Consider the following 72,089-nt stretch of genomic DNA (forward strand, 5'->3'; position numbering starts at 1 on the left):
AATGGAAGAAAAGTAAGCCAAAAATAAAGATAAGAAAACAAATAAAGTATGGGTGGATTAATGCCAAATAATGAGGGTCTCAATTACATGGTAGCTACAACATGCAAGTGAGAAAATAGTAGAAGCAAATGGCACATCAAAAGTGCAAAAGTTGCAACAAAGGGGAAGAGATAGTAGGTAATGAAAGACAATATAAATTCATGTCAATGCAAAAGGAATACATGTATCATAAAAGATTGGCATTGACAGATAAATAATATCATCCAATAATATAAAACAAGTCACAAAGTACCAAAATAATGCAAGAAAAGATGCAACAGTTGAATAAGAGCAATTAACACCAATGGTAAAATAATAAACTTAGAAAAGAAAATAAAACATGCACAAGATTAAAATGCAACGAATGAAAGTATGAAAATGCAATAAGGAAAATAGAATGAAAGAGAATAAGGATGAGAAGTTAAAAAAATGAAGAAGAAGAAAGTAAGAAAGGAGGAAGAAAGAAGGAGAAAAGATAGAAGAAAGAAGTAAGAATTAAAAAACAGGACGCGACGCGTGCGCGCGCATCACGCGTACGCGTGCAAACTAAAGTGGCCATTCGACGCGTAAGCGTCGCCCACGCGTACGCGTGGGTGCTTGAAGAAGAAAAGTGACGCGCGAGCGTCGGTCACGTGTACGCGTGACAACTCGCGCGATTTCAGCATAGTGGCAGCCCAACTTTCTGTTCAAGTCGCTCTTCTTCCTCTTGTAACTCTTCTTCCTCCATTGGTTCTTCTCTTTGCCTTCTTCCGTGTGGTCTTCGGCCTTGATGTGCTTCAGGAACCATCATCATTCTTTCAATGGTTATAGGCATGCCCTGGCTCAACCACGTTGGGTTTTCCTCCTCCATTGGTACTTTAGCTTTTGCACACAACCTCCAAATGGTACTTGGGTAGTATAACCAAGACCCGGCCGAGTTCTTCTCTGCAAGTTTTTTAATGTCTTTTGCAAGGATTTCATGAACCTTTACCTCTCCTCCCACAATGATGCAATGCAACATAACAGCTCTCTTCCTGTTGACTTCTGAGGTGTTTACTGTGCCCAGGATTGATCTTTTCAATAGCTCATACCATCCCTTTGCTTTCGGGGTAAGGTTACCTCTCTTAAGATACTTGTATTTGTTCTTGGCATCTCCTTCCCATTCTGAGTTCTCCATACAAATATCTCTAGAAATTCTATCATAATCCGGATCTCCATTTACCCTTTGGTGGTATCCCGGTTCGCTAAAGCGGACTGATTTTATTCCCAAGACCTTCTTGATGGAATCTGAGCTAAAGTCTACTTCCACTCCCCGCACATAGCTCTTGTACATTAGGGCCTCACTCATGTCAAGCCTTGAGACATTGGCATAGAACTCTATTATTATGTTAGCATTGATCCGGGTGATTGGTGATATGAGTTCTTCCCACTTCCTTTTTCTAATCTTGTCCTTCATTTCTTGGCATCCATCATCCGGTAGCAAGAGTGGAACTTCTGGATATATCTTCTTCTCATTCATCCATTCAATTTGTAATTGATGGTACCAAGATTTGAATCTCCATTGGTCATATTCAGGGGTGCTCTCCTCCACCACGGGGTCTTTTCCTTTTCTTCGTTTGGTTCTTGAAGAAGAGGCCATGATCACTTGATTGGTTGAGATTCTTGAGGTTAAAGGGAGTGTGAAGAATGTTGGAGATTTTGATGTGTATTTGGAGCAAGAAAAAATTTGAGGCTGAGCTTATTATGATGAGAAATGATGAAGGGAATGGAGTTTAAATGGTTGTAGTGCAAGGATTCGGTCATATGCATGGCTTGAAGGTGGTGTGTTATTTAAATGAACAATGAAGGGCTAGGATGCAATTAGATACTATGTGAATCAAAGGTGTGCATGTAAGGATGAGTGAAGACAAAACTTGCTTCTTCAATTGTCTTTGCCGTGATCATCCCAAGGAGTGGCAGATTCTCCCTTTGAGGCATGTGATGAGATTTTGTCCTTATGCTATACTTTCCTTTGTCTTGTCTCTTTCATTGAGTGTTCTTTGACCACCTAGTCATCACAACAAGACAACACATATTAGCATTATCAAACCGTGGCAAGAATGCTTCCTTCTTTAACACTATATGAATCATTACTCCTTATATCCATTTAAACCGTGACTTTTCTTGGAGGACACCAAACTTAATGTTTGGTCATATAGTAAAAAAATTGTGTTTCTTCCTCCAACTAGTGAAATCCCAATGTCACTCTTAGTTCAATGTTTATAAGAATTGCTTTCATCATAATCTTCTTTTTCTCTTTTTTTTTTCATGAAGGATCAATTGTGTCCCTAAATCAGTGCATCAAGGTTTGATGAACACCAAACTTGTCTCTTGCTTAAGGGGTAAATGTGAGATGCTAGTAGTTAATCACAATTGATGCCTTCATCACAGAATATGATTTCTTTTTAATTGAAAAGTCTCAGTAAGAGATAATGTATGATCATTGATGCATGATTTTTAATTTTCATGAGAAGAGAAACACCAAACTTAGTGTTTGGTCATATGCTAGGCATATAGTATGAAAATGTTTGTAACACTGGTTTGGTGTGCTTGAAGGCACACCAAACTTTAGAAGTCTTAGCATATGTAAAAAAAAATTGCATGCATTCATTAAGTACGTCCATGAAAAGAAAAATTCATGCTCAGGTGATCATAGCTTATTGAATTTAAAATGACATAAATCTTAAATCATGGGTTGCCTCCCATGGAGCGCTCTTTTATTGTCACTAGCTTGACATTGGAGCTTTATTTTATGGTGGTTGAGGATTGTAGTGCCTCAACTTGTCTCCCCTGACTGTGATCCTCCTCTTTGTTCTCTGGTGTTCAATTTCAGCATGTTCCAACGAGAGTATGTTGCTGACAGTGTAATAGTCATCAGTCTGTTGGCTTGCTCCCAGTTGTTGATATATCAATTGCACTTTGTCACCTTTGGAAAGCCCCTCTGTTGGAATCTTCCTGTTCTTCCAACCCCTTTTTGTTTTGTTTCTGCGTTTCATCCCCTTTTTTGTTGATCTTTCTTTTATGGCTGTAGGCTTACCTTGGGGATCTCTCTCTTCAGTGGCTAATACTCCAATATCCTCTTGGACTTTTTCATCCTTCTGCACAATCTTCTGCCTTGGGATGTTGTTGTGAATCACCTTGTCAATTTCCATATAGTCCCTCCTCTCATTACTAAACTGGACTTCTGGTAATACCTTCAGAGTGACACTCTTATCATGCATCCTGAGAGTTAGTTCTCCTTGCTCTATGTCTATGATAGCTCTAGCAATGGCCAAGAATGGCCTTCCCAGTATAATAGAGTCACCATCATCCCCATCTGAATCTAGAACCACAAAATCTGCAGGGTATATGAAATTGTCCACCTTGACCAGAAGGTTTTCAATCATACCCCTGGGGTATACCGTTGACTTATCTACTAGCTCTAGAGATATCTGTACCGGTTTAACTTCCTCTATACGCAGCTTTTTCACCAAGGAGGATGGTATTAAGTTAATACTTGCTCCTAGATCGCACATTGCTTTAGTGATGGTTAATTCCCCAATGGTGCAAGGCAGCAAGAAGCTCCCTGGGTCCTCAAGCTTCGGAGGAAGCCCTTTTTGAATCAAGGCCCTGCATTCCTCAGTAAGCAGTATGGTTTCTTTCTCATCCCAACTTCTTTTCTTATTGATAAGCTCCTTCAAAAACTTGGCATACAGAGGCATTTGCTCAAGTGCTTCAGCTAAGGGAATATTGATCTCCAGCTTCTTGAAAGTCTCAAGGAACTTATGAAAATGTTGGTCCTTAGCCTCTTTGTTGAACTTCTGGGGATATGGCAGTGGAGGTGTGATGCTCTTTCCTACTTGCTGCTGTCCCTGAATCACTTCTTTTGAACTGTGTGACTGGTTATCCTTCTCTTTGAGTTTCTCAGTGCTCTTGTTTAGCATCACAACTTGATCCTTAGCTTCATCTTCCTTTGTTTGCTCCTCATCTTCTATTGGCCTTTTGCTGCTCTCTGCTTGCTTCTTTGTAGTGTCATTGTTGCTCATCAATGTTCTCCCACTCCTTAATTGTATTGCCTTGCATTCTTCCTTAGGATTTGGGATTATGTCACTCGGCAGTGAGCTTGAAGGTCTCTCAACAGAAATCTGTTTGGAGATCTGCCCAATCTGCCTCTCTAGGCTCTTCATGGAGGCTTCATGGTTCTTGGTTGTCATTTCCTGGTGTTTCAACATTTTGTCTATCAAGGTCTCCAAGTTAGTGAGTCTTTGAGATTCAGGTGATGCTTGTGGTGGGTTGTGAGATGTGGGTGGTGGATGGTAGGCATTTTGGTTGGTGGATTGGTTATTAGATTGGTACTGGATGGGGTTGGGGTAGTTGTTTTGAGGTTTTCTATAGGGGTTCTGGTTAGTTTGCTGCTGGTTGTGGTTTTGGTTATTTCTTGAAGTGTTTTGGTTTGGGTTCCTCTGCCATGGTTGTTGGTTTTGGGTGTGATTATCTCCCCATCTGAGGTTTGGGTGGTTCTTCCAGGATGGATTGTATGTATCACCATACACTTCATTTGGTCCTTGGTTGTGCATATACTGTACTTGCTCTTGTTGTTGTTCTTCTTGAGTTTCTTCATTTTGCCCCCATGTGGATGATGGTTGGCTTGTGTTAACTGCTGCAACTTGGAGGCTATCAATCTTCTTGGTCATTTGCTCAAATTGTTGTTGAATTTGCTGCTGCATCATCTTGTTTTGAGCCAAGATTGAGTCCACCCCTTCTAGCTCTATTACTCCTCTCCTTTCTGATGGTTGGCGATTTCTTTGATGAGCAAAGAAATATTGATTGTTGGCCACCATGTCAATAAGATTTTGAGCTTCTTCTGCTGTTTTCATCAGTTGCAATGATCCTCCAGCTGAGTGGTCAAGTGATTCTTGAGCCTTTAGAGTGAGTCCTTCATAGAAGTTCTGTAACTTGTCCCACTCAGTGAACATTTCTGGTGGACATTTCCTCAGTAGAGCCTTGTATCTCTCCCATGCTTCATACAGATTTTCAGCATCCAATTGCGTGAATATTTGCACCTCAGTCTTCAGCCTGATGACTCTTTGAGGTGGATAGAATTTGGCTAGAAATTTAGTCACCAAATCATCCCAGATAGTGATGCTTCCTTGAGGAAAAGTTTCAAGCCATTGTGCGGCCTTGTCCCTTAATGAGAACGGGAACAGCAGAAGTTTGTAAGTTTTAGGATTCACGCCATTAGACTTGACAGTGTCACAAATCCTTAAGAAGTTAGACAGATGTTGATTTGGATCCTCCAATGGTCCTCCCCCAAACGAGTAATTGTTTTGGACCAATGTAATGAGTTGTGGCTTCAATTCAAAGTTATTTGCATTGACATTAGGGGTGAGAATGCTGCTCCCACAATGTCTAGCATTTGCAAAGGTATAGGAGGCCAATACTCTCCTCTGCTGTTGGTTATTGTTAACCCCTCCTCCTGGATTAGATGGATCTCCTTCCATCTTGTGATATTCTTCCTCAGATTCTTCCTCTCCAACAATATTTTTCCCTCTTTCAGCTCTTCTCAACCTTCTAAGAGTTCTCTGGTCAGTTTCAGATAAAACAGGAATGGATCTCCATGTACCTGACATACAAACAAAACACAAGAAACACCACCAGTAACTCTTCAGTCTATTGCTAGAACGAAGTTTAGTTTAAGCAAAATTTCAAACAGTTAGCGTGTTAGTCAAAAATTAGAGAAACAGAAAATAAAAATGCTAGATCTAGATCACCACTTCACTTAATCATTGTCAATCTAGTCAATCCCCGGCAACGGCGCCAAAAACTTGATGTGCAGAAAACGATCTGACACAAAACTCACCGGCAAGTGCACCGGGTCGCATCAAGTAATAATAACTCACGGGAGTGAGGTCGATCCCATAGGGATTGAAGGATTGAGTAATTTTAGTTTAGTGGTTGATTTAGTCAAGCGAATCAAGATTTGGTTGAGAGATTTGTGATTTGCAGAATTTAAATTACATGGAAAGTAAAGGGAATGGGTAATTCGCATGAAATTAAAGAGCAAAGAAAGTAAATAAGCTGAATCTTAAAGTGCAAGTAATATAAATTGCAGAAACTTAGATCGCAAGAAATGTAAATTACAGAATCTTAAAGTGCAAGAAATGTAAATGGATTGAATTGTAAAGGGAATTGGGAATTGGATTTGCAGAAATTAAACAGAAAAAAGTAAATCTCAACAAACAGAAGAGTAGAAGATGCCTTGGATTGAATCGGATCTAAAACAGAAATATAAAAGAGCTTGAAAAGCAGTAAACAGAGAATTCGAAAATGGGAATCCAGATCTCAGGACTCAAGAGACTAGATAACCAAGTCTAGATCTCAATGCCTTCCTAGATCCAACAAGAGCAATTGCAAAGGAAATGTAAATTGTAGAGAAAGTAGAAGAAGAAGCAATTAACAGAAACTGAAATTCAATGATGCGGAAAATTTAAACAAGATCCCAAGGTGAGATTGAAACAGAATTTCTTCAATTCTCCACCCAAGATCCGAAGCAAGAAAAGTAAAGAGTATTCAAGCAAGAACAAGGAAGAAGAGAGATCAATTCTCCTCCCCAAATTCTCTTGAATTAAAACAACAATGCCAAAATGTAAAAGTGAGCTCTCTACAAACTACCAAATCAAAATCGAAAAAGAAAGCTCTGCAGAAACTTAAATCCTAATCTATTTATACACTTTCTTCAAATGGTCTTCAAGCCTTGAATTGGGCCTTTGCTCTTGATGGAATTGGGTTGATAGAGGCCTTGGTTGATTGCTCTTGGAGTTGGAAAGAGAACCGAAGTGAACCGGGTTGGGAATTATAAAAGCTTGAGTAAAAGTTTGAGTAAAAGTTTGAGGCAAACTTTTACTCAAACTTTTTACATCAGCAACCCCATTCTTGCTGCTACCAACGTTTGAGCTCCTAAAGTTTGGGGTCAAAATTTTGCTCAAACGTTGGCCCCCTTATGCACACTCATGGTGCCAACGTTTGCCAAAAAGTTTGAGACAAACGTTGGCGCAAACTTTTTGTCTCCAGGGTGTGTTGCTGATGGCGCCAACGTTTGCCAAAAAGTTTGAGGCAAACGTTGGCGCAAACTTTTTCTCTCCAGGGTGTTGATTTGTGATGCCAACGTTTGCCAAAAAGTTTGAGGCAAACGTTGGCTCAAGCTTTTCTCCCAAAAGTTTGAGCTAAAGTTTGAGGCAAACTTTTGCTCAAGCTTTTTGTTCCCTGGTGTGTTTTCACTTATCCGAAAGTTTGAGCTAAAGTTTGAGGCAAACTTTTGCTCAAACTTTTTGTTCTCTCTTGCTCCTAGCCATTCCTTCTTGCTTCAACCTTTCTCCAAGCTTTCTTCACCTATCATCAATCAACCAAACACATCAAAGCTATGCTTAAAATCATGAGTTTGTCATTCTTTCATAATATGTGGCAATTATAGCATAAATCCTCATGAAATTGCATTAATTCATCTATGGTTGATTAAATCAAAGGAAATATAGAAATCTACCCAATTGGCTTGCTTATGGATCAAGAAAGTGCATAAATCAATTGAAAACAAAAGAAAAAGGCTAGTGAAACTAGGCTAAGATGACTTGTCATCAGTTATGTTGATTCTTGATTGGATGATTATTCCTTTTAATTCGGTTTACTCATGCATAGTTAACAATGGCTGGATGTTCAATTCACTAGGTGCGCGGATGGTTATCCTAATGTCAGGGTTTAAGGGGTAATTTGGGGATGGAGTGTTTTTTTATTGGGTCAATTCTAGAGTCTATTGTTCATAAAAATTATTGTCTACCTAGAAAAATCATTTATTTATTTACTTGTTTGCTAGGTTACATGCAGAATGTGCAATTGATCGAGGATTTGAGGTTTACAACTGCAACTACCAAGATTAAGGCAACTCTTGATGGCGAGTATATCATAGCTTCATGTACGTCAAATCCATGCTTATGTGTGTGAGCATTAATAATTATTAATGATGATTAAGTAACAAGGAGAAAAATTTTTTGAAGTGTGATAAGAAAAAATTAGTCATTGATTATTTATGGATAATTGCACTAAGTACTGCAAATAGCAGTTTAAGCAAGTAAAATATGTCTAAAAACCATGGTTAGTTTTTTTTAGAAAGGATGTTACGAAGGAGCACTTACAAATTCAAAACTAGCAATTTGGGCCTTGAAAAAAATTAGGCAGCAGTTGCAACTTGTAGTTGTTATCAATCATGTGGGGGAAAGATCATAAAATATTAGCATTTTGGTGAGATCTTTTAGAGATTTCATAAATGACATGATGGTGTAGAAAAAGTGGCATGAAAAGATAGGTAATTAGGTATTAATTTCAAAGTTTGGCACTCATGGTGATTCAATATTAAAGGTATATATCCATCACGAGTAAAAGTATACGAGATACGGGAGCTAGAATTGAAGTTTGAAAGGCATTTGGATTCAGAGATTGTTAATTTTTAGGTACTGAAACTATCTTTAGTTTAAAGAAGAAAGTGGTTAGCAACCCGATTGTTTTTGTCTTAGTTTTTTGTTATGTGTTTTAAATTGTCCTCTTTTGCATATTTGTTTATTGCTTGAGTTTACCTACATATTTCTCAATTCGTTATTTTAGTAATTGAATAATTTTGCTTATGTAGGTTCTAACAAATGTCTATTCGAAACTAGCATTTTTATGTGTTGACCGCTCTATTTGTCTACATGCAAAATATGAAAAATATTATAGTTTGTGAATACCAAAATTTTATTTCCCTTTGTACTAAAATATAATGATGAATTCTTTAGGTGCCTAGCATTTTGGATTATAGAAATGTATACTTTTGGTGATTGAATGGTAATTTATCCTTCAATAAAGAAATATGTATTGATAATTAAACTTGAATGTTAGTATTAGTTGATCAAAATTCATGCATTTGATTACATGCTTTGATATTCTTGTTTGACAGAATGGGAAGGGATATTACATATAATAGTTGGTCTTATAATTTGCTTTATATCGCCTCTTTCCCAGAATTGTATAGAATTAACTTAGAATAGGTATTCAAACTTTAATTTTTTGTTTCAAAGGCATCACTAGTGTCATAAATATTGATTTTTTCATATTGGTTGAACTTTGTAAATGAAATTTAAAGGTACAGACTTTAAATTATATTCTCATTGTACTCTTTGGAATTTGGAGTGGAATTCTTATATTTGGTATAAATATAATGTTTTGTTCTATATTTTGTTTGGTGTATTTCTTGCAAAAAAAGGGGGTAACACTTGTTTTTACTTGTCTTACTTATAGATCTACCTTACTTTACATGTTAGGGGCAATTTCTTTCCACCCTTAATACACAATCCCCTGAATTGAATGTGGTTTCAAAAAGGTATTTATTGGAACTTAAATATTGAGTGACTTTATTTTCTTTCATTTATAAGAGTACTGTATCACACGCTTTGTATAAATAAGTGTAACCACAATTGTATCTGAAATTTTGAATTTACAAATTTAGCAAGCTTCATGGACTAGTTGCCCGTGATCGTAAAGATGGTGCCATCGAATGCTTTGACATGCGTGTGAGATCGTTAGTTGACAGAATTGATGCATGTGAACCTAGTAACGATGTTGATCAGGTAGTAGAACATGTGGAGGCATTCAAAATTTCTATGTATTTGAGAAGATGATATTTATTATTTACTATTTTGGATGCGCCAAAGCCTTTGGTGCAAGGCAAATGTCATTGACCAATTTTCTAAGTTTATTATTGTCAATTTTTAAATTTATTATTATTTGAGTTAATTAGTTGATTGTTATTAATTGTCTGAGTTAATCTAAACTTGTTTATTTTATGAGTTAATTATTGACTTATTGTTTATTGTTGTTAATTTTCTAAGTTTATTTTTACCTGAGTTAATTATATTTGAATTAATTAGTATTGTATTTTCTGATTTATTAGTTTATAAATTATTGAATTTAAATATTTAAAATTATATATTAAATTTTAAACAAAATTTTAAAAAAATAAAATTTAAGTTTACCATCAAATTTACTGATGGTTAAATCCACCGGTAGTTATTAATTTAATTATTAATTAATAATATATTACCGTCAGATTTACCAAAAAAAATCTGACGGTAAAAATTATCAGCGGAAATTTTCTGACGGTAATTAGCGGCAGACCTAAAAGTCCTATGGCATATAGTTACCAGTGAGATTTATTGTGCATTTATTAAGAAAAAAATTTTAAAATTTCTATTAGTAGTAACTTTTGTAAGATTTCGGATTTTTGAAAATTAAATAATAATTTATTTATGAACTATAATACTTATTGAAGATTATATTTTCATAGATTTTTATTATTAATTGGATAATTTTTGTATTCAAATTTTAAGTTTTAGTAATTCAAAAATAATGTGAATTGTATATGCTTAAATTTGAATATTTAGATTTTTGAACCTTATTTTATGAATAAAAGGAAATTAATTTCTGTTGAGTTTAGAAAATAAATAACACGTTAATGATGACAAACATGTTAATTTGGGTTAATAACGCAAGTGAGTTTGATGAAGTGTTTAAGTGTGCAGGCCCAAGTTTGAACAAGAACCCCATTAAGCTTACAACTTGGATAGCAAAACAAAGCCAATCTCATAATGAAGCCCATGGCCCTAGTTGAAGAAAGAGAAGCTTGCTGCTGGTGGAGTGTTGCTCATTCGGCATAATTCAGAAAGAAAAATAGGGTTCACTTTATTTGCTATCACCAAAGTAGAAGAAAGAAAAAAATAATCAAGGAAGCTAATGTCAAATCAAGTTAATTAAAAACATGCTAAGCAAGTTCAGAGGTTAAAGATAATTTGTTTCCTTTAATATGCAAGTTAATTGCTTTACAATTTTTCCTTTCTCCCACTCTATGCACCACCAATTTGGGCAAGATGAAGAAAATGGTGGCTGAATCTTCTCTGCTCTAATTTTGTTTTTCATGATTGATGAGACAAAATAAAATTGTCTCCTGCATAATCTGCTACGCAGATCAAACGGAAGCTAAATTATAAGTTCTGGTTTTTTGGTTTTATTAATCAAGTTTAACGAAGGCCATAGATTTAACCCTCCATCTCTAGGCCATCAAGAACCTTCAATTAGTATCAGGAGTCCGGTCTCAAGAATCAAGCTTCACATCTTGGAGGATAGGTCCAATGACGAACAACATGGGTACAACCACAATGGCCTACACTTTAATAGAGGGCCAGTCAAACAACAAGCCTCCTTTTTTCAATGGGAAGAACTATGCTTACTAGAAAGAAAGGATGCGGATCTTCATTCAATCAATTGATTACAACATATGGAAGATAGTTGTGAATGATCCTAAAATTCTTACAAAAATAAGTGCTGATGGATTGGTGACTCCAGGAAGAAGTTGAATGGAATGATGATGACAAAAAGAAGGTGGAGCTGAATGCTAAAGTTATAAACTTGTTGCACTGTGCTATCAGTTTCGAGGAGTACTAAAACATGTCTAGATGCAAAACGGCAAAAGAAATCTAGGAGAAACTCCAAGTCACACACGAAGGCACCAAACAAGTCAAAGAAATAAGGATTGATATGCTGTAAAAATAGTATGAAATGTTCATTATGAAGGATGAAGAAAGCATTGATGAGATATTTGAGAGATTCTCAATCATTATAAATAGCCTAGATGCTATGGACATGACCCACACTGAACAAACTCTAGTGAGAAAGTTCCTTAGAAGCCTTACAAAAAAGTGGGAAACAAAAGCTACTGTCCTAGCTGAGAGTAACAACCTGAGTCCATTAACCTATGATGAGTTGAGAGGGAAAATTCTAGCGTATGAAACCACACACACCAGCCAAGACACAAAGAAAAAAGGAGTAGCCTTAAAATCAAAAGTTAAATATGTGGAGAGTGATTCAATTGATAGTTTTTCAAATGACGAACTTGTATTTTTTGCTAGGAGACTAAGGAGTCTGATAAAGAACAAAGGCAGGAACAAGGGCTCGAGCTCAAAAGAGTACAAAAAGGATTTCGAGCAAAGTAATCTGTCACAATTGCAAGGAGGCAGGACTCTTCAAGATCAACTGCCCAAAGCTCAAGAAAGAGGACAAGGCAAAGAAAGAAAAGAAGAAAGTGCTCATGGCTTCTTAGGAAGATCTAGAAAATGATTCAGATGAGGAAGAAGACTTTGAAGACGAAGCACGAGTCTATTTCATGGCTAGTAAAGAACAACAAGAGGTAAATTACTATGACTTATCTCTTGCAGTCTTACATGTTATTGTTGATGATCTCAATCACCATTCTGAAAAATTGTTGAATAAATATAACAAATGCGAATCTGAAAATGAAGTTTTGAAAGATGAAAATGAGTTTTTGAAAGAAAAAGTGAAGGAGACCGAATGTGCTATTGATCTAGTTGAAGAAAATTTATTTGTAAAATCTAAAATTGAAAAAATTCAAAAGAAAGCACATTGTTGATCATTCTCAAAAATTTGTTGCTGAAAATGAAAGATTAAATGAAATGATTAAAAGGTTGAATAATGATTTAGCAAAATTTGCACATAGTTCAAGCAACTTGGACAAATTTCTTGCTAATCAAAGACCACTGTTTGAAAAATCTGGTTTGGGTTATGTAACTAAAAATGATGAAGTTTTTGAAAAGCCATTTCAACATCATGGCATCATCTTCAAAATCAAAACCCACATTTGATAAATCTAGTCTTGGGTATTTCTCTAACAATGATGCTGCCTTTGAAAAGTCAAATTTTGATAAAAATGCATCTTCATCAAGATCCAAACCTGCTTCAAATAACTCTGGTATGGGTTACATCTCTAACAATGAGGCTATCTTTAAAAAACTACACTTTCACAAAAGAGCCTCACATTCTAGAAACCCATTTGTGTCCAGAAATTTTGGTTTAAGTTATTTTGTAAGAGGAAGTGCTAATGCTAGAAATGGATTTGTCAAAAGAAGTGCACCATTTTCAAAAACTAGAAAATTTCAATCTTTTAATCACCATCCACATCATATTTTCAATCGTTTTCAGCAACATGTACATAGAAATCACTGCTTTAACTGTAATATACCTAGTTACTCTTCTTCCTAATGCTTTATTGATAAAAGAAGAGTAGAAAAAAAAATATACAAAGTTGTTTCTGATTTTAATGCACTTGAGCAACTAAGATAGATCAACTTCAAAGGATCCAAATTAATTTAGATACCTAAGGTTACTTAAGAGTATGTGCAGATTTGCTTAGCATCGAAGAAGAAGAAAGACATGTGGAACTTGGATAGAGGATTTTCTAGGCACATGACGGGAAAGTCAACATTCTTCTCAAACTCAAAAAGTATGATGGAGGATTTGTGACCTTTGGAGATGACGGTAAAAGTAAAATTATTGCAATTGAAAAAGTAAGCAAAGATCTCTCTACCTTTATTGATGATGTTTTCTTGGTTGATGGTTTGAAGCACAATCTTTTGAGTATTAGCTAATTGTGTGATTTGGATTACTTGGTAATTTTTAAAAGATTAGAATGCCTTTGTTGTGAGTGAAAAGACTAATGAAGTATTGTTTGTTGCAAACCATTGTGATAATATGTATGACCTCACTCTTGATGAACTAAAGAATTAAAATGTAGCTTGCTTTCATTCAAAAGAATCTGAAAAATGGCTATGGCACAAAAGATTCGGCCATACTAGTATGTTTCAAATAAACAAGCTTGTTAAAAAGGAATTACTGAAAGGTCTTTCTAAGATCAAGTGTGACAAAGACATCACATGTGATGCTTGTCAGATGGAAAAACAAATAAAGAGTTCTTTTAAACAAAAGGAAGACATTTCTACTAAAAGTCCACTTGAATTGCTACATAATAATCTCTTTGGTCCAACAAGAACTCAAAGTTTGGGTGGTAAACATTATGATTTAGTAGTTCTGGACGATTATACAAGATTTGATTGGGTTTTATTTATTGCACACAAAAATGATGCATTTTCGGCCTTTGAGGCTTTTAGCAAACGAATTCAAAATGAAAAGGATTTGAAGATTGCTTCTATTAGAAGTGATCATGGTAAAGAGTTTGAAAATTAATTTTTTGAATCATTTTGTGATGAATTTGGTATTTTACATAACTTTTCTTGTCCGAGAACACTGGTGCGGAATTTATAACCCACAAACTAACTGGCAGGTGCACCGAGTCGTACCAAGTAGTACCTCAAGTGAATGAGGGTAGATCCCACGAGGATTGATGGATTAAGTAACAATGGTTAAGTGATTTACTTAGTTAGACAAACAGAAGAGAGTGTTGAGAGTTAAAATGCATCAAACAAAAATTCAGAGAATCAGAAAACAAGTAGTAAATTGGTTGTGGAATATATGGAGAAAACAGTTAAGGTTTCAGAGATATCTATCTTCCAGATTGACTTTTATTACTAACTATTTTAATCATGCAAGATTCAATTCATGGAAAACTATATGTGACTAAACCCTAATTCCTTAGACCTCTTTAGTCTCCTCTAACCTTCATCAACCGCCAATTCCTTGGTCACTTAATTCCAATTAGAGAGTGAAGTTCAATTCTAGTTTATATGCCACAGAAACCCTAATTACCCAAATATAAGAGGATTATATGTCACGTATTCTGTTAAGTCCAAATAATTAGAAATTTAGGAGAAATTATTTTCAAGCTGTTGTTCAAGTAAAGAGCTTTTCCAAGTTATACAAGAACAAAATTAGAACAAGGGTCATACTTCTGTTCCACCCAAATTCATAAGATAAAGAGCGAAATCAATTCTTGAAATTGAAATCAATACATGAATTAAAATAGAAAAGTAATAGTATCAATCCATACAATAGACAGAGCTCCTAACCTTAAAAGTGGAGGTTTAGTTGCTCATGGTTCAGGGAGAAAACAAGGATTCTGTAAAACTGTAAAGTGCAGAATGAGGTAGAAGAGAAGAGATTAGCTCGAAGGGCTGATTCTTTTTCCTTTTATATCAAATCCTAATTAATGTAAATTATATTTTTTAAAACTAAATAATATCTTTTCCTAATTTTAAATAGAATAAATTTTAATAAAAAAAATTAACAAAGCCTTCGCGTGTTGCTCCCTCGGACGAATGGGGACCACCTTAGGATTAGTTGTGGCGCCAAACTTGGAGAATCCCAAGTTTGGCGCCACATAGCCTGTATGAAATCTTGGATTATGGTGATCATGGAGCCAAACTTGGAAAACTCCAAGTTTGACTTCACTTCAACGCCTTGCAATTCCTGGGGTTGTTCAACATTGGCGCCAAACTTGAAACCTCTCAAGTTTGGCTTCAAGTTAACGCCCTACACTTCCTGGAGGTGGGTGAGTGTGGCACCAAACTTGAAAATTCCCAAGTTTGGCTTCAGTAAGGCCGATTGCTTTGGAAGATTATATGATCATGGCACCAAACTTGGAAAATCCCAAGTTTGGTACCACCAAGGCAGTGATTCCAGAAAAGAAGTATAAACTATTATATATCGTTAGAAAGCTCTGAAAGTTAGCTTTTCAGTGCCGCTAGAATCATGTCAATTGGACTTCTGTAGCTGAAGTTAGTTTTGTTTGAGTGCAAGGAGGTCAGGGTTGACAGCATCATCCACTTTCTTCCTTTTCTTCTACACAAATCCTATCAAATCCATTTGAATGCTACCTGAAATAAACCAAATTGCACACGACTCAAAGTAGCATTCATTGTGGCTCAAAAATACTTAAATCTTGATTAAACTTAACAACTTCAAATGCAAATTCACTAGGAAAAGATAGAAAAGATGCTCACGCATCAAACACCCCAACAAAATGGTGTTGTGAAAAGAAAAAATAGAAGTATTCAAGAAATGGCTAGGGCCTGTTATGTGAAAGTGAAGTTCCTAAGTTCTTATGGGCTGAATCCATGAACACGACTTGCTACATTTTAAATAGAAAAATCATAAGAAAATTTTTGAAGAAAACTCCTTATGAACTTTGGAAAGGAAAACCACCAAATTTGAATTACTTTCATATGGATGCAAATGCTTTGTTTTAAACATAAAAGAAAATTTAGAAAAGTTTGATCCAAAAGCATATGAACGTATATTTGTAGGTTACTCCACAACTAGCAAAGCATATAGCGTTTACCATCAAGATGCTAGAATCGTTGAGGAGTCCACACTTACATATTGTAATTCTAACCTAGTTCAAAGTATTTTGGAAGATTGTGATACAGGAAATCAAGTGGAGAGCAACAAAAATGAAGTCCAAAATTAGGAGATAATTCTATTTTATCTCATGAAACTGGTGAAAACCCTGGGAATACCAATTCCATTGATCCTAACTTAATCGAATCTGTTCCTAAATTCTCGAAACCCCGTGAATGGAGATTTTTTAAGAACTATCTACTAGAATTTGTCTTTCGGGATGTTTCTCAAGGTGTCACAACTCGTTCCTCCTCTAGAAAGGCTACAGAAAAACAAATTTGGCTTTTCTATCACAAATTGAGCCTCAAAACATTAAAGAACTTGAAGACCCTTCTTGGGTAAGGCTATGAAGGAAGAACTTCAACAATTTGAAAAGAATCGAATTTGGGCACTTGTTCCTAATCCCATTGGAAAGAAAGTGACTGACACTAAATGGATTTTTAGGTACAAATTAGGTAGAAATGGAGGCGTTGCTAGAAACAAAACAAGATTAGTGGCGCAAGGATTTGATCAAGAAGAAGGGATGAATTTTGATTAATCCTTTGCTCCTGTGGCACGAATGGAAGCTATAAGGCTTCTTCTAGAATATGTTGCCCATTGTGGCTTTAAATAATTTCAAATGAATGTGAAATATGCATTCTTAAATGGTGTAATTGATAGAGAAGTGTATGTGGCACAGCCCCCTGGTTTTGAAAATAAAGAGTCTTCTAATCATGTTTTCAAACTTTTAAAAGCTCTTTATGGGTTAAGACAAGCTCCAAGAGCTTGGTATGAAAGACTTAGTTCTTTTCTTTTGAAAAATGGTTTTCAAAGAGGCACCACAGACATTACTCTATTCATTAAGAATTTCAATGATTCTTTCATCTTAGTTCAAATTTATGTTGACGATATAATTTTTGGATATGCTAATGAATCCCTTTGTTCTGAATTTGGAAAACTCATGACAAGTGAATTCGACATGAGTATGATGGGTGAACTTAATTTCTTCCTTGGAGTTTAAATTAAACAAACTAAAAATGGAACTTTCATTCACCAAGATAAGTATGCCAAGGAATTAGTTAAGAAGTTTGGTATAGAGAATGCCAAACCCATGGGCACTCCCATGCACCCTAACTCAAAGTTAGAAAAGAGTGAAACTGAGAAAGATGTTGATGAGACTAGGTATAGAGGCATGATAAGGTTACTTATGTACGTAACATTTTCTAGACATGATATTGTGCAAAGTGTTGGAATATGTTCAAGGTTCCAATCACAACCAAAAGAATCACATCTTTCTGCAGTAAAAGAGAATTGTAGAACCTATGCACAATTACTCAAGAGGGGGGTGAATTGAGTATTGCAACAACAATGAATCTTTTTGCGAAAGTTAAAGACAATATACAAAAGTGTTATTGTACTAGTATTTTTCCAAGAGCTTAACTCAATTGCTAAGCATTTATAAGGAGCTTTTACTTTCCAATAGACACCAACTCAAATAAATTGATCAAGCTTTTCACCAATCGGACTTAAGCTATTCCTTAAGTACTTACGAAGCTACTTTTCGATCACAATTTATTTGCTCAAAGGTAAAAGACAATAATATTGAAGAGATGAGTTTGGAGAGATGCAAACGCTATTTAGAGTGGTTCGGCACAATCCTTGTCCTACGTCCACTTTCTTTCTCAATCGCTATTGAGAAGTTCCACTATTGCCAAGCTTCAAGGTGCTCGCGCAAAACCTTTTACAATCCGAGTCCTTAGTTTCTAACACCTCACGGTATATGATCACCACTCGTATACTAACCCACTCCACTTAGAGATACCTTCTCTAAGATTTGCCTTGAGTACTTAGTATACTTCTTTGGTATCCTCACCGACTATAGTGTTTATAACTCTTAACTCAACCTTGGAGATTACACTCCAATTTACAAAGTGTTACAAGAAAACAATTCTCAAAGAATTGTTGAGATGAAATGAGTACTCTCTAGAAGAGTGTATGATTACAAGTTTAGCACTATTGAACCAATTGATATTACTCTCTCAAATTGTGTATTATAACACCTTAAAAATGTGTAGAATGAAAGAATATGAACAAGATAGTTTGCAAATACTCACGTATATGAAATAAGGCTTCAATCCATCTATTTATAGACTCCCCAAACCTTAGAAACGTTGGGGAGTTAATGGGATGGAGCCTTTTTGTCAAAACTAGCCGTTTTTTATGTTTTTGAATCATTTGCATCGATGCATAACACTTTGCATCGATGCAAATGTGTCTTTGAAGCTGAAATTTGAATTTTCAGCTAGGTTGCATCGATGCAAACATCTTTGCATCGATGCAACAAGTCGTCGCATGCTTTGCATCGATGCAAGATGAGTGTGCATCGATGCAAACCTTAAAGAATGGCTTAAAATCACTTCAAAATACTTAGGATTGATCTCAAACTTGTTGGAGTCAATTCCTATGCTTTTGTACCTTTAAAAACAAGTTTTTAAACCATTTGGCTAGCATCGAATTGCAAGATGTGCATCAAAACATTTTGTGAGTGTGTGTTGAGAGATTTAGCAATTGGTTCTTAACAAGAAGTTACCTAAGTCCTAAGACACTATACTTGTCTTCAAATGTTGTGGACTTGAGTTTCTTGTTGTTGTTGTGTTGCTTTCAACTCTTCATTCCTCAACGTTGAATGTTGGTTGATCTTTCAACATGCTTGTTCATTCAAGTTGTTTGTTGGTTTGTCTTTCATGTCGTTTGTTGGTTTGTCATTCATCAAAACCTACGAATACAAACTTCGCATACAAGCAACATGATTTACAATTTCCCCCTTTTTGATAATGACAAACCAATTTTGAGGATATGCATTTATAAATGATTTTGAAAGCAACAATAATGCACTATGTTTTATAGAAAGCTTTGGAGAAGACTTCACAAAAAAAATTTGCAGGAGTTCCCCCTAAATATGTGCATTTGTTCCCTTAAGGGGCTTTTATCAAAGAAAACGATTTAGATATCAAAAGTTTTTGCTTAGCGGAAGTCTTTTTGAAATCATTGTTTTGCAAACTTATTTCTTCTTTTCAAATCCTCAAACTTCTTCTTTTTCAAAAGTTCAAAACTTCAAATATCCTCAAACTTTTCTTCCCCCTTTTGACATTATCAAAAAGAAAGGAGTTTGAAATGTGTCATAGAAGCATGCATAAAACAATGAATTTTTTTAAGTTCAATATCTCTATTAATCTCAAGGATGAGATATTCCCCCTTTCAAAAAGAATTTGATTTCCTCTTTTTATATATAACAAGCATGCATAATTCCCCCTAAAGAAGTGAAATATATCAAGGCATGCACATTAACTTAAAATAGGGGTACCAAGCCTATTTTGAGTTATTCATCAAATAAGCATACAAGCATTAATCATTAAACAAAATTATGAAGGAAATATCAAAGTATTTAAACCATAATATAAATCCTTAGCTTACTAGGAGTTAGTTTAACAATTCATATAATCAAGTAAACATAAAGCAATAAAAAGTGACTTGATGAAGAGGAGACAATCAATCTTGGTCTTCATCATCATCATTATCCTCTTCATACGGTAGGTGGATGCCGAAATGCTCATATAAGTCATCAATACGACGATCCAAGCGACCCGTGCGATGATCTACACGAGACACACGACGATTAAGTGCTTCAAGTTGCCTACCATGCTCTACTTCAATCCTTTGAGTTCCATCATGTATATACTCACTTAAACCATTATAAACTTCAATTTGTTGATCCTCCATTGTTTATAATCTTCAAATTCTTCAATCTACCTCAAGATTAATCACTCATTCATCAACTCATAAACCTACAAAACAATGGCTAATTGGATATCTCCAATGCTTAAGTTAGTAAGAGATACAAAAATAGCAATATAAATACAATGAATTCAAACAAATCATATTAGATTAGAATCCAAGATACCAAGTTCATTTCGGATGTTAAAAAAACTTTCTTTACATAAAGGTTTAGTGAAGATGTCCGCTAGTTGTTTACTAGTTTCGACAAATTCAATAACCACATCACCCTTTTCAACATGGTCTCTTATGAAGTGATGTCTAATCTCAATATGCTTGGTTCTTGAATGTTGAACTGGATTCTTGGTTAAATTTATTGCACTAGTATTATCACATTTGATAGGAATGTGATCAAGCATGAGTCCATAATCCACAAGTTGTTGTTTCATCCATAAAATTTGGGCGCAACAACTACCGGCGGCTACATACTCGGCTTCGGCGGTAGACAAGGCTACACTTACTTGTTTCTTACTATGCCATGAAACAAGAGAGTTTCCTAGCAAGTGACAAGTGCCGCTAGTGATTTTCCTATCCAATTTGCAACCGGCAAAATCGGAATCGGAATAACCAATCAAATCACAAGTGGATCCTTTCGGATACCACAATCCAACATTTAATGTTCCTATGAGATACTTCATAATCCTTTTCACCGCACTTAAGTGAGATTCCTTAGGATTAGCTTGGTATCTCGCACACATGCATACACTAAACATGATATCTGGCCTACTTGCCGTTAGATAAAGTAATGATCCTATCATGCCTCTATACTTCTTTACATCTATGTTTTTACCTTGTTCATTTTTGTCAAGGTAGCAAGTAGTGCTCATTGGTGTGTCCATTGCCTTAGCATTGTCCATTCCAAATCTTTTGAGCAATTCCTTGCAATATTTGGTTTGGCTAACGAAAGTTCCTTCTTTTCCTTGTTTGATTTGAAGACTAAGGAAGAATTTGAGTTCGCCCATCATGGACATTTCAAATTCACTTTGCATGAGGTTTGAGAAAAACTTGCAAAGTGATTCGTTAGTTGAACCAAATATTATGTCATCGACGTAAACTTGTACCAAAAGGATATTTTTGTTTTCAATCATGATAAATAAAGTTGTATCAACCTTCCCTCTTCTAAAACCCTTTTCTATTAAAAACTTGCTCAAGCGTTCATACCAAGCTCTTGGAGCTTGTTTAAGACCATAAAGAGCTTTCTTGAGTTTAAAAACATGATTAGGATTTTCATAATCCTCAAAACCGGGAGGTTGTTCAACATATACTTCTTCTTGAATGAAACCATTAAGAAAGGCACTCTTAACATCCATTTGATAAAGTTTGAAGTTATAAGAGGATGCAAAAGCAAGTAACATCCTAATAGCTTCTAATCTAGCTACGGGAGCATAAGTTTCGCCATAATCAATGCCTTCCTCTTGATTATAACCTTTAGCTACCAATCTAGCTTTGTTTCTAACAATTGTACCATTTTCATCGAGTTTATTTCTAAAAACCCATTTTGTTCCTACAATTGTTTGATTACTTGGTTTAGGCACCAATTCCCAAACGTCATTTCGTTTGAATTGGTTAAGCTCCTCTTGCATTGCCATAGCCCAATGTTCATCATCAATTGTGGACTCAATGGTAGATGGTTCAATTTGAGAAACAAAAGCACTATATGCAAATAAATTTCTAAAAGTGGATCGAGTTGTTACCCCTTTCGAAACATCACCAATGACGTTGTCTAGAGGATGATCCTTTGAAGTACGCCAGTCCTTTGGAAGTGCATTTATTTGTGCTTGTGATGGTTCAATTTCTTCAACTTGAACACTATCCTTTGTTGAGCTTGTAGAGGCTTCATTTAAATCTTTTTCTTTGTCTTCACCATTCAAATTTAGTGGATCAAAGTTTTCTACATTTTCATCAAAATCTTTTCTAGCACAACAACGGTTAGTTTCATCAAAAGCGACATGAATACTTTCTTCCATAGTCATGATGCGTTTATTATATACTCTAAAAGCTTTGCTAGTTAAAGAGTAGCCTAAGAAGATTCCTTCATCAGCCTTAGCATCAAATTTTCCTAAGTTATCTTTTCCATTATTTAGAATAAAGCATTTACAACCAAAGACGTGAAGGTGGGAAATATTTGGCTTTCTTCCTTTGTACAATTCGTATGGTGTTTTCTTAAGAATAGGTCGAATGATAATCCTATTCATAACATAACACGCGGTACTAACCGCATCCGCCCAAAAGTACTTAGGAATATTAGCCTCATTGAGCATAGTTCTCGCCATTTCTTCTAAATGACGATTTTTCCTTTCAACCACACCATTTTGTTGTGGTGTTCTAGGAGAGGAAAAATTATGCTCAATGCCATTTTCTTCACAAAAAGTTTCAAAAAGATTGTTTTCAAATTCTCCACCATGATCACTTCTAATAGATGATATATGCAAATTCTTTTCATTTTAAATAACTTTGGCTAATCTTTTGAATGCTCGAAATGCATCACTCTTGTTTGCTAGGAACAAGGTCCATGTAAATCGAGAGTAATCATCAACAATAACTAAAGCATAGTAATTGCCACCAAAGCTCATAGTCCTAGAAGGACCAAATAAATCCATGTGCAAAAGTTGTAATGGCCTTGTTGTTGAAACAATGTTTTTGGATTTAAAAGAGGCCTTTACTTGTTTTCCCTTTTGACATGCGTCGCAAAGGACGTCTTTTTCAAAACGTAGCTTTGGTAAGCCAATTACTAACTCTTTAGAGACCAACTTGCTAAGATGGTCCATGTTAGCATGAGCTACTCTACGATGCCATAACCATGTTTCATCATTTTTACTAACAAGGCATTTCACATCATTTGAGGAAACTTCATTTAGATTAATCATGTATACATTGTCAACACGGTGCCCAATTAGCACAATTTCATTAGTGTCTTGCCTTTTTATCAAACAACATTTTGAATCAAAGGTGACTAAGTTTCCTTTGTCACAAAGTTGGCTAACACTAATGAGATTATGTTTGAGACCTTTGACAAGTATAACATTATCTATGGAGGTAGAAGAATTTTTACCAACTTTTCCAACGCCGATTACTTTGCCGGTGTTGTTGTCTCCATAGATCACGTTTCCTCCGTTTGTAGGCTCTATTGCGGTGAACTTTGATTCATCGCCGGTCATGTGTTTGGAGCATCCACTGTCAACATACCAATTTGTATCCTTAGCTCCAACACGTACCTACAAAACAATTAAAATTGGGATTTAGGTACCCAAGTGAATTTGGGTCCTTGATGGTTAGTATGAGCATAATGCCCATAAGGTGCCCATCTCGTATCTTGACAACGAAAGTTTATATGTTTAATTCTAGTAAAGCATACGGGTGCTATATGACCTACTTTATTACAATAATGACATATGACATTTGGATTATGCATCCTATGCATGTTTCTAAATGGTTGCCTAGGTTGTTTCCTAAATGCAACATCTTTTGATCTATATGCATTGTGATTATAATTTCTAAATGAAGCATGTTGAGGAGGATGTTTAAAGGCTTCATTCCTTTTAGGCATGCTTGCCTTTTGGGCTTGTGGTTGCCTAATAGGAGTTTTAGCATTTTTAAATTTTCCTTTTTCAAAACCTAAACCTTCCTTATTATGAACATGCTTTTGGTTTTTCAACATTTTATCTAAGTTCTTTGAAGATTCATTGAACTTGGCTAAAGTGTTCTTAAGATTTGTAATTTCATTTTCATGCATTTTACAAGATTTGTATGGATCACTACTTGTGCTACACTTATCTTTTCCAAGATTGATATTCTCGTTTTTCAACATCTCATTTTGTTTTAAAAGATCCATATTCTTTTTCTTTAGGAGAGAATAATCTTGGGTAAGTTTTGTGTACACCTCAAGTAAGGCATCATATTCATCTTGTAAATTAAAAGAAGTGGAGTTGTCATCACTAACCTTTTCTTCGCTTGCCATTAAGCAAAGATTTGCAACCTCATCGTCATCGGAGTCAGATTCATCCTCATTCTCCCATGATATGTATGCTTTCTCCTTCTTCTTAAATTTCTTGTTTTTGTCCTCCTTTTGAAGTTTTGGACAATTGGGTTTGATGTGTCCAACTTCTCCACACTCATAGCATTTTGGTACCTTTGTTTTGCTCTTGAAGTTTTTCTTCATTGCAAACTTATTGAATCTTTTCAATAAGAGTGCAAATTCTTCATCTCCTTCTTCTTCATTATCATCACTCTCTTCTTGTAGTGATGTTGTTTTAAGGGCGAGACTTTTCTTCTTGCTTTCTTCACCTTTTTGTCTATTTAGCATAGTCATTTCATAGGTGAGAAGATTACCTCGTAGTTGATCGAATGTAAGTTGATCATAGAGCCTTCCTTCCACAATGGCGTTCACTTTGGAGTTCCATTTTGGTGTAAGGCTTGTAAGCACCTTGGTCACAATTTGTTTATAATTGTATTTTGTGCCAAGCATGCTTAGATTGTTGAAGATCTTGGAGAGTCTTTCAAGAGCTTCTTCAATGCTCTCTTCATCTTTCATTTTAAAATTTTCCCATTCATGAACCAACATAAATACCTTTGATTCTTTAACGTGGTCGGTTCCTTCGTAAGTGATTTGGAGTTTATCCCAAATCTCTTTAGCGGTTTCACATGTAGAGATCTTCATATAATCATGCTCGTTAAGTGCACAATGAATGAAGTTGATGGCTTTATCATTCATTGCCACTTTCTTCCAATCATCGTCACTATATTCATCTTCTCCTTTCGGTACTTGCTTTGAGACGGAGACTTCTCCTTCTTTAGCGCTTGTTGTCTTTGTTGGAATGTGATTTCCATTCTCAATCACTTTCCAAATTCTCACATCTTGAGAACGGATCCAAATTCTCATCTTATTTTTCCAATAAGAGTAATTTGTTCCACTAAAAAGAGGAGGTCTAGCGGTTGAGTTACCTTCACTAGTGTTGTTGTTGTTAAAGCTTGTGCTTGCCATGATCTTTTTCCTTAAACGGTTAAGTCTTTCAAAGGGTTAAGCTCTGATACCACTTGTAGAACCTATGCACAATTACTCAAGAGGGGGGGTGAATTGAGTATTGCAACAACAATGAATCTTTTTGCGAAAGTTAAAGACAATATACAAAAGTGTTATTGTACTAGTATTTTTCCAAGAGCTTAACTCAATTGCTAAGCATTTATAAGGAGCTTTTACTTTCCAATAGATACCAACTCAAATAAATTGATTAAGCTTTTCACCAATCGGACTTAAGCTATTCCTTAAGTACTTACGAAGCTACTTTTCGATCACAATTTATTTGCTCAAAGGTAAAAGACAATAATATTGAAGAGATGAGTTTGGAGAGATGCAAACGCTATTTAGAGTGGTTCGGCACAATCCTTGTCCTACGTCCACTTTCTTTCTCAATCGCTATTGAGAAGTTCCACTATTGCCAAGCTTCAAGGTGCTCGCGCAAAACCTTTTACAATCCGAGTCCTTAGTTTCTAACACCTCACGGTATATGATCACCACTCGTATACTAACCCACTCCACTTAGAGATACCTTCTCTAAGATTTGCCTTGAGTACTTAGTATACTTCTTTGGTATCCTCACCGACTATAGTGTTTATAACTCTTGACTCAACCTTGGAGATTACACTCCAATTTACAAAGTGTTACAAGAAAACAATTCTCAAAGAATTGTTGAGATGAAATGAGTACTCTTTAGAAGAGTGTATGATTACAAGTTTAGCACTATTGAACCAATTGATATTGCTCTCTCAAATTGTGTATTATAACACCTTAAAAATGTGTAGAATGAAAGAATATGAACAAGATAGTTTGCAAATACTCACGTATATGAAATAAGGCTTCAATCCATCTATTTATAGACTCCCCAAACCTTAGAAACGTTGGAGAGTTAATGGGATGGAGCCTTTTTGTCAAAACTAGCCGTTTTTTATGTTTTTGAATCATTTGCATCGATGCATAACACTTTGCATCGATGCAAATGTGTCTTTGAAGCTGAAATTTGAATTTTCAGCTAGGTTGCATCGATGCAAACATCTTTGCATCGATGCAACAAGTCGTCGCATGCTTTGCATCGATGCAAGATGAGTGTGCATCGATGCAAACCTTAAAGAATGGCTTAAAATCACTTCAAAATACTTAGGATTGATCTCAAACTTGTTGGAGTCAATTCCTATGCTTTTGTACCTTTGAAAACAAGTTTTTAAACCATTTGGCTAGCATCGAATTGCAAGATGTGCATCAAAACATCTTGTGAGTGTGTGTTGAGAGATTTAGCAATTAGTTCTTAACAAGAAGTTACCTAAGTCCTAAGACACTATACTTGTCTTCAAATGTTGTGGACTTGAGTTTCTTGTTGTTGTTGTGTTGCTTTCAACTCTTCATTCCTCAACGTTGAATGTTGGTTGATCTTTCAACATGCTTGTTCATTCAAGTTGTTTGTTGGTTTGTCTTTCATGTCGTTTGTTGGTTTGTCATTCATCAAAACCTACGAATACAAACTTCGCATACAAGCAACATGATTTACAATAATCATTAGATATGTACATGAAATATCCAACATTTCTTTATGGTATCCTAGGTTGGATGAATTTTCTATAGTGGGTTATTCTGATGCAGATTTTGCCAGTGATAGAGTTGATAGAAGGAGCACGTCAGGTATATGCTATTCTCTGGGCAGATCCTTAAATGTTTGGTTAAGCAAGAAGCACTCTACAGTGGCACTTTTCTCTACTGAAGCCGAATACATAGCTGCTTCCTCTTGCTGCTCATAGTTATTATGGTTAAAAACTTAGCTTGCTGACTATAAATTGAATACTGATAATATTCCCTTGTTATGTGATAACATGAGTACCATAAATATTTCCAAAAATCCAGTTTTACACTCTAGAATAAAACACATTGAAGTGAGATTTCACTTAATAAAGGAACATGTTCAAAAGGGCAATATTAACATTCAATTTGTTAAATCAGAGAAATAATTAGCTAATATTTTTACTAAACCACTGGCTGAGGATAGGTTCTGTAAGTTAAGCACTAGTTTAGGCATTCTTAATTATGATACTTTGTTTTAAACATTGTTGATGCCTTGTTTAAAGTTTTTTTTTCTCAGGTCAGGATGAGACAATTCTGGACAAATGAAGAGCCATCATCAAAGAACATGGTATCTGGTATTTTGTTCTAAGTTTAGATTCATGTGGGCTAACCATTCTTTTCAGATTTCATGTGGCTTTTATGTTTCCTTAAACACAACCTCCTCTGGGCCTAAGAAGAGTTAATTGATATTAATGTGGGCCTCATTGGTTTGTCATACATTAATTGTATTTTTATTTCTTTTTCTTTGTCTTTTGTGAAAGTCATTTTTTTTATAAAAACCTTTTCAACTTTAGGTCATGTCTTTTCAAAGTTGTCACAGGTTCTGAACATGCATGTTTTCAAGAATCATTAACTTGTAGTAGTTACTAAAGCAAACCTCTTTCATATTAACTTGCATGTCTCTTTGGTTTTCCACTACCACCATTTGTTTTAAAAACTACAAAACCTTTGTGTCATAATAATGAGGAAGAAAACCACTACACGAAGAGGCACCCACACTCAACAACTTCCAAGAATTCCTGAAAAGTCTCGAGCACCTTCTCACTCTCACGATCCCACCTTCACACCGTCACGCACACTTTCTCTTTCTCCTCCTCGCACCAAACCCATGGCACGCACGAAGACGACTCCTAGGTATCCATATTTGTCTCAGGAAGCGGCTCCATCAAGTACACCATCTCCCCCTAGTGCTTCAAAGGGGAAGTGTCTAACCACTAAATAAGCGCCTCCTGAACCTTCAAGGCCGAAGCCAAGATCTGCTTCTCAATGCCCTTAACGAGGTAAACCACATATCCCTCTTTGTTTAGTGAATGAACCTCAAAATGTAGACCCTTTTGCTCCTAAATCTCACTTTATGAACTCTCACTCTCATTACAACCCTCTTCGTTTCTCTTCTGCTATGAACTATGAATTTTACAGAGATGTTGTTACTCATCGCCCTTTATGCCCTACCGATTTGGCTGATTTACTCACTTTGAAAAAGAAAGGATTTGTTTTTGTGAAAAATCTTGAGTTTCTTAACTGGAACCATCTTTTCAAAATTAAAAAGCTAGGATATCCTAATTTTGTTCGTGAGTTTTATGCTAATATTACTTATCATGAGGAAAATATTCATTCCTATGTGAAAGGGCATGAGTTGAACTTGAACAGTGAAACCTTAAGTGATGCTCTAGGTTATACAGATGTGGGTGTATGTGCTTATACTTTGGGTAAATGGGATGAAGGTTTGGGTTTGTCATATCAAGATGCTTTGGCTTATGTTTGTGAAGATATTTCTCTGATTCATGGTCTCACTCCGAATCATAAAGCTCTCAGTCCTCTACGTGCTCAACTCCACTGCATTGTGAACCATATCATTCTACCCCAAAGCGGTTCTTATCAAAGAGTCTCATTTTGTTATACATTAGTGCTGTTGATATCATTACTAAAACTGAGATTTCATTTGCTTATTTAATGATGAGGCATATGCATGATTGCATAAGGAGTGACAAGAATGTGTCTCTTCCTTACGACATGTTTTTAACTTGCATTTTTGAATCATTTGGTCTTGACCTAACCGATAAGAACTATAAAAATAGACACTCTTACCTGAAAGGGGGTGGTGCAGTAAAACAGGAAAAGAAAGGACTTACAAGAACTAAAAAGGTGGTCCTGGATGATGATGATGATGATGAACTTGATGACATTCCTCTTCATTCAACTTCTAGAACTTCTGCCTCAACTGGTCACAAATTACTCCTTTATGGAGTTGTTAAAGATATTTTGCAGGAGTTTGTGAACTTATCCAACCATCTCATTTCCACAAGCCAACAAGAAAGGAAACTTGTGATCAGGAATGAAAATGCCTTGAGGAAATCAAGAGATAGAGTAGTTGTTCTTCTAAAATATGTGGACAACATACGTGAGGATGACACTATGGCCATAGACCAATAGGAATTACTGGACTTGGAAGAGGATGGCTTTGATGTCTAAGAATGTCTTTTGATGCTGATTTCTGTATTATGGCTCTTTGTTTTATAAAATAATTTGGTTTTAGATTCTGTTTTATGTTCTGGATGATTATATGACTTAAGGACTGCTTTATTTGCACTTATTTTAGTTAAGTTTAAATGGATTTTCAAGATTAACATCCTTTCTGCAGGCCTATTTGTTTGAATGTGTGTAGTTGTGTGTAGTTTTTTGAAGAAGCTTGAATTTGAGTGTGATGAATGTAATTGTAGGAACTGTGAATATGCTAGTTTGATGACTGGTACACGAAATCATGATCACACACTTTTCACACAACTCCGTGCAGCTGACCAGCAAGTGCACTGGGTCGTCCAAGTAATACCTTACGTAAGTAAGGGTCGATCCCACGGAGATTGTCGGCTTGAAGCAAGCTATGGTCATCCTTGTAAATCTCAGTCAGGCGGATTCAAATGGTTATGGGATTTTGATAATTAAAATATAATTAAAACAGAAAATAAGATAGAAGAACTTATGTAATTCATTGGTGGGATTTCAGATAAGCGTATAAAGATGCTTTGTTACTTCTGAACCTCTGCTTTCCTATTGCCTTCATCCAATCATTCATACTCCTTTCCATGGCAAGCTGTATGTTGGGGGATCACTGTTGTCAATGGCCACTATTTGTTCTCTTAGTGAAAATGGTCCAAATGCGCTGTCACCACACGGCTAATCATCTGCCAGTTCTTACTCATGTTGGAATAGGATCCATTGATCCTTTTGCATCTGTCACTACGCCCAACACTCGCGAGTTTGAAGCTCGTCACAGTCATCCCATCCCAGATCCTACTCGGAATACCACAGACAAGGTTTAGACTTTTCGGATCTCAAGAATGCTGCCAATTGATTCTAGCTTATACCACGAAGAATCTGATCTCATAGAATGGAGGGCTCTGTTGTCAGGAGAGGCAACCATGCGTCGTGAACCATGAGGCTAAGAGATACACACTCAAGCTATTGCAAATAGAACAGAGGTGGTTGTCAGGCACGCGTTCATAAGTGAGAATAATGATGAGTGTCACGGATTATCACATTCATCCGGTTGAAGTGCGAGTGAATATCTTAGAATAAGAATAAGCTTGAGTTGAATAGAAAACAGTAGTAATTGCATTAATTCATGAAGAACAGCAGAGCTCCACACCTTAATCTATGGGGTGTAGAAACTCCACTGTTGAAAATACATAAATAAAAATAGGGTAGACATGGCCAAGTGGCCAGCCTCCCATGGAGGTCTCATAATGTAAAAGTTACATAATGTGTTCCAGAGATGAAAATACAATAGTAAAAGGTCCTATTTATAATGAACTAGTAACTAAGGGTTTACAGAAATGAGTAAATAATGCAGAAATCCACTTTCGGGGCCCACTTGATGTGTGCTTGGACTGAGCATTGAAGCTTTTTCGTACTTGGGCTGTTCCTGGAGTTAAACGCCAGCTTTTGTGCCAGTTTGGGCGTTTTACGCCAGAAATTTTAGGCTGACTTTGAACGCAAGTTTGGGCCATCAAATCTCAAACAAAGTATAGACTATTATATATTGCTGGAAAGCCCAGGATGTCTACTTTCCAAATCAATTGAGAGCGCACCAATTGGTCTTCTATAGCTCCAGAAAATCTACTTCGAGTGCAGGAAGATCAGAATCCAACAGCATCTGCAGTCCTTTTTCAGCCTCTGAATCAGATTTTTACTCAGTTCCCTCAATTTCAGCCAGAAATTACCTGAAATCACAGAAAAACACACAAACTCATAGTAAAGTCCAGAAATGTAATTTTTATTTAAAAACTAATAAAAATATAGTAAAAAGTAACTAATTCATATTAAAAACTACCTAAAAACAATGCCAAAAAGCGTATAAATTATCCGCTCATCACAACACCAAACTTAAATTGTTGCTTGTCCCCAAGCAACTAAAAACAAAATAGGATAAAAAGAAGAGAATATACAATAAATTTCGATAACATCTATGAAGATCAGTCTTAATTAGATGAGCGTGGCTATTAGCTTTTTGCTTCTGAACAGTTTTGGTATCTCACTTTATCCTTTGAAGTTCAGAATGATTGGTATCCATAGGAACTCAGAATTCAGATAGTATTATTGATTCTCCTAGTTCAGTATGTTGATTCTTCAACACAGCTACTTATTGAGTCTTGGCCGTGGCCCTAAGCATTTTGTTTTCCAGTATTACCACCGGATACATAAATGCCACAGACACATGACTGGGTGAACCTTTTCAGATTGTGACTCAGCTTTGCTAGAGTCCTGATGAACGGATTTTTGATGGTATAGAATTTCACAAATGAATTCTCGTTGCAAGTATAGTTTCTAAACCAATCACTAATCCTTTCATACAAAAAGTTTTTTGTCACTAAAACAAACCCCTAAAATTAATAACCGAAGTATTCAAACCTCGGGTCGTTCTCCCTAGAAATTACAATAAAGTGTCTTGTTATTGGTTATGAGTTATTTTGGGGTTTTGGATAAGAAGCATGAAAAGTAAATGGCAATGAAAATAAACTAACAACTATAAAAGGCTCTTGGCAAGGTATGAAAATTAGAAGTCCTATCCTAGTTATCCTTCTCAATTGTGATGAGAATTGTTCATTGCTACTACTTAGTTAACCCTTACTAATTAAAGGAAAGTCAAGTGGATGAATTGACTTGAGCCACAAGTCCTAGCCAACTCCCAAGGAAAGACTAGCTTTAGTGCACTCCAAACCAATTAGCAATCTCTCCAATTATCAATCAACAAAGGGATTAGATAACTCAAGTGTCACTAATTACTCTACCTAAGCCAAGAGGAACAAAATCTACACTATATCTAGAAGAGGCATTTCAACAAACATATAGAGTGCAATAGAAGTAAACATTATTAATTGCAAGAATTAAAGGAATCTACAACTACAAAGGCAAGAGATCAACAATAGAAAAGCAAAGAAGAACAATTATTATGAATTACCTCTTATTGAATTGGAAGAATGTAGAAGGAACAATACTAGATCTACAACAAAATATAAGAACAACATAAAGGAAATTATAACAAAAGAATAGAAGAAGATGAATGTAGCAACAAAGAATTGAGAGATAGAAGTGGAAGAAAGCAAAGATTAAAACCTAGATCTAAGAACTAAACCTAATCCTAATCCTAATTCTAGAGAGAAGAGAGAGCTTCTCTCTCTAGAAACTAACTCTAAACTAATCCTAATGAGTGTGTATGATTGCAATCCCCTTTGCTCTTCAATCCTTGGCTTTAAATAGCATCTTTGGCGCCAAAGTTGGTTGGGATTGGGCCCCACAACCCTTGAGAATTCATTGGTCACGTTTTTATTAAAAAATCATAAACCAGCACCGACGCGTACGCGCACAGCACGCGTACGCGTCCATGGGGTGATTCGTGGGTGCGCGCAAGCGCCAGGTGCGCGCACGCGTCCATGGGCGAGTTCAAATTCTTTGACTTTTCATGATTACTCCACTTTGCATGCTTTCCTCTTCACTCCTTTGATCCATTCCTAGCCTTTTCAATCTGAGATCACTAACAAACATATCAAGGCATCTAGTGGAATCAAAGGGAGATTAAAACCATCAAATTAAGGGTCTAAAAGCATGTTTTCACATCTAAGCACAAATAAGGAGACAATCACAAAACCATGCTATTTCATTGAATAAATGTAGGTAAAAGGTGATAAAATCTCTTAAAATTAATACAGGATAAACCATCAAAACGGGGTTTATCAAGTCCCCAGTTAGAGGTGTCTAGAGCTCTTAAGCACACTCTTTTTGCTTTGGATCACGACTTTAACCGCTCAGTCTCAAGCTTTTCACTTGACACCTTCACGCCACAAGCACATGGTTAGGGACAGCTTGGTTTAGCCGCTTAAGCCAGGGTTTTATTCCTATGGGCCCTCCTATCCATTAATGCTCAAAACCTTGGATCCTTTTTATTTTACCCTTGCCTTTTGGTTTAAAGGGCTATTGGATTTTTCTGCTTGCATTTTTTTTTCACTACTTTTTCTTGCTTCAAGAATCAATTTTATGATTTTTCAGATTATCAAATAACATTTCTCCTTTTTCATCATTCTTTTAAGGGCCAACAATTTTAACATTCATAAACAACAAATTCAAAAATATGCAATGTTCAAGCATTCATTCAGAAAACAAAAAGTATTGCCACCACATCAAAATAATTAAACTATTTTAAAATTTGAAATTCATGTACTTCTTGTTCTTTTGCAATTAAAAATATTTTTTATTTAAGAAAGGTTATGGATTCATAGGACATTCACAGCTTTAAGGCATAGACACTTAGACACTAGTGGTCATGTAATAAGACACAAACATAAATAAAACATAAAGCATAGTAAATGAAAAACAGAAAATAAAGAGCAAGGAAATTAAAAAACGGGTCCACCTTAGTGATGGCGGCTAGTTCTTCCTCTTGAAGATCTTATGGAGTGCTTGAGCTCATCAATGTCTCTTCCTTGCCTTTTTTGCTCCTTCCTCATGGCTCTTTGGTCTTCTCTAATTTCATGGAGGAGGATGGAATGCTCTTGGTGCTCCACCCTTAGTTGTCCCATGTTGGAACTTAACTCTCCTAGGGAGGTGTTAATTTGCTCCCAATAGTTTTGTGGAGGAAAGTGCATCCCTTGAGGCATCTCAGGGATTTCATGATGAGGAATTTCCTCATGCTCTTGTTGAGTTCCATGAGTGGGTTCTTGATGAGTATTTTCGGAAAACGAATTCCAAACACCCAAATCTCACCGGCAAGTATACCGGGTCGCATCAAGTAATAATAACTCACGGGAGTGAGGTCGATCCCACAGGGATTGAAGGATTGAGCAATTTTAGTTTAGTGGTTGATTTAGTCAAGCGAATCAAGTATTGGTTGGGTGATTTGTGATTGCAGAAACTAAATTACTTGAAATGTAAAGGGAAAGGGGTAGATTGCAGAAAATTAAAGAGCAAAGAAAGTAAATAAGCTGAATCTTAAAGAACAAGTAATGTAAATTGCAGAAACTTAGATTGCAAGAAATGTAAATGGCTGAATCTTAAAGTACAAGAAATGTAAATTACTTGAATTATAAAGGGAATTGGGAAGTGGGTTTGCAGAATTTAAAAAAGGAAGAGTAAATTGCACTAAATTTAAAAGTAGAAGAAGAATTGAATTGAACTGGATCTAAAATGGAAATGTAAATGAACTTGAAAAACATTAAACAGAGAATTTAAAATGAAAACTCCAGATCTCAGGACCCAAGAGACTAGATAACCGAGTCTAGATCTCAATGCCTTCCTAGATCCAAATGTAGAATTCAATTGAAAGAAATAAAGAAAAGTAAATTGCAGAATGAGTAGAAGAAGAGGCAATGAACAGAAATTGAAATTCAATTATGCAGTGAATAAAACAGAGAAATCTCAGGATGAGATTGAAACAGAATTCCTTCAATTCTCCAACCCAAGATCCAAGACAAATTGTAAATGAAATTGAAAGCAAGAAAGCTAAGAGGAAGAGAATTCAATTCTCCTTCCCCAAGACTCAGAATCTCCAAATAACTCCTCACCAAAAGCTCTCCAAAACTACTCAGCAAAACTAAAAGGAAAAGCTATCCCAAAATCACTTAGTAAAAACTAAAAATGGAAAAAGCTCCCTAAAAACTTAAATCCTAAGCTATTTATACACTTTCTTCAAATGGTCTTCAAGCCTTGAATTGGGCCTTTGCTCTTGATGGAATTGGGTTGATAAAAGCCTCTGTTGATTGCTCTTGGAGTTGGAGAGAAACCCATTGTGAACCGGGCCAAGAATCATAAAAGCTTGAGTCAAAGTTTGAGGCAAACTTTGGCTCAAGCTTTTTATACCAGCTGCCCTCCTTTTGCTGATATCCACATTTGAGCTAAAGTTTGAGGTCAAACTTTTGCTCAAACGTGGATCCCCTTGTGTACATGTGTGGCGCCAACGTTTGCCAAAAAGCTTGAGGCAAACGTTGGCGCAAGCTTTTCTCCTCCAGGGTGTTGTTTTTGTGATGCCAACGTTTGCCAAAAAGTTTGAGGCAAACGTTGGCTCAAGCTTTTTCCTCCAGGGTGTGCAAGTGTGGCGCCAACGTTTGCCAAAAAGCTTGAGGCAAACGTTGGCGCAAGCTTTTCTCCTCCAGGGTGTTGTTTTTGTGATGCCAACGTTTGCCAAAAAGTTTTAGGCAAACGTTGGCTCAAGCTTTTTCCTCCAGGGTGTTTTCAATTCTTCCAAAAGTTTGAGCTAAAGTTTGAGGCAAACTTTGGCTCAAATTTTTTTCCTCTAGGGTGTTTTCAACTCTTCCAAAAGTTTGAGCTAAAGTTTGAGGCAAACTTTGGCTCAAACTTTTTGTTCTCTCTTGCTCTTAGCCATTCCTTCTTTCTTCAACCTTCTTCAAAACTCTTTTCACCTATCATCAATCAATCAAAACAATCAAAGCTATGCTCCAAATCATGAGATTGTGTTTCTTTCATAATATATGAAAATTATAGCACAAAATCTCATGAAATTGCATTAATTTATCCATGGTTGATTGAATCAAAGGAAACATGAAATTCTACCCAATTGGCTTACTTATGGCTCAAGAAAGTGCATAAAACCTATTGAAAACAAAGGAAAAAGCATAGAAAAACATGACATGATGACATGTCATCACAACACCAAACTTAAAACTTGCTTGTCCCCAAGCAAGAAAAGAATCATGCAATAAAGATTAACAATCCAAGGCAAGAAGAATAGCAACTCAATGTTCATGGTAAGCTAGTTATCTAAGCATGCTACAATCACAAAAGAAATGTAAATGATTGATGCTTCCATCTAGCTCAATTTATGAAATCTTTCTTTTATATTTCTTCCTTGAAACAAGCTTTTGATTTTCTTATTTAGCTTCTCCTTTTGGGTGCTTTGCCCCATGAGTTGATAACAAAGCTACGACTTCTAAATGCTTTGTTTTCAAGTATTACCACTTGATACATAAGCACCACAAGCATTTGATTAGAGGACTTCATTAAGCTCATTTTTTTCTTTTCTTTTCTTGACTCTCTAATCATTGATGCTCAGAGCCTTGAGCTTTGAGGGAGTGCTTTTGCACTTTGAGCCTAACCTTGACTTCTAAATGTTTTGTTTTCAAGCATTTGGCTTGATACATAAACACCACAAGTACTTAGCAAATAAATTGCCATTGGTACTCAAAGCCTTCAGCTTTCTCATTCTTTTCCTTTTTCTTTTCTTGCTTTAATTGTATTTGCTTCTTCAAGGTTTTCATGATTTTCAAAAGATTTCACAAAATGTACTAGATGAAAACTTCAATTAAATAAAATCCAATGCAATTGAGCAACAATTAATCATACTAGCTTTCCAATACTTGTATGCACATGCTAAACTCTTCTTTAATTCCTTGTTTGTTTATGATCATGATGCTTTACTGCTTTTGAATTCACAAAACTCAAGTTGGTAGTCATAATGGCACAGCACTATGTTGCAATTTAGAAATCAAACTATGCCTTTTCATACACACATGCATACAGAAAAGGTAAAGACAATCATGCAGTTTATAGTGCTTGAAACAAATGAGAGGAAAAGGAACTTTACAACCTTGTAGTTCATCTTCTCTATTGTTGTCATTTTCCTCCCATTCTCCTCCTTCCCATACCAAACTCAGAATGCTTGCTCATCCTCAAGCAACTATTAGAACCGTGGCTATGGGGCTAAGATGGATCATGAATGTCTTACACAAGAAATGTTAGTGATACATGTGTTTCAAGCAAGCAAAATTAAAGATAATAATTAAGGCACAAGAGACAGAGACATTTTGATTGCAAACTTAAGAAGGTGAGCATAATACTTTGCATAAAGAATAAGTGGCACACCAAACTTAGTGTGACACTTTCACTTGGAATTGATGCAAGTATCTTGTAAGGATTAGAACCAAATTTTGTTGCATAGCAACACCAAACTTAGAATGCAACCATATGTCAATTTATTGAAATTTAAACTAAACAAAGGAAGAAAACAAAGCAGAGAAAAAATGTTACCTACGGTTGGGTTACCTCCCAACAAGTGCTCTTTTAGTGTCATTAGCTTGACATGTTGTTCTTCACTTTCTTCCTCTTCTTCCAGTTTGTTAAGAGGAATGACCTCAAAGGAGGGAAAGATTCAGCTAGTGTCCCTTGTCTTGGTCTTTCCTCAGCAAGCTTCCTTTTGCAAATGGATTGATTGATCTTACTTGCTGGATTAGGGACAGAGTTGGTGTTCTTGCTAGTTGCCTTCACCTCTTTGGATTCAAGACTTGGTTGCTGTTTGATTATTGGAGTTTTGTATTCATCCAGAGCCTCTTGAATTAGTGGTTCCATGAGCCCTTCCTCTATGCACTTCTCTGCTTCAATTGAGTGTGACTTTTCTTGATTGTCCTCCTCCATTCCTTCTTCACAACTTTCCATCAAGTCCTTTGGGAGGGAATCTTCGTGTTCTATTGTCACTTCAATTAGTTCTTGTGAATGTAAAATCCTTGGCTCATGTTCCTCATTCTTCAGTATAATTTCACTTGACACAGGGACCTTTGGTTCTTGTTTTTCCACTTCCTCACCCACAAATTTGTCTTCATCCTCACTGTTTGATGGTTCTAAGTTCCTCTTTGTTTGCTCTAAGGACCCATTCATCTTCTTGAGGATGGTTTCTTTCCAGGATTGGGATTGTGTATATCTTTTCATGAGTTTTCTGTGTATTTCAATGGCTTGGCATTGGCTTTCTAAGGGTTCTTTGGACCATTGAAGGTAATCCTCAACTGCTAATTCAAGAGATGAAGGTTGAGAGTAATTTTGGTGACATGGATGTGTTGTGGTGAAGTTGTGTTGAGGGGTATGGAATGAGTTGTGTGATTGGTGGGATAACTTGTATGGATTTTGGAGGAAACTTTGTGTTGAGGCATAATCAAGTGATGAAGAACTTTCAAATGAGAAACTGGGACGTGAGGGTGGATACTCTTCCATTCTTTGGTGATGCTTCCATCCACCATGAGGATAATGATATGAATCATTTTGTGGTGGTGGTTGGTATCCCATATGATTTTTTTGCTCATCTTGTGTCTCTGAAGCAAGTCTCCATGAATTGGAGTGCTCAGAATGTGTATTCTCTTGGTGATATTCCCAGCCACCATTAGAGATTGGTGATGGTGGGTAATATCCCATAAAATTTGTTTGATCATAAGATGAGTTGAACTCCATTTGAATTTTGTAAAACACAACACCAAATAAAATTGAATTCATGTTTCAGATGATATTTGCTTAGTGAGGCAAAAACACAAACACCTTGGTTTCAAGAACAAAAACAAAGAAAATGCTTAATCTAGACTTCTCACCCACTTAATCATTGTTGATCTAAATCAATCCCCGGCAACGGTGCCAAAAACTTGATGGGAAAAAATATGGAAAAATGAATTTCCAAAACACCCAAATCTCACCGGCAAGTATACCGGGTCGCATCAAGTAATAATAACTCACGGGAGTGAGGTCGATCCCACAGGGATTGAAGGATTGAGCAATTTTAGTTTAGTGGTTGATTTAGTCAAGCGAATCAAGTATTGGTTGGGTGATTTGTGATTGTAGAAACTAAATTGCTTGAAATGTAAAGGGAAAGGGGTAGATTGCAGAAAATTAAAGAGCAAAGAAAGTAAATAAGCTGAATCTTAAAGAACAAGTAATGTAAATTGCAGAAACTTAGATTGCAAGAAATGTAAATGGCTGAATCTTAAAGTGCAAGAAATGTAAATTACTTGAATTATAAAGGAAATTGGAAAGTGGGTTTGCAGAATTTAAATAAGGAAGAGTAAATTGCACTAAATTTAAACGTAGAAGAAGAATTGAATTGAACCGGATCTAAAACGGAAATGTAAATGAACTTGAAAAACATTAAACAGAGAATTTAAAATGAAAACTCCAGATCTCAGGACCCAAGAGACTAGATAACCGAGTCTAGATCTCAATGCCTTCCTAGATCCAAATGTAGAATTCAATTGAAAGAAATAAAGAAAAGTAAATTGCAGAATGAGTAGAAGAAGAGGCAATGAACAGAAATTGAAATTCAATTATGCAGTGAATAAAACAGAGAAATCTCAGGATGAGATTGAAACAGAATTCCTTCAATTCTCCAACCCAAGATCCAAGACAAATTGTAAATGAAATTGAAAGCAAGAAAGCTAAGAGGAAGAGAATTCAATTCTCCTTCCCCAAGACTCAGAATCTCCAAATAACTCCTCACCAAAAGCTCTCCAAAACTACTCAGCAAAACTAAAAGGAAAAGCTATCCCAAAATCACTTAGTAAAAACTAAAAATGGAAAAAGCTCCCTAAAAACTTAAATCCTAAGCTATTTATACACTTTCTTCAAATGGTCTTCAAGCCTTGAATTGGGCCTTTGCTCTTGATGGAATTGGGTTGATAAAAGCCTCTGTTGATTGCTCTTGGAGTTGGAGAGAAACCCATTGTGAACCGGGCCAAGAATCATAAAAGCTTGAGTCAAAGTTTGAGGCAAACTTTGGCTCAAGCTTTTTATACCAGCTGCCCTCCTTTTGCTGATATCCACATTTGAGCTAAAGTTTGAGGTCAAACTTTTGCTCAAACGTGGATCCCCTTGTGTACATGTGTGGCGCCAACGTTTGCCAAAAAGCTTGAGGCAAACGTTGGCGCAAGCTTTTCTCCTCCAGGGTGTTGTTTTTGTGATGCCAACGTTTGCCAAAAAGTTTGAGGCAAACGTTGGCTCAAGCTTTTTCCTCCAGGGTGTGCAAGTGTGGCGCCAACGTTTGCCAAAAAGCTTGAGGCAAACGTTGGCGCAAGCTTTTCTCCTCCAGGGTGTTGTTTTTGTGATGCCAACGTTTGCCAAAAAGTTTTAGGCAAACGTTGGCTCAAGCTTTTTCCTCCAGGTGATGGTATTATTTGTGGAAAAATGAATTTCCAAAACACCAAAAACTCACCGGCAAGTATACCGGGTCGTATCAAGTAGTAAAACTCACTTAGAGTGAGGTCGATCCCACAGGGATTGATGGATCAAGCAACTTTAGTGGGTGATTAGTTTAGTCAAGCTAACATTGAGTGATTTGAGTGACAATTGAAACAACAGAAAGTAAATGACAAGAAGAATTAACGTGCAGAAAGTAATATTGGACAGAAACTTAAAGAGCAAGAAATGTAAATTGCAAGAATCTTAAAAGACAAGAAATGTAAATTGCATGAAATATAAAGGGGAATGGGTGCTGGAAATGTAAAATTCAACAGGAACGTGTAAATAGCAATCAAACAGAGAAGTAAAAGATGCAAAATCATGCAACAGATCTAATCAGAAGAGTAAAATGCCTTGAAGAATTGTAAAGACAGAAAAGCAAGGCTTAATTTGCAGCAATTTAAAAGAATGTTGAAGATCTCAGGAGTGGAAGAGACTAGAAAGTAAGTCTAGATCTCAAATCCTTCCTTGATCCAACAATAAACAGATTGAAGAATAAAGACAAATGGAAGCAGTAAGAGAACTTTGATTCAAATTGCAATTCACTGAAATTATGCAGCAAGGCAAACAAAGGGAAATCTCAGAGGGAGAATGAAACAGAACTCCTTCAATTCTCCACCCAAGATTCAAAAACAAAGAAAAGAAAACTAAAGAGAGAGAGCTCTCTAATGCTAATGCTCCCTAGTGGAGCCAACCCCTAACACTTTCTAATCGAGCTCCTCTTGAAAATGAGAGTGATGCCTTTATATAGGCTTTTTACAAAATAAAAATGAAATTGAAATGAAAAACAAATTAAATGAAAATCCCAATTCTAGCTTGTTCTTGTGCCTTTAAGTGATGATGTGGGCTTGGCTTGCTTGGATTTGAAGAGAGATGGATCTAGTTGGCCTTGGTTTAATTGATGAAGAATTAAATCCAATTTGGTTTTTAATTGAATTTTGGACCATGGTGCAGCTCCCAGGGCAAAGCTCAGTTAGAAAACCCAACTAGCTTTCAAGTTGTGATGTCCGTGTCATTTGATGCGCGTCCAGCCTTGGTTGTGTGCCAAAATTGTGCGCCAAAGTTCCTTGGTGCCTTGGGTCCGTGTCAATTTGTGGGGGAGAAGGGGGGAGATAGTGCTCAGTTGGAAAAACCAACTGAGCTTTCCTTTGTGGTGCCTTGCTTTCGGCCTCAAGGTCTTAAGTTCAACACTTGGTGGAAGCACTTTTGTGAGCTTTTTCTTCTTGTATTTTTATGAGTGGAAGCCCGATAAAGCTAAGTTGGAAAAGTGAACTGAGCACTATTTTGCTCTTGCCTTGCTTTCCTTGTGTCTCCCCCTTCGAGCCTTGGTGAAGCCACTTTGGTTTATTTTTGCTTATTTTTGGTCCTTAAAGATGCATTTCACTTGTTCCTCAATTTCGTGCCAAATATGGACTATGATACATCGTTGAAAAGCTCTGAATGTCAGATTTCCAATGCAACTTAAAGCACATCAATTGGACGTCTGTAGCTCAAGTTATTGCCCTTTGAAGGAGGCATGGTCATGCTGTAAACGCCCACTTTTAACTTAGCGAAATTTCTTGCCTCCAAGCACATTTTTCTTGTACGGCAAAGCTAAGTTCACTTAGTGAACTGAGCTTTGTGTGCTGATTGTTCATGCTTCCTTGATTTGGTCATGGGCCACGCTTTTAAAAGTGTGCTCCAACTTCAAAGTGTGCCCCAAAGCTCTTTTTTTTCTCCTTTTTAGCTTATTTTGTGCTTCTTTGCTTCTTTTTCTTCTTATTTCCTACCAAATTTATAAAATTAAAAGATCAAGGAAATATACCATTTAAGCATAAAAGAATGCAATATTTAAGCACTAATTATCAATTTCTTGTATGAAAAAGCATAGAAAAATATGACATGGTGACATGTCATCACAATACCAAACTTAAACCTTGCTTGTCCCCAAGCAAGAAAAGAATCATGCAATTAACATTGACAACCCAAGGTAAGAAGAATAGCAACTCAATGTTCATGGTAAGCTAGTTTTCTATGCATGCTACAATCACAAAAGAAATGTAAATGATTGATACTTCTATCTAGCTCATTTTATGAAATCTTTTTCTTATATTTCTTCCTTGAAACAAGCTTTTGATTTTCTGATTGGCTTCTCCTTTTGGGTGCTTTGCCCCATGAGTTGATAACAAAGCTACGACTTCTAAATGATTTGTTTTCAAGTATTACCACTTGATACATAAGCACCACAAGCATTTAATTAGAGGACTTCATTAAGCTCATTTTTCTTTTCTTTTCTTGACTCTCTAATCATTGATGCTCAGAACCTTGAGCTTTGAGGGAGTGCTTTTGCACTTGAGCCTAGCCTTGACTTCTAAGTGTTTTGTTTTCAAGCATTTGGCTTGATACATAAACACCACAAGTACTTAACAAATAAATTGCCATTGGTACTCAGAGCCTTCAGCTTTCTCATTATTTCCCTTTTTCTTTTATTGCCCTTTTTTGCTTTTTCTTTCAAGGTTTTCATGATTTTCAAAAGATTTCACAAAATGTACTAGATGAAAACTTCAATTAAATAAAATCCAATGCAATTGAGCAACAATTAATCATACTAGCTTTCCAATACTTGTATGCACATGCTAATTTCTTCTTTAATTCCTTGTTTGTTTATGATCATGATGCTCTATTGCTTTTGAACTCACAAAACTCAAGTTGGTAATCATAATGGCATGGCAACATGTTACAAATCAATATTCAAACTATGCTTATTCATACCACACATGCATATAGAGAATATAAAGACAATCATGCAAAATAAAGTGCTGGAAACAAAGGAGAGGAAAAGGAACTTTACAACCTTGTAGTTCATCTTCTCTATTATTGTCATTTTCCTCTTATTCTTCCCTTTCCCTTGCCAAACTCAGAATGCTTGCTCATCCTCAAGCAACAATTAGAACAATGGCTATGGGGCTAAGATGGATCATGAATGTCTTATACAATGAAATATTAGTAGCACATGTGTTTTAAGCAAGCAAAATTAAAGATAACAATCAAGGCACAAGAGACAGAGACATTTTGATTGCATAGATAAGAAGGTGTGCACAATACATGGCATAAAAGATAAGTGGCACACCAAACTTAGTGTGACACTTTCACTTGGAATTAATGCAAGTATCAGTAAGGATTGGAAGAAAAATTTTTTTGTTGCATAGCAACACCAAACTTAGAATGCAATCCTATGTCCATTTTATTTGAAATAAGACTAATGAAACTGTGGTATGTTAAATACAATCACCAAGCCAAGAATCTTGTCATGAATAAAGCTCTCTTGGTGATGTATTAACAAACACAGTTAATAAAAGAAAGCATTAAAAAAAACATGTAAATGAATAAAGAGGAAACTAAAATGTTAAACCAAAAGAGAAAAATAAAATTGCAGAGGCATTATGATAATGCAAACAAGTAGTGTTGCTTGAATAAATTGCATAGAAAAATAAGTGGCACACCAAACTTAGAATCTTGGTGTGTCACTTTCATTTTTAATTTGATGCAATCATCCAAAAAGATTGAAAACAATTTGTTGCAAGGCAACACCAAACTTAGAATGTAACCATATGCCAATTTATTGAATTTAAACAAAGCAAAGAAAGAAAACAAAGCAGAGAAGAAATGTTACCTACGGTTGGGTTACCTCCCAACAAGTGTTCTTTTAGTGTCATTAGCTTGACATGTTATTTTTCACTTTCTTCCTCTTCTTCCAGTTTGTTAAGAGGAATGACTTCAAGGGAGGAGAAGATTCAGCTATTGCCCCCTGTCTTGGTTTCCTCTCAGCAAGCTTTCTTTTATAAATGGCTTGATTGATCTTGCTTGCTGGATTAGGGACAGAATTGGTGTTTTTGCTAGTTGCCTTCACTTCTTTGGATTCAAGACTTGGTTGCTGTGTGATTATTGGAGCTTTGTATTCATCCAGAGCCTTTTGAATTGGTGGTTCCATGTACTTCTCTGCTTCACTTGAGTTTGAAATTCTTTGGTTGTCTTTCTCACTTTCTTGCTCTTCCACTTCCTCCCTTGCACTCAACATTTGACTTAATAGCTTTTTCATTGAGGAGGTTTGTTGATCTTCCCAACATTTCTTCATCTCCTCTTCATATTTTTCAATCACAGATTCAATTGTTGAGAGTTTTTGGGTCAGGGACATTTGTGAGAGTTGTGAGTCTTCATGTTCCCTTGTCATCTCAAGTGCAGTTTCATTTTCAACCACCTCATTCTTTATTGAAAGTTCACTTGATGCAGTAGCCTCCTCATCTTGCTCTTCCACTTTATCCTTCACATCCATCAATTGGTCTTCATTTTCCTTGCTTCGTAGTTCTAAGTGTTTCTCTGTGTCCTCCAATTGCTCATCCGTCTCCTGAGAAATGATTTCTAGTTCTCTCCAGAATTATTGTTGTTTCTCCACAAGTCTGTTAAATCTGGACTCAAACGTTGAGAATCTTTGGCTCGTGGGAGTTTGTGTTGGTTGTGAGTCTTGGGATGGTTTTTGTGTTGAGGCATAGTCAAGTGATGAAGAATTTTCAGATGAAAAACTGGAAGGTGAGGTTGGACAGTTTTGCATAAGTGAATTGAAGGCACGTTCAAGTGAAGATGGCTCTTGATAAGTGGAATATGGGCTCTCAAATGTTTTCTGGTTTTGCTCCTCCCAGCCACCATTAGAATAGCAGCTTGCATCATTTTGTGGTGGAGGAAGATATCCCATTTGATTCTCTTGCTCATCTTGTGTTTTTGAAACAAATCTCCATGGATTGGAGTGCTCAGACTTTGTATTTTCTTGGTGATATTCCCAGCCACCATTAGAGATTGGTGATGGTGGGTAATATCCCATAAAAGTTGTTTGATCATAAGATGAGTTGAACTCCATTTGAATTTTGGAAAACACAACACCAAGGAAAATTGAAATTGCTCATATCAGAGATGAGAATTTCTTAGTGAGGCAAAAACTCAAACACCTTGGTTTTAATCTAAAACAGAAAACAAAAATAAAGAAAATGTTTGATCTAGACTTCTCACCCACTTAATCATTGTTGATCTAAATCAATCCCCGGCAACGGCGCCAAAAACTTGATGGTATTTTTGTGGAAAAATGAATTTCCAAAACACCAAAAACTCAACGGCAAGTGTACCGGGTCGTATCAAGTAGTAAAACTCACTTAGAGTGAGGTCGATCCCACAGGGATTGATGGATCAAGCAACTTTAGTGGGTGATTAGTTTAGTCAAGCTAACATTGAGTGATTTGAGTGACAATTGAAACAACAGAAAGTAAATGACAAGAAGAATTAACGTGCAGAAAGTAATATTGGACAGAAACTTAAAGAGCAAGAAATGTAAATTGCAAGAATCTTAAATGACAAGAAATGTAAATTGCATGAAATATAAAGGGGAATGGGTGCTGGAAATGTAAAATTCAACAGGAACGTGTAAATAGCAATCAAACAGAGAAGTAAAAGATGCAAAATCATGCAACAGATCTAATCAGAAGAGTAAAATGCCTTGGAGAATTGTAAAGACAAAAAAGCAATGCTTAATTTGCAGCAATTTAAAAGAATGTTGAAGATCTCAGGAGTGGAAGAGACTAGAAAGCAAGTCTAGATCTCAAATCCTTCCTTGATCCAACAATAAACAGATTGAAGAATAAAGACAAATGGAAGCAGTAAGAGAACTTTGATTCAAATTGCAATTCACTGAAATTATGCAGCAAGGCAAACAAAGGGAAATCTCAGAGGGAGAATGAAACAGAACTCCTTCAATTCTCCACCCAAGATTCAAAAACAAGGAAAAGAAAACTAAAGAGAGAGAGCTCTCTAATGCTAATGCTCCCTAGTGGAGCCAACCCCTAACACTTTCTAATCGAGCTCCTCTTGAAAATGAGAGTGATGCCTTTATATAGGCTTTTTACAAAATAAAAATGAAATTGAAATGAAAAACAAATTAAATGAAAATCCCAATTCTAGCTTGTTCTTGTGCCTTTGAGTGATGATGTGGGCTTGGCTTGCTTTGGATTTGAAGAGAGATGGATCTAGTTGGCCTTGGTTTAATTGATGAAGAATTAAATCCAATTTGGTTTTTAATTGAATTTTGGACCATGGTGCAGCTCCCAGGGAAAAGCTCAGTTAGAAAACCCAACTTAGCTTTCAAGTTGTGATGTCCGTGTCATTTGATGCACGTCCAGCCTTGGTTGTGTGCCAAAATTGTGCGCCAAAGTTCCTTGGTGCCTTGGGTCCGTGTCAATTTATGGGGGAGAAGGGGGGAGATAGTGCTCAGTTGGAAAAACCAACTGAGCTTTCCTTTGTGGTGCCTTACTTTCGGCCTCAAGGTCTTAAGTTCAACACTTGGTGGAAGCACTTTTGTGAGCTTTTTTTTCTTGTATTTTCATGAGTGGGAGCCCGATAAAGCTAAGTTGGAAAAGTGAACTGAGCACTATTTTGCTCTTGCCTTGCTTTCCTTGTGTCTCCCCCTTCGAGCCTTGGTGAAGCCACTTTGGTTTATTTTTGCTTGTTTTTGGTCCTTAAAGATGCATTTCACTTGTGCCTCAATTTCGTGCCAAATATGGACTATGATACATCGTTGGAAAGCTCTGAATGTCAGCTTTCCAATGCAACTGGAAGCACATCAATTGGACGTCTGTAGCTCAAGTTATTGCCCTTTGAAGGAGGCATGGTCATGCTGTAAACGCCCACTTTTAACTTAGAAAAATTTCTTGCCTCCAAGCACATTTTTCTTGTACGGCAAAGCTAAGTTCACTTAGTGAACTGAGCTTTGTGTGCTGATTGTTCATGCTTCCTTGATTTGGTCATGGGCCACGCTTTTAAAAGCGTGGCCTAAGGCTCCAAAGTGTGCTCCAACTTCAAAGTGTGCCCCAAAGCTCTTTTTTTTTTCTCCTTTTTAGCTTATTTTGTGCTTCTTTGCTTCTTTTTCTTCTTATTTCCTACCAAATTTATAAGATTAAAAGATCAAGGAAATATACCATTTAAGCATAAAAGAATGCAATATTTAAGCACTAATTATCAATTTCTTGTATGAAAAAGCATAGAAAAACATAACATGGTGACATGTCATCACCAGGGTGTTTTCAATTCTTCCAAAAGTTTGAGCTAAAGTTTGAGGCAAACTTTGGCTCAAACTTTTTTCCTCTAGGGTGTTTTCAACTCTTCCAAAAGTTTGAGCTAAAGTTTGAGGCAAACTTTGGCTCAAACTTTTTGTTCTCTCTTGCTCCTAGCCATTTCTTCTTTCTTCAACCTTCTTCAAAACTCTTTTCACCTATCATCAATCAATCAAAACAATCAAAGCTATGCTCCAAATCATGAGATTGTGTTTCTTTCATAATATATGACAATTATAGCACAAAATCTCATGAAATTGCATTAATTTATCCATGGTTGATTGAATCAAAGGAAACATGAAATTCTACCCAATTGGCTTACTTATGGCTTAAGAAAGTGCATAAAACCTATTGAAAACAAAGGAAAAAGCATAGAAAAATATGACATGATGACATGTCATCAGCTCTCTTGCTTGCTCCATCCTTTTCTTAGTGATAGACTTGTCCTCATCAATGAGGATGTCTTCCTCTATGTCAATTCCAGCCGAATTGTAGAGGTGACAAATGAGATGAGGGAAGGCTAACCTTGCCAAAGTAGAGGACTTGTCTGCCACCTTGTAGAGTTCTAGGGATATAACCTCATGAACTTCTACTTCCTCTCCATTTATGATGCTATGGATCATGATAGCCCGGTCTATAGTAACTTCAAACCGGTTGCTAGTGGGAATGATTGAGCGTTGGATGAACTCCAACCATCCCCTAGCCACTGGCTTGAGGTCAAGCCTTCTTAGTTGAACCAGCTTCCCTCTTGAATCTCTCTTCCATTGAGTGCCTTCCACACAAATGTCCATAAAGACTTGGTCCAACCTTTGATCAAAGTTGACCCTTCTAGTGTAGGGGCGTGCATCTCCTTGCATCATTGGCAAGTTGAATGCCAACCTTACATTTTCCGGACTGAAATCTAAGTATTTTTCCCGAACCATTGTAAGCCAATTCTTTGGCTCCGGGTTCACACTTTGATCATGGTTTTTGGTGATCCATGCATTAGCATAGAACTCTTAAACCATTAAGATCCCGACTTGTTGAATGGGGTTGGTGAGAATTTCCCAACCTCTTTTTCAAATCTCATGTCGGATCTCTGGATATTCACTCTTTTTGAGCTTGAAAGGGACCTCAGGGATCACCTTCTTCTTGGTCACAACTTCATAGAAGTGGTCTTGATGGACCTTTGAGATGAATCTCTCCAACTCTATGACTCGGAGGTGGAAGTAATTGCCTTCTCTTTCCTCTTTCTAGAGGTTTCTCCGGCCTTAGGTACCATAAATAGTTATGGAAAAACAAAAAGCGACGCTTTTACCACACCAAACTTAGAAGGTTTGCTCGTCCTCGAGCAAAAGAAGAAAGAAGTGAGTAGAAGAAGAAGAAAATGGAAGAGACGGAGAGGTGTGAGTGGTTCGGCCAAGGAGGGAAAGAAGTGTTTGTGATGTGTGAAAATGAAGGAGGGATGACGGGTTTATATAGGAGTGGAGAGAGGGTAGGGTTCGTGTATTAGGGGTTGGGTTTAGGAGGGAAAGTATTTGAATTTGGATTGTGAGGTGGGTGGGGTTTTTGGGGAAGAGTGGGTGGAGGTGATTGGTGAAGAGGTGATGAGAAAGAGAAATGGAGGTGATTGGTGAGGGGTATTTGGAAAATGGTGTTATGAAAAGGTGTGAAGAAGAGAGAGAGAGAGAGTTGAGGTAGGTGGGGATCCTGTGGGGTCCACAGATCCTGAGGTGTCAAAAATTTCTCATCCCTGCACCATGTTGGCGTGTAAACACCCCTTAGAGTGCCAATCCTGGCGTTAAACGCCAGGCTGCTGCCCATTTCTGGCGTTTAACGCCAGCTTTTCTTCCCTTTCTAGTGTTTAAACGCCAGCTTGTTACCCTTTTCTTGCGTTAAACGCCAGCTTGTTGCCCTTTTCTGGCATTAAACGCCAGTCTAGTGCCCTTTTCTAGCATTAAACGCCCAGAATGGTGCCAGACTGGGTGTTTAACGCCCATTCTGCTACCCTTACTGGCGTTTAAACGCCAGTAAGATCATCCTCCAGGATGTGCTATTTTCAATGCAGTTTTTCATTCTATTTTTTAATTTTCAGTTGTTTTGTGACTTCACATGATCATCAACCTAAAGAAAATATAAAATAATAATAGAAAATATAAATTTAACATAGATAAGTAAAGATTGGGTTGCCTCCCAACAAGCGCTTGTTTAATGTCAATAGCTTGACAGTGGGCTCTCATGGAGCCTCACAGATACTCAGAGCATGATGATGGCCTCCCAACACCAAACTTAGAGTTTGAATGTGGGGGCTCTGTTTGACTCTGCATTGAGAGAAGCTTTTCATGCTTCCTCTCCATGGTTACAGAGGGAGATCCTTGAGCCTTAAACACAAGGTAGTCCTCATTCACTTGAAAGACCAACTCTCCTTTGTCAACATCAATCACAGCTTTTGCTGTGGCTAGGAAGGGTCTGCCAAGGATGATGGATTCATCCATATTCTTTCCAGTTTCCAAGATTATGAAATCAGCAGGGATGTACTGGCCTTCAACCTTCACCAAGACATCCTCTACAAGTCCATAAGCCTGTTTCCTTGAATTGTCTGCCATCTCTAGTGAGATTCTTGCAGCTTGCACCTCAAGGATCCCTAGTTTCTCTATTACAGAGAGGGGCATGAGGTTTATACTTGACCCTAGGTCACACAGAGCCCTGTCAAAGGTCATGGTGCCTATGGTACAAGGTATTGAGAACTTTCCAGGATCCTGTCTCTTCTGAGGTAATTTCAGTCGAACCGGATCATTAAGTTCATTGATGAGCAATGGAGGTTCATCCTCCCAAGTCTCATTACCAAATAACTTGGCATTTAGCTTCATGATTGCTCCAAGGTACTTAGCAACTTGCTCTTCAGCAATATCTTCATCCTCTTCAGAGGAAGAATACTTATCAGAGCTCATAAATGGCAGAAGGAAGTTTAATGGAATCTCTATAATCTCTGTATGAGCCTCAAATTCCTTTGGTTCCTCAAAGGAGAACTCCCTTTTGTCCAGAGGACGTCCCTTGAGGTCTTCCTCAGTGGAAGTCACTGCCTTTCCCTCCTCTATGTATTTGGCCATGTGGGACGTATTTATGGCCTTGCACTCTCTCTTGGGATTCTCTTCTGTATTGCTTAGGAGAGTGCTAGGAGGGAGTTCAGTAACTTTCTTACTCAACTGACCCACCTGTACCTCCAAATTTCTAATGGAGGACCTTGTTTCAGTCATGAAACTTAGTGTGGCTTTAGATAGATCAGAGACTATGGCTGCTAAGCTAGAGAGACTCTGCTCAGAATTCTCTGTCTGTTGCTGAGAAGATGATGAAAAAGACTTGCTATTGCTAAACCTATTTCTTCCACCATTATTGTTGTTGAAGCCTTGTTGAGGCTTCTGTTGGTCCTTCCATGAGAGATTTGGATGATTTCTTCATGAAGGATTATAGGGGTTTCCATAGGGTTCTCCCATATAATTCACCTCTTCCATTGCAGGGTTCTTAGGATCATAAGCTTCTTCTTCAGAAGATGCTTCCTTAGTACTGCCTGTTGCTGCTTGCATTCCAGACAGACTCTGAGAAATCATATTGAGTTGCTGAGTTAATATTTTATTCTGAGCCAATATGGTATTCAGAGTATCAACCTCAAGAACTCCTTTCTTCTGAGTCGTCCCATTGTTCACAGGATTCCTTTCAGAAGTGTACATGAATTGGTTATTTGTAACCATTTCAATGAGTTCCTGGGCTTCTTCAGGCGTCTTCTTCAGATGAAGAGATCCACCAGCAGAGTTGTCCAATGACATCTTGGACAGTTCTGATAAACCATCATAGAATATGCATATGATGCTCCATTTTGAAAGCATGCCAGAAGGACACCTTCTGATCAATTGCTTGTATCTTTCCCAAGCTTCATAGAGGGATTCGCCTTCCTTCTATCTGAAGGTATGGACTTCCACTCTAAGCTTACTCAATTTTTGAGGTGGAAAGAACTTTGCCAAGAAGGCATTGACTAGCTTTTCCCAAGAGTTCAGGCTTTCTTTAGGTTGTGAGTCCAACCATGTCCTAGCTCTGTCTCTTACAGCAAAAGGGAAAAGCATAAGTATGTAAACCTCAGGGTCAACCCCATGGGTCTTGACAGTGTCACAGATTTGCAAGAATTCAGCTAAAAACTGATGAGGATCTTCCAAAGGAAGTCTATGATACTTGCAATTCTGCTGCATTAGAGAAACTAATTGAGGCTTAAGCTCAAATTTGTTTGCTCCAATTGCAAGAATTGCGATGCTCCTTCCACAGAAGTCAGAAGAAGGTGCAATGAAGTCACCAAGCATCTTCCTTGCATTGTTAGCATTGTTGTTATTTTCAGCTGCCATGTCTTTTTCTTTTTCGAAAATTTCTGTTAGGTCCTCTCCAGAGAGTTGTGCTTTAGCTTCTCTTAGCTTCCTCTTCAAGGTCCTTTCAGGTTCAGGATCAGCTTCAACAAGAATGCCTTTGTCTTTGTTCCTGCTCATATGAAAGAGAAGAGAACAAGAAAGTATTAAATTCTCTATGTCACAGTATAGAGATTCCTTGAGGTGTCAGAGGAAAAGAAGAATAGAAGGATGAGGTAGAGAGGGGAATTCGAACTTATAGAGAGGGAGAGAGTCCGAATTGCTAATAGAGGAGAAGTGTTAGTCCTTAAATAAAAGAGGGTGAGGAGGTGGGGAGATTTTCGAAAACAAAATTTAAAAAAATTTAAATTAATTAAAAAGAATTTTGAAAAAGTGGTTGATGATTTTCGAAATTTAAAAGTGAGAAAGTGGTTAAGTGATTTTGAAAAAGATTTTGAAATTGGCAATCAAAAAGATATGATTGAAAATTTGAAAAAGATGTGATTAAGAAGATATGATTGAAAAACAATTTAAAAAAAATTTATTTTTTTTTAAATTAATGACTTGGCTAACAAGAAATTTAAAAGAGATGATTCTAAAATTCAAATATTGAACCTTTCTTAGCAAGGAAGTAACAAATTTGAAATTTTTGAATCAAATCATTAATTGGTAGCAAGGATTTTCGAAAATAGTGAGAGAAAAATGGAAAAGATTTTATTTTGAAAAAGATATGATAAAAAAATATGATTTGGAAAAGATTTGATTTTGAAAAATTATGAAAATTTGAAAAGGATTTGAATTAAAAACTAACTTACCTCCCTTGTGTTGTCCTGGCGTTAAACGCCCAGAATGGTATCCATTCTGGCATTAAACGCCCAGAATGGTATCCATTCTGGGGTTTAACGCCCAAAATACTACCCTTTTGGGCGTTTAACGCCCAGTCAGGTACCCTGGCTGGCGTTTAAACGCCAGTTTTCCTTCCTCACTGGGCGTTTTGAACACCTAGTTTTTTCTCTGTAATTCCTCTGCTGTACGTTCTGAATCTTCAATTCTTTGTATTACTGACTTGAAAAGACATAATTTTGAAATTTTTTTTTGAATTTTTAATGATGAAAAACAAAAAATGAAACTAATCATGGAAAACTAAGATCAGATATACAATGCATGCAAGACACCAAACTTAGAAATTTTCATATTAGAGACACTAACAAATTGAGAATGCACATGAGAAACAACAAAAGACACAAAACAAGAGAATTTAAAGATCAAACCCAAGAAAATCATCAAGAACAACTTGAAGATCGATGAAGAACATAATGCATATATTCGAAAAATGCAAGAAAATTAAAAATATGCAAGACACCAAATTTAAAAATAGACACTAGACTCAAACAAAAAAAACACAAAATTTTTGGTTTTTATGATTTTACTAATTTTTTTTGTATTTTTTCGAAAATTATTTGGAAAAAAAATAAGGAATTCAAAATTCTTAATGAGAATTCCAGGAATCATGCAATGTTAGTCTAAAACTCCGGTCCAGGAATTAGACATGGCTTACTAGCCAGCCAAGCTTTCAGTGAAAGCTTCGGTCCAAAACACTAGACATGGCCAATGGCCAGCCAAGCTTTAGCAGATCATTACATTCAACAGCAAGATTGATAGAAATCAACAAGCTCTTATGATGATAAGTTGAAACCTCGGTCCAAAAGATTAGACATGGCTTCACAGCTAGCCAGACTTCAACAGATCATCATGAAACTCTAGAATTCATTCTTAAAAATTCTGAAGGCATAGAATAATTTATTAAATATTTTTTTGAATTTTTCGAAAATAAAAAAAGCTTAAAAATAAAATAAAATTACCTAATCTGAGCAATAAGATGAACCGTTTGTTGTCCAAACTCGAACAATCCCCGGCAACGGCGCCAAAAACTTAGTACATGAAATCGTGATCGCACACTTTTCACACAACTCCGTGCAGCTGACCAGCAAGTGCACTGGGTCGTCCAAGTAATACCTTATGTGAGTAAGGGTCGATCCCACGGAGATTGTCAGCTTGAAGCAAGCTATGGTCATCCTTGTAAATCTCAGTCAGGCGGATTCAAATGGTTATGGGATTTTGATAATTAAAATATAATTAAAACAGAAAATAAGATAAAATTACTTATGTAATTCATTGGTGGGATTTCAAATAAATGTATGAAGATGCTTTGTTCCTTCTGAACCTCTTCTTTCCTATTGCCTTCATCCAATCATTCATACTCCTTTCCATGGCAAGCTGTATGTTGGGGGATCACCGTTGTCAATGGCTACCGTCCGTCCTCTCAGTGAAAATGGTCCAAATGCGCTGTCACCGCACGGCTAATCATCTGTTGGTTCTCACTCATGTTGGAATAGGATCCATTGATCCTTTTACGTCTGTCACTATGCCCAACACTCGCGAGTTTGAAGCTCGTCACAGTCATCCCATCCCAGATCCTACTCGGAATATCACAGACAAGGTTTAGACTTTCCGGATCTCAAGAATGCTGCCAATTGATTCTAGCTTATACCACGAAGACTCTGATCTCACAGAATGGAGGGCTTTGTTGTCAGGAGAGGCAACCATGCATCGTGAACCATGAGGCTAAGAGATACACACTCAAGCTATTGCAAATAGAACGGAGGTGGTTGTCAGGCACGCGTTCATAAGTGAGAATAATGATGAGTGTCACGGATCATCACATTCATCCGGTTGAAGTGCGAGTGAATATCTTAAAATAAGAATAAGCTTGAATTGAATAAAAAACAGTAGTAATTGCATTAATTCATGAAGGACAGTAGAGCTCCACACCTTAATCTATGGGGTGTAGAAACTCCACCGTTGAAAATACATAAGTGAAAATAGGGTAGACATGGCCGAGTGGCCAGCCTTCCATGGAGGTCTCAGAACGTAAAAGTTACATAATGTGTTCCAGAGATGAAAATACAATAGTAAAAGGTCCTATTTATAATGAACTAGTAACCTAGGGTTTACAGAAATGAGTAAATGATGCAGAAATCCACTTTTGGGGCCTACTTGATGTGTGCTTGGGCTGAGCATTGAAGCTTTTTCATACTTGGGCTGTTCTTGGAGTTAAACGGCAGCTTTTGTGCTATTTTTGGTATTTAACTCCAATTCTGGTGCCAGTTTGGGTGTTTTACGCCAGAAATTTTAGGCTGACTTTGAACGCCGGTTTGGGCCATCAAATCTCGAGAAAAGTATGGACTATTATATATTGCTAGAAAGCCCAAGATGTCTACTTTCCAACGCAATTAAGAGCGTGCCAATTGGTCTTCTTTAGCTCTAGAAAATCAACTTCGAGTGCAGGGAGGTCAGAATCCAACAGCATCTGCAATCCTTTTTCAGCCTCTGAATCAGATTTTTGCTCAGGTCCCTCAATTAAAGCCAGAAATTACCTGAAATCACAGAAAAACACACAAACTCATAGTAAAGTCCAGAAATATGATTTTTATTTAAAAACTAATAAAAATATAATAAAAAGTAACTAATTCATATTAAAAACTACTTAAAAATAATGCCAAAAAGCATATAAATTATCCGCTCATCAATGACTAATTGCATACTTGATGGAATATTTTCGCGGAAAAACGAATTCCTCCGAAACACTCAAATCTAACCGGCAAGTGCACCGGGTCGCATCAAGTAATAATAACTCACGGGAGTGAGGTCGATCCCATAGGGATTGAAGGATTGAGCAATTTTAGTTTAGTGGTTGATTTAGTCAAGCGAATCAAGATTTGGTTGAGAGATTTGTGATTTGCAGAATTTAAATTGCATAGAAAGTAAAGGGAATGGGTAATTGGCATGAAATTAAAGAGAACTGAAATTTAAAGTGCTGAATCTTAAAGAACAAGAAATTAAATGGCAGAAACTTAGAACGCAAGAAATGTAAATTGCAGAATCTTAACATGCAAGAAATGTAAATGGCTTGAATTGTAAAGGGAATTGGGAGTTGGATTTGCAGGAATTAAACGAGGAAAAGTAAATTGCAACAAAGAGAGAAGTAAAGGATGTCTTGAATCAAACCGGATCTTAAAACAGAAAAGTAAAATGAGCATGAAAACAGTAAACAGAGGATATAAATTGAGAATTCAGATCTCAGGACCCAAGAGACTAGAAAACCAAGTCTAGATCTCAATGCCTTCCTAGATCCAACAAGAACAATTGCAAAGGAGATTGTAAATTGCAAAGAAAGTAGATGAAGAACAATGAACCGAAACTGAAATTCAATTAAGCAGAAAATTAAACAAGATCCCAAGGTGAGATTGAAACAGAATTTCTTCAACTCTCCACCCAAAATCCAAGACAAGAAAAGTAAAGAGTGCTGGGCAAGAACAAGGAAGAAGAGAGATCAATTCTCCTCCCAAATTCTCTTGAATTAAAAACAACAATGCTAAGAAAAATAAAAGTGAGCTCCAAGCCAAAACCGAAAAGAAAGTTCTTCTGCAAAACTAAAAGCGAAGCTCCCCTAAAACTTAAATTCAAATCTATTTATACACTTTCTTCAAATGGTCTTCAAGCCTTCAATTGGGCCTTTGCTCTTGGTGGAATTGGGTTGAGAGAGGCCTTAGTTGATTGCTCTTGGAGTTTGGAGAAGAACCGAATTGAACCGGGTTAGAATCATGAAAGCTTGAGTAAAAGTTGGAGTAAAAGTTAGGGGTCTAACTTTTGCTCCAACTTTTCACATCAGCACCCTTGTTTTGCTGATACCAACGTTGGGGCAAAAGTTAGGGGTCTAACTTTTGCTCCAACGTTGGCCTCCCCTTGGTTATTCATGGCGCCAACGTTAGCCAAAAAGTTAGGGGGCTAACGTTGGCGCAAACTTTTGCTAGTCCAGGGAGTGTTTTTCATGTGCCAACGTTAGCCAAAAAGTTAGGGGGCTAACGTTGGCGCAAACTTTTTGTGCATCCAGGGAGTGTTTTTCATGCCAAAAGTTAGCCAAAAAGTTAGGGGTCTAACTTTTGCTCCAGCTTTTACTTCCTGGTTCATAATTAATCCAAAAGTTTGAGCTAAAGTTTGAGGGCAAACTTTTGCTCAAACTTTTTGTTCTCTCTTCCTCCTAGCCCTTCCTTCTTGCATCAACCTTTCTCCAAGCTTTCTTCACCTATCATTAATCAATCAAACACATCAAAGCTATGCTCAAAATCATGAGATATTCATTCTTTCATAATATGTGACATTTATAGCATAAAACCTCATGAAATGGCATGAATTCATACATGGTTGATTAAATCAAAGGAAACATGAAAATCTACCAAATTGACTTGCTTTTGGCTCAAGAAAGTGCATAATTCAATTGAAAACAAAAGAAAAAGGCTAGTGAAACTAGGCTAAGATGACTTGTCATCAATACTCTGGTACTTTTTTATTATTTCTCTAGTACTTTAATATCCTGTTGTTGGATAAGATATTGGTTTGACATAGAAAATGTATTCAATTGAATTCTGAACTTGTGTTGCTCATACACATGTGTCATGATTTGGTGTTTGGTTTTAATGCTTTGGTGATGTTTAATTAAGTTTGTAGAAAGGAAATGCATGATACATAATGAATCATTTTGCTTGAGATGTTGAAAATGTTGCATTACAAGATAATTTTGTACAAGCATTTGTGCGTCTGGTATTGTTGTGTTCTCTATGTGTGTATATAAACAGGGAACTAAAGATGAGCACATATTAAGGGAGAGTGATGAGCGGATATTTTATACGCTTTTTGGGGATAATTTCATATAGTTTTGAGTATGTTTTAGTTAGTTTTTAGTCTATTTCTAGTAGTTTTTAGGAAAAATTCATATTTCTGGACTTTACTATGAGTTGTGTGTTTTTTTGTAATTTCAGGTATTTTTCTGGCTGAAATTGAAGGAGCTGAGCAAAAATCTGATTCAGGCTGAAAAAGGACTGCTGATGCTGTTAGATTCTGACCTCCCTGCACTCAAATTGGATTTTCTGGAGCTACAGAACTCGAAATGGCATGCTTCCAATTGCATTGGAAAGTAGACATCCAGGGCTTTCCAGCAATATATAATAGTTTATACTTTGCACAAGGATAGACGACGTAAACTGGCGTTCAACGCCAGTCCTCTGTCCAATTCTGGCGTTCAGCGCCAGAAAAGGATCAAAAACTGGAGTTGAACGCCCAAACTGGCACAAAAACTGGCGTTCAACTCCACAATTGGCCTCTGCACGTGAATTGCTTAAAGTCTCAGCCCCAGCACACACCAAGTGGGCCCCAGCACACCAAGTGGGCCCCAGAAGTGGACCTCTGCATCATCCATCATAGTCCACTCATATTTTGTAACCCTAGGCTACTAGTTTAGTATTTAAACAACTTTTAGAGACTTATTCTGTACCTCATGACATTTCAGATCTAAACTTTGTATTCTCTGACGGCATGAGTCTCTAAACCCCATTGTTGGGGGTGAGGAGCTCTGCTGTGTCTCGATGAATTAATGCAAGTATTTCTGTTTTCCATTCAAACACGCTTGTTCCTATCTAAGATGTTCATTCGCGCTTAACTGTGATGAAGGTGGTGATCTGTGACATTCATCACCTTCCTCAAATCATGAACGTGTGCCTGACAACCACCTTCGTTCTATATACGATTGAATGAGGATCTCTTAGATTCCTTAATCAGAATCTCCGTGGTATAAGCTAGAACTGATGGCGGCATTCATGAGAATCCGGAAAGTCTAAACCTTGTCTGTGGTATTCCGAGTAGGATTCAAGGATTGAATGACCGTGACGAGCTTCAAACTCCTGAAGGCTGGGCGTTAGTGACAGACGCAAAAGGATAGTAAATCCTATTCCAACCGGATCGAGAACCAACCAGTGATTAGCCGTGCTGTGACAGAGCGCGTGAGCGTAGTTTTCACTGGGAGGACGGAAGGTAGCCATTGACAATGGTGATCCACCAACACACAGCTTGCCATAGGAGGACGTGCGTGCATGAATCAGAAGACAGAGGAAAGCAGAGATTTAGAAGACAAAGCATCTCCAAAACTCCAACATATTCTCCATTACTGCACAACAAGTAATCTTTAATTTATGCTCTCTGGGTTATTCACAATTCAATTGATAAACATAATTGACTTCCTGACTAAGATTTACAAGATAACCATAGATTGCTTCAAACCAACAATCTCCGTGGGATTCGACCCTTACTCACGTAAGGTATTACTTGGACGACCCAGTGCACTTGCTGGTTAGTGGTACGCGTTGTGAAAAGTGTGATTCACAATTCGTGCACCAAGTTTTTGGCGCCGTTGCCGGGGATTGTTCGTGTTTGAACAACTGACAGATTATTTTGTTGCTTAGATTAGGAAAAATTTTCTCTTTTTGGTTTAGAGTCTTTTATTATTTATCCCTTGTTAAAACACTTTAAATTTATAGCTCAGTTATTTAGAACGTGGTGTTTATGTTCATGATAATTGGCTATCATATTTTTTAAAACCTTTTTCAAAAATAATTTTTCTATTAAATCCTGTGCCAAACTTTAAGTTTGGTGTTTTCAAAAATAATCTTTCTTAAAATTTTTGAAGGTCCCATAACTCATTTGGCTAGAGCGTTAATCTGTGTTCTTGGTAATTGGGTTAGAATCTTTTATACTCTTTTCAAAACCTTTTTTTTTCAAAAATATTTTTTTCTATTAAATCTTGTGCCAAACTTTAAGTTTGGTGTTTTCTTGTTGATTTCCCTTTGATTTTCGAAAATTTTGGTTTGGTTTTCTAAAAATTTTAAGTTTGGTGTTCTTCCTTCATGTTCTTGTGTTCTTGTGAGTCTTCAAAGTGTTCTTGAGTTTCCTTGTGTCTTGATCTTAAAAATTTTAAGTTTGGTGTTCCTTGGTGTTTTCCCTCCAAAATTTTCAAAAAACAAGGAGCATTAGATCTAAAAATTTTAAATCTTGTACTATCTTATTGTTTTTCTCTCTCCTCACTAAATTCAAAAATATCTTTTCAAAATATCTCTTCTAACTTCCTAACTTCTTATCTTTTCAAAATTTGTTTCAACTAACTAACTAACTTTTTGTTTGTTTCTTAACTTTTTCAAAACTACCTAACTAACTCTCTCTCTCTAATTTTCGAAAATATCTTCCCTCTTTTTCAAAAATTTCCTTTTTTTTACTAATTATTTTTAATTTTTTTTACGAAAAAAAAAATTTATTTCAAAATTCAAATTCTTTTTAGTTATTTTATTTTATTTAAGTATTTACTTTTTATAAAATAAAATAAATAAAAAGGTAAATCAGTCCAAGTTATATCCATAGATCCATCATGGACATAAGTGGAAATGAACAGTCCAGGAGGACTCTGGGGTCATATTCTAACCCCTCTACTGCTTCATATGGGAGTAGCATATGCATACCCTCCATTGGAGTTAGTAGCTTTGAGTTGAATCCTCAGCTCATTATCATGGTGCAGCAAAGTTGCCAGTATTCCGGTCTTCCACAGGAAGAACCTACAGAGTTTCTGGCACAATTTTTACAAATTGCTGACACAGTACATGATAAGGAAATAGATCAGGATGTCTACAGACTATTACTGTTTCCATTTGCTGTAAAAGATCAAGCTAAGAGGTGGTTAAATAACCAACCTAAGGCCAGCATAAGAACATGGAAACAGCTGACAGAAAAATTCTTGAATCAATATTTCCCTCCAAAAAGGATGACACAGCTAAGGCTGGACATCCAAGGCTTTAAACAAGGAGATAATGAATCTCTTTATGATGCCTGGGAGAGATACAAAGAGATGCTACGAAAATGCCCCTCTGAAATGTTTTCAGAGTGGGTTCAGTTAGACATCTTCTACTATGGGCTTGCAGAAGGAGCTTAGATGTCTTTAGATTACTCAGCTGGTGGATCTATCCATATGAGAAAGACAATTGAAGAAGCTCAAGAGCTCATTGATACAGTTGCCAGGAATCAGCATCTGTATCTAAGCAGCAACCCTTCCATGAATGAAGAGGTTAAAACAGTAACTGCTGAATTCAGTACTGTAAAACAAGCTGCTGAATTCAATCAGCAATTAGATTTTCTAACAAAGCAGCTAGCTGAATTCAAAGACAGGTTACAGGAGACAAGGATAGCTAATATACATATGGAAGAACAGTTTAAGCAAACAAAGCAGCAGCTATCAAAGCAAATAGCAGAAGAATGCCAAGCAGTTCAATTAAGAAGTGGGAAAACATTAAATACCCCACCTCAAGGCATCAAAAATTCAAGAAATGAGCAACCCACCAAAGATTCCCCTGAGGACAGTAAGAGCCCAGGGAAAAATAATTCTGGCACTAAAACGCCAGAAAATGGGTGGAAGGCTGGCGCTGAACGCCCAGACCATGCCCAAAACTGGCGTTCAGCGCCAGAAACAAGGCAGGATTGGCGTTCAACGCCAGAAATGGGCAAGAATCTGGCGTTGAACGCCCAACAGGGGCACATTTCTGGCGTTCAGGCGCCAGGAACAGACAGTGAGTTGGCGTCTAACGTCACTCCAGCTTCTGACTCTGGTACTCAATTGCCACTGAGGGATCAGACACACACAAGTGCTGATAACAACCCCTCTAAAAAGGCTTCTTTAACCACTAAGGTTGAGGAATATAAAGCCAAGATACCTTATCCTCAAAAACTCCGGAAAGAGGAGCAGGATAAGCAATTTGCTCGCTTTGCAGATTATCTAAGGACTCTTGAAATAAAGATTCCTTTTGCAGAGGCACTTGAGCAAATACCTTCTTATGCCAAGTTCATGAAAGAGATCTTGAGTCATAAAAAGGAGTGGAGAGAAACAGAAAGAGTTCTCCTCACTGAAGAATGCAGTGCAGTCATTCTGAAAAGCTTTCCTGAAAAGCTTAAAGACCCTGGGAGTTTTCTGATACCATGCATATTGGAAGGTGATTGCACCAAGACAGCCTTATGCGATCTTGGGGCAAGCATCAACCTAATACCTGCATCCACTATCAGGAAGCTTGGCTTAACTGAAGAAGTTAAACCAACCCGGATATGTCTCCAACTTGCTGATGGTTCCACTAAATACCCATCAGGCGTGATTGAGGACATGATTGTCAGAGTTGGGCCATTCGCCTTTCCCACTGACTTTGTTGTGCTGGAAATAGAGGAGCACAAGAGTGCCACTCTCATTCTAGGAAGACCCTTCCTAGCAACTGGACGATCCCTCATTGACGTCCAACAGGGAGAAATAACCCTGAGAGTCAACGATGACGAGTTCAAGTTGAACGCTGTCAAAGCCATGCAGCATCCAGACACATCAACAGACTGCATGAAAGTTGACCTTATTGACTCTTTGGTAGAAGAGATCAACATGGCTGAGAGTCTCGAATCAGAGTTGGAAGACATTTTTAAAGATGTTCAGCCTGATTTGGAGGATTCAGGGGACATGAAAGAGCCTCTGAACTTTCTTCTGAAAGAGGAAAAACCTCCTAAACCAGAGCTCAAGCCACTGCCACCATCCTTGAAATATGCATTTCTAGGAGAAGGTGACACCTTTCCAGTGATCATAAGCTCTGCTTTAAATTCACAGGAAGAGGAAGCACTTATTCAAGTGCTAAGGACACACAAGACAGCTCTTGGGTTGTCCATAGGTGACCTTAAGGGCATAAGCCCAGCTAGATGCATGCACAAAATCCTACTGGAGGATAATGCCAAACCAGTGGTTCAACCACAGAGGCGGCTAAATCCAGCCATGAAGGAAGTGGTGCAGAAAGAGGTCACCAAATTACTAGAGGCTGGGATTATTTATCCCATTTCTGATAGCCCCTGGGTGAGCCCTGTTCAAGTCGTCCCAAAAAAGGGAGGCATGACAGTGATTCATAATGAAAAAAATGAACTGGTTCCTACAAGAACAGTTACAGGGTGGCGCATGTGTATTGACTACAGAAGGCTCAATACAGCCACCAGAAAGGATCATTTTCCTTTACCATTCATAGACCAGATGCTAGAGAGACTAGCAGGTCATGATTATTACTGCTTTTTGGATGGCTACTCAGGCTATAACCAGATTGCAGTAGATCCCCAGGATCAAGAGAAAACAGCATTCACATGTCCATCCAGAGTGTTTGCTTATAGAAGGATGCCCTTTGGGCTATGCAATGCACCTGCAACCTTCCAGAGATGCATGCTCTCTATTTTCTCTGATATGGTGGAAAAATTTCTGGAAGTCTTCATGGATGACTTCTCAGTATATGGAGACTCATTCAGCTCCTGTCTTGATCACCTGAAACTTGTTCTGAAAAGATGCCAAGAAACCAACCTAGTTTTAAACTGGGAAAAGTGTCACTTCATGGTGACTGAAGGAATTGTTCTTGGGCATAAAATCTCAAACAAGGGAATAGAGGTGGATCAAGCAAAAATAGAGGTAATTGAAAAATTACCACCACCTGCCAATGTTAAGGCAATCAGAAGCTTTCTGGGGCATGCAGGATTCTATAGGAGGTTTATAAAGGATTTTTCAAAAATCGCAAAACCTCTAAGCAATCTGCTAGCTGCTGACACGCCATTTGTGTTTGACACAGCATGCCTGCAGGCGTTTGAAACGCTGAAAGCTAAGCTGGTCACAGCACCAGTCATTTCTGCACCAGACTGGATATTGCCATTTGAGTTAATGTGTGATGCCAGTGATCATGCCATTGGTGCAGTATTGGGACAGAGGCATGACAAGCTTCTGCATGTCATTTATTATGCCAGTCGCGTTCTAAATGATGCCCAGAAAAATTACACAACTACAGAAAAAGAACTACTTGCAGTGGTTTACGCCATTGACAAGTTCAGATCATACTTAGTAGGATCAAAAGTGATTGTGTATACTGACCATGCTGCTCTTAAATATCTACTCACAAAGTAGGATTCAAAACCCAGGCTCATCAGATGGGTATTGCTTCTGCAAGAGTTTGATATAGAAATAAGAGACAGAAAAGGGACAGAGAACCAAGTGGCTGATCATCTGTCCCGGATAGAGCCAGTGGAAGGGACGTCCCTCCCCTTTCTTGAGATCTCTGAGACGTTCCCTGATGAGCATCTATTTGCCATTCAGGAAGCACCATGGTTTGCCGATATTGCAAACTATAAAGCTGCAAGGTTCATACCCAAGGAGTACAATAGAATACAAAAGAAGAAATTAGTTACTGATGCAAAGTACTACTTGTGGGATGAACCCTATCTCTTTAAGAGATGTGCAGACGGAATTATCCGTAGGTGTGTCCCCAGAGAGGAAGCACAGAGAATCCTATGGCATTGCCACGGATCTCAATATGGAGGCCATTTCGGAGGTGAGCGAACAGCCACCAAGGTCCTCCAATGTGGCTTCTATTGGCCCACACTCTATAAAGATTCCCGAGAGTTTGTACGTAATTGTGACAGTTGCCAAAGAGCTGGTAACCTGCCTCATGGTTACGCCATGCCTCAACAAGGGATCTTGGAAATAGAGTTGTTTGATGTATGGGGAATTGACTTCATGGGACCTTTCCCACCATCATACTCAAACACTTATATTCTGGTGGCAGTTGACTATGTATCAAAATGGGTTGAGGCTATCGCCACACCCTCCAATGATACTAAAACAGTGCTGAAATTCCTCCAGAAATATATCTTTAGCAGGTTTGGTGTCCCTAGAGTGTTAATCAGCGATGGGGGCACTCACTTCTGCAATAAACAGCTTTACTCTGCCATGGTTCGGTATGGAATTCGCCACAAGGTGGCCACTCCATATCATCCACAAACCAATGGGCAAGCTGAAGTCTCTAATCGAGAATTAAAGAGAATCCTGGAACGGACAGTAAATACCCGTAGAAAGGATTGGGCACGGAGCTTGGATGATGCACTGTGGGCCTACAGAACAGCATTCAAGACCCCTATAGGGACTTCTCCATACCAACTGGTGTATGGTAAGGCATGTCACCTGCCCGTGGAACTGGAACATAAGGCCTACTGGGCAACCAGATTCCTAAACTTTGATGCCAAATTAGCTGGAGAAAAACGATTGCTCCAGCTAAATGAGCTAGAGGAATTCAGATTCACAGCTTTCGAAAATGCCAAGCTTTATAAAGAAAAATAAAAAAAATGGCATGACAGAAAGCTGTCATCTAGAATCTTTGAACCAGGACAGAAGGTTCTGTTGTTTAACTCTAGACTCAGGCTATTCCCCGGGAAACTGAAATCCCGGTGGAGGAGACCATACGTGATTACAAGTGTATCACCATATGGTTATGTGGAGCTTCAAGATATTGATTCTGATAAGAAGTTCATTGTCAATGGACAGAGAATCAAGCATTATCTTGAGGGCAACATTGAGCAAGAATGCTCAAGGCTGAAGCTAGATTAAAAGCTCAGCAAGGTCCAGCTAAAGACAATAAAGAAGCGCTTGCTGGGAGGCAACCCAGCCATGGGGCAACAATCCTCTAAGCATTTTGCCCTATTTTTATTTTTATTTGTTTATATAAAGTTCACTGACACTAAGGTAAAGAATCATTTGCATAAGTTTACAGGGTTACAGAAGGAATCTACACACAAAACAGAGATAGGGAGCTTACTGGCAAGAAAACGCCAGTGAAGGCCATTTTGGGCATTCAGCGCCCAAAATGGGCATCCAGTGGGCGCTGAACGCCAGTAAGGATAGCTATCTGGCGTTCAACGCCAGAAAAGGGCAACAACTGGGCGTTGAACGCCCAGGAGAGCAGCATTTGGGCGTTGAACGCCCAAAACAGGCAGTGTTTGGGCGTTCAAACGCCAGGATGGTGGGGAGGAGCTCTCCTTCTACCCATCTCCTTCTTTTTCTTTTGCTTGAGGACAAGCAAAGCTCTAAGTTTGGTGTGCTTATCCGTGATCACTAAGATCATGGCCCCTAAAGGAAAACAACCCACTCCAAGAGGAGCAAGGGCGTGATTTAAAGGAACTGAAGCGCCAGAAATTCTCTCTTGAAGGACCAAGCACCTCACAGACTAGAGGAACATCCACTTCCCAAACCTCAAGGTTGTTGAGTTCTAATCTTAGCCTTAACTCTGTGATAACTGTTCTTATTTTAATTTTACCTTAGGAGTCATATAGTAGTAATTAGTATCTATTTTGATTTTATCTCCAATTAAGCTATAGTTTATTTTTCTCATCATCAGCAAACATGAATAAAGTAGTAGATCTTTTGAATAAGAAGCAATAAAATTTCGAGTTTTAATAAGAGAAATTCTAATTAGTTAAATGTGGTGGCAATGCTTTCTGTCTTCTGAATGAATGCTTGAACAGTGCATATATCTTTTGAATTTGTTGTTTAAGACTGTTAAATATGTTGGCTCTTGAAAGAATGATGAACATGAGACATGTTATTGAGAATCTGAAAAATCATAAAAATGATTCTTGAAGCAAGAAAAAGCAGCAAAGAACAAAGCTTGCAGAAAAAAAAAAGAAAAAAAAAAGAGAAAGCAAGCAGAAAAAGCCAAAGCTCTTAAAACCAAAAGGCAAGAGCAAAAAGCCAAAGCCCTTAAAACCAAAAGGCAAGGGTAATAAAAAGGATCCCAAGGCTTTGAGCATCAGTGGATAGGAGGGCCAAAAAGGAATAAAATCCTGGCCTAAGCGGCTAAATCAAGCTGTCCCTAACCATGTGCTTGTGGCGTGAAGGTGTCAAGTGAAAACTTGAGACTGAGCGGTTAAAGTCAAGGTCCAAAGCAAAAAGAAGAGTGTGCTTAAGAACTCTGGACACCTCTAATTGGGGACTTTTGCAAAGCTGAGTCACAATCTAAAAGGTTCACCCAATTAAGTGTCTGTGGCATTTATGTATCCGGTGGTAATACTGGAAAACAAAGTGCTTAGGGCCACGGCCAAGACTCATAAAATAGTTGTGTTCAAGAATCATCATACTGAAATAGGATACTCAATAACACTATCTGAATTCTAAGTTCCTATAGATGCCAATCACTCTGAGCTTCAATGGATAAAGTGAGATGCCAAAACTGTTCGGAAGCAAAAAGCTACTAGCCCCGCTCATCTAATTAGAATCTGAACTTCATGCAAAAAAACTCTGAGATATTATTGCTTCTCAACCTACTAGTCTTCTATTTTATTTGTCTAGTTGCTTGAGGACAAGCAACAGTTTAAGTTTGGTGTTGTGATGAGCGGATATTTTATACGCTTTTTGGGGATAATTTCATATAGTTTTGAGTATGTTTTAGTTAGTTTTTAGTCTATTTCTAGTAGTTTTTAGGAAAAATTCATATTTCTGGACTTTACTATGAGTTGTGTGTTTTTCTGTAATTTCAGGTATTTTTCTGGCTGAAATTGAAGGAGCTGAGCAAAAATCTGATTCAGGCTGAAAAAGGACTGCTGATGCTGTTAGATTCTGACCTCCCTGCACTCAAATTGGATTTTCTGGAGCTACAGAACTCGAAATGGCATGCTTCTAATTGCATTGGAAAGTAGACATCCAGGGCTTTCCAGCAATATATAATAGTCCATACTTTGCACAAGGATAGATGACGTAAACTGGTGTTCAACGCCAGTCCTCTGCCCAATTCTGGCGTTCAGCGCCAGAAAAGGATCAAAAACTGGAGTTGAACGCCCAAACTGGCACAAAAACTGGCGTTCAACTCCACAATTGGCCTCTGCACGTGAATTGCTTAAAGTCTCAGCCCCAGCACACACCAAGTGGGCCCCAGCACACCAAGTGGGCCCCAGAAGTGGACCTCTGCATCATCCATCATAGTCCACTCATATTTTGTAACCCTAGGCTACTAGTTTAGTATTTAAACAACTTTTAGAGACTTATTCTGTACCTCATGACATTTCAGATCTAAACTTTGTATTCTCTGATGGCATGAGTCTCTAAACCCCATTGTTGGGGGTGAGGAGCTCTGCTGTGTCTCGATGAATTAATGCAAGTATTTCTGTTTTCCATTCAAACACGCTTGTTCCTATCTAAGATGTTCATTCGCGCTTAACTGTGATGAAGGTGGTGATCTGTGACATTCATCACCTTCCTCAAATCATGAATGTGTGCCTGACAACCACCTCCGTTCTATATACGATTGAATGAGGATCTCTTAGATTCCTTAATCAGAATCTCCGTGGTATAAGCTAGAACTGATGGCGGCATTCATGAGAATCCGGAAAGTCTAAACCTTGTCTGTGGTATTCCGAGTAGGATTCAAGGATTGAATGACCGTGACGAGCTTCAAACTCCTGAAGGCTGGGCGTTAGTGACAGACGCAAAAGGATAGTAAATCCTATTCCAACCGGATCGAGAACCAACCAGTGATTAGCCGTGCTGTGACAGAGCGCGTGAGCGTAGTTTTCACTGGGAGGACGGAAGGTAGCCATTGACAACGGTGATCCACCAACACACAGCTTGCCATAGGAGGACGTGCGTGCGTGAATCAGAAGACAGAGGAAAGCAGAGATTCAGAAGACAAAGCATCTCCAAAACTCCAACATATTCTCCATTACTGCACAACAAATAATCTTTAATTTATGCTCTCTGGGTTATTCACAATTCAATTGATAAACATAATTGACTTCCTGACTAAGATTTACAAGATAACCATAGATTGCTTCAAACCAACAATCTCCGTGGGATTCGACCCTTACTCACGTAAGGTATTACTTGGACGACCCAGTGCACTTGCTGGTTAGTGGTACGCGTTGTGAAAAGTGTGATTCACAATTCGTGCACCAGAGAGCAACCCTTGTGAAAGAAAGGGGGGCACATCAAAATTCAGTGGTATTTTCAAAGGGAAGTTTCTGAAACTTATCTATGTTAAATCCTTTGATTATTACCTTGAATATTATGTGTGCCATCAAGAGAGAGATTGTTGAGTTTAGAAAATAAATAACACATTGATGATGACAAATATGTTAACTTAGGTTAATAACCCAAGTGGGTTTGATGAAGTGTTTAAGTGTGTAGGACCAATTTTGAACAAGAAGCCCATTAAAATTACAACTTTGATAGCAAAACAAAGCCAAGCTTATAATGAAGCCTATGGCCCTAATTGAAGAAAGAGAAGCTTACTGCTGGTGGAGTGTTGCTTATTCGGGCATAATTCAAAAAGAAAAATAGGGTTCACTTTTTTTGCTATCACTAAAGTAGAAGAAAGGGAAAATAATCAAGAAAGCTAATGTCAAATCAAGTTAATCAAAAGCATTCTAAGCAAGTTCAGAAATTAAAGGTAATTTGTTTCCTTTAACATGCAAGTTAATTGCTTCACACTTTCTGCTACTCTCTGTATCACCATTTCAGGCAAGTGAAGAACATGGAGGCTGAATCTTCTCTGCTCTAATTCTGTTTTTACAATTTATGAGACAAAATAAAATTGTCTCCTACATAATCTGCTATGCAGATCAAACAGAGGCTAAGTTATAAGTTCTGGTTTTAAGGCTTTATTAATCATGTTTAAAGAAGGCCATATATTCAACCCTCTTTCTCTAGGCCATCAAAAACCTTCAATTTCATTATCTCTAATTCTTGAATTAGAGTATTTATTTAAGAATAAATTGTAATATGATGAACAAACAGTACTTTATTTAGAGATAATTTCATTGGATTAAAATTGACTTTTAATTATTATATTATCCCTATTTTTTTATTAGAAGTTACCAACCTATCCTTACCCCTTTTTCCCAAATTGAAACCCTAAAACCTAATTTCATCAAAACTCACACATACTCCCTCCAAACATCCGTCACCTTCCTTTCTTTTCACACCACACACCATGCCCAGAAGGAAGGGAGAAGAGAGGGGATGATTCCTGCTAGGACCACCCCCGCCGTCACCACGGAGCCTCCTCCTCCCTTCCTTCTTAATCAACGGCTCTCTCACACTCTCTCTCTTTCTATGGAAATTTCTGAGGCTACTGCTGGGTTTGGTAGGGGAAACATTGCCGGTTAGGGTTAGGTTAGAAGGTTTTGTGTAAGAAATTGAGAATTTTGGGTAATTTAGTAATTTTAATAAAATTAAAGGGTAATAGAGTAAATGAAAACTAATTTTGAATCCAATAATAATATCTAAAATTATCATTTAATCATTAATTTACAAATTGTTTTCAACTCAATACTCTAATTTAATATTTGGAGATAATCAACCTAATTTTCTGTAAAATCATAAAATAAAGATCAAAATCTAATTATTCAAATTAAACCATATATCTAAAGCCCTCATTATTTTTCAATTATTCAAGTTTTCAAATCAATAATAAGAAAATATCCAATCAATATAAAAATTTCTGAAATTGATATCCTAAATAAATAAAATAAATCATAATTAATTTATTATTTAATTTCTAAAAATCTGGGGTCTTACACGTCTTTTTCATGTGAAGGGAGCCACCAGAAGAGTGGTTCAATGACATATTGGACATCTCAGAGAGACCATCATAGAACATGGTCGATTCTGAGATCCTATCAGGAGAACATCTCCTGATCAACTGCTTGTATCTTTCCCATGCTTCACAGAGGAATTCTCCCTCTTTCTGTCTGAAGGTCTGGACTTCTATCCTGAGCTTACTCAGCTTCTGAGGTGGAAAGAACTTGGTCAAGAATCCATTGACCACCTTCTCCCATGTATCTAGGCTCTCCTTAGGCTGAGAATCCAGCCATAGCCTTGCTTTGTCCCTAACAGCAAAGGAAAAAAGCATGAGCTTGTAGACCTCTGGGTTTACTCCATTCGTCTTGACAGTGTCACAGATCTGCAGAAAATTAGAGATGAATTTGTTGGGGTCTTCCTGCAGGAGCCTATGAAACTTGCAATTCTGTTGTACTAGAGTGACCAGTTGAGGCTTAAGCTCAAAGTTTTTTGTACCGATGGCAGGTATGGAGCTGCTGCACCCATAGAAGTCAAATGTGGGTGCAGTGTAAGATCCAAGGACCTTTCTTGCGTCTCCTCCATTGTTTGGATTAGCTGCCATAGTTGTATCTTCAGCTTCTTGTTCAAGAGCTTCTGTGAGATTTCCTCTGGTTCTCCTAGCTTGAGCTTGCTTCAAACGCCTTCTTAAGAATCTCAAGTTCAGGATCAGGATCAAGAAGAACTTCTCTATCTCTAGTCCTGCTCATAAACAAAAAGAAAGAAACCAAGAAGAATAAAAGAAAGAAGTCTCTATGTCAGAGTATAGAGAACTTTCTGTTAGAAACTCGGATAAAGGGAAAAGAAAATAAAAGTGCCTTTTATTAAAAAGAAGTTTCGAAAATAAAGAGAGATAAATAATTTGAAATTTTCGAAAAAAAAGTTGAGAGAGAAAGAAGTTAGAAATTTCAAAAAAGAGGAAAGAGAAAGAAGAATTAAAGAGACACCAAACTTTTAAAATTAAAATAAGATAAAACAAACAGCTAACTAACAAGATTTAAAAAATAAAAATTTGAATAATTGAATTTAAATTTTTTTTTTTAAAATTAAAAAGAAAAAGTCAAACAAAGATTTTGAAATTCAAATTTTAAATAAAGAAAAACTAACATAATACTAAACTTTTAAATTTTGAATTTTAAAATAAGATAAGATAACAAAATTTTGAAATCAAAGAAAAAAGATGCGATAAAAGATTTAAAGATAAGAAAGATAAAACAAGAAACTTAAACAAAGAGATAACTAATGAGACACTAAAGTTAAAATTTAAAAAAAGATCGAAACAAAGATTTAAAAAGTTTTCAAAATATATTTAAAATTTTTTTTTAAAAATTTAAAACGAAAAGACAAACACTTGGCGGACACCAAACTTAAAATTTTGAAATCAAAGACACTAATTTCGAAAATTGAAAAGGAAAAATATTAAAGACACCAAACTTAAAAATTTTGAAACCAATCAAAAGAAAACACCAAGAAAATTTCGAACAAAAAGAAAAGAAACCAAGAACAATTTTCAAAAATCAAGAGGAAAGAAAAATAATTAACCAAGACTACTAAGAACACGAAACTTAAAAAATTGACACAAAATTTGAAAAAGAGAAAAGAAAAAGGACTAAAAACGAATTTTTGAAAAAATTTTTAAGAAAAGAAAACAAAGAAGGTTCGAAAACTTAACAAGAAAAATGATTAAAAAGAAAAACTAATAAAAAGTACCTAATCTAAGCAGCAAGACAACCAGTAGTAGTATTTCAATCTCGAACAATCCCTGACAACGGCACCAAAAACTTGGCGCGCAAAATTGAACTCGCACAACTTCACCAGTAAGTGCATCGGGTCGTCCAAATAATACCTCAGATGAGTGAGGGTCGATCCCACGAGGATTGTTGGATTGAGCAAGCAATGGTTATCCTGCAGATCTCAGTCAGGCAAATAGAAAGATAATGGTTGTTGTTGTAGGCGCATAAACAAAATAAATAAGAAAACAATAAAGAATTGATAAAGAAAAAATAATAAGAAATCATTTAAGGCTTTGGAGATGCTTTATCTTTCTAGATTAATACTTC

General features: G+C 37.0%; 1 long non-coding RNA gene and 2 other non-coding genes across 3 annotated transcripts; all 3 read left to right on the forward strand.

Moving 5' to 3' along the window:
- Window positions 1–8,481: 8,481 nt before the first annotated feature.
- LOC148565572 (uncharacterized) lies at window positions 8,482–9,603 on the forward strand. The gene is made up of 3 exons (XR_015883514.1): window positions 8,482–8,537; window positions 9,384–9,442; window positions 9,569–9,603. It is a non-coding gene; the product is annotated as an uncharacterized LOC148565572 (long non-coding RNA).
- A 41,559-nt stretch (window positions 9,604–51,162) lies between these two features.
- Window positions 51,163–51,266, forward strand: LOC148565573 (small nucleolar RNA R71). The gene has a single exon (XR_015885014.1). It is a non-coding gene; the product is annotated as a small nucleolar RNA R71 (small nucleolar RNA).
- Window positions 51,267–70,085: 18,819 nt separating this feature from the next.
- On the forward strand, window positions 70,086–70,192 carry LOC148565574 (small nucleolar RNA R71). Its single transcript, XR_015885568.1, has one exon. It is a non-coding gene; the product is annotated as a small nucleolar RNA R71 (small nucleolar RNA).
- Window positions 70,193–72,089: the final 1,897 nt, after the last annotated feature.

This window comes from Arachis ipaensis, chromosome B5, assembly GCF_059453495.1.
Source record: "Arachis ipaensis isolate K30076 ecotype BB chromosome B5, ASM5945349v1, whole genome shotgun sequence".
Classification (NCBI taxonomy): domain Eukaryota; kingdom Viridiplantae; phylum Streptophyta; class Magnoliopsida; order Fabales; family Fabaceae; genus Arachis; species Arachis ipaensis.